Source organism: Populus alba, chromosome 13 (genome assembly GCF_005239225.2).
Source record: "Populus alba chromosome 13, ASM523922v2, whole genome shotgun sequence".
NCBI classification, from domain to species: Eukaryota; Viridiplantae; Streptophyta; class Magnoliopsida; order Malpighiales; family Salicaceae; genus Populus; species Populus alba.
Genome location: NC_133296.1, coordinates 3147378 through 3216717, shown reverse-complemented (window position 1 = coordinate 3216717; position 69340 = coordinate 3147378). Strand labels below are relative to the sequence as shown.

Genomic DNA, 69340 nt, shown 5'->3' with positions numbered 1-69340 from the left:
GAGAAGATGAAGGGATGCTATCAGCATATTTGGGAGTACTGTGCTAATAATGAATTTTTAAAATATTTTTTACTTGAAATTATATTAAAATTATTTTTTATTTTTAAAAAATTATTTTTATCATCAAAACAATTTAAAAACATCAAAAAAATATTAATTTAAAATAAAATAAAAATATTTTAATTTTTTCACAAATATTTTTGAAACACAAAACAAATCAGACTCTATTAATCACCTATTTTTATGCTACTTGATTTAATGATAATAATAATAATAATAATAATAATAATAATAATTATTATTATTATTATTATTATTATTATTATCTTTTTAATCAGAGACATGAGTGGACTCTTAAGTGACATTTTTTCTTGATAAATAACAAAAAAATAATTCTTAAATTGTTGGAAGCTTGTGGCTTCCAGTTTGCTTACCTTTATTCCCATGCTCACAGTGATTTCTATGTTTGGTAACGAAATGACTTGCACTAATAGATTGCGTTGTTGAGAAATTAAAGATGATTGCATTCATGGCTATTAATTTCTCATTTTGGTATTATTTGTGTGGGTAAATGATAATTATATTTTAAACAAACTATTTCATACATTTCTTTACCAAATAGACACTCGAATAACCAGCAATGAATGCCCTTTTTTTAGAGCTATTTGCAGACTCTAGCTACCACCTTGTGTGCAAATGGCAAGTTTTTTTTTTTTTTTTTGGAGAAATTGGAGGGTGAAAATGTTCGTTCTCCTTGTTCTATAAGGCTTTTTGGGCTCAGTCCAATTTAACTACTCTCGTGCTCAACCATGGCCAGCCCCAGATCCATTGAGTTTCTTCTTATGAGCCCAAATGCGCATTTAACCTTTTTTTCGAGATTTAAAGCAGAAACCAGAAATAGAGAAATATACACATTACAAAGACTTTTTGTTTTTCAGCGACAACGACATCAATTTCACATTGTATTTAGAAGAATCAATAAATTCTCCTCTTGAAACTGGTCTCAAGATCTAAACTTAAAAAATTAAGAAAATGAGCAAATATTAGCATTAAAAAAAAACTCGAATGGTACGATCCCTCTGTCTTCCTAGAATAGAAGGGGTGATTTTATAATTCTTGATATGTGAAGATAGTGCTCCATTTTATTTTTCCATTGAGGCTGAAGATAAACCTGTGCTCGAGATATAATTGTCCATACACTAATAAGAGATATTTGGATTCTTGAGAAAAGAAGAGCTATGGTGGCCGGCCCTCCCAGACCGCCCAGATCCCATAAGTAAATAGAAATTTATATCTATATTGGATCTCACCTGAATCGTCCTATCTATCCTCCTGAGAAGAAGTCTGGTTTCAAACCCCGGTTCAAACAGGAGAAGTATACCATACTAATATGCCTTGGATGATCAACATCTTATGTCAGGAGACCAATATTTCTCAAGAACACACACCAGTAATTTTAGTAAATGCTATGCTACAAGCCAAGATGTTTTTGTATCTATTAAGATTTTACATCAGTTTTCCCTACTGCTGTTGCTCCTCCTGCAGGAATTTTCCAGTTATCCCATGCTTAGACTCTTCTGTTATCTAACAAGGACCCATCTATTTATACTCTTTTTTTTTTCTTTGGTTTTGCTTTCTCTTGGCTAACATGTGTTCATCAAATTTACAAGCAAGTCTCACTCTTCGAATTACCTTCATTGCTCTAATACCTACCTTCACCGTTACTTTCTTGCATATATACTGCTTTCTAGCTAGTCCTTTGTGCATTCAAGCCCTTCGACCATGCGTGTGTTTTTCTTTTGTTACCCTACGCAAGAATGCTTTTTAGCTTTTTACTTTGTTGTTTGTTCTTAATTATCCAGCTTTTTGAATTTCCGAGACAAGCCTGCGTTAATTGACTTCAGCTTTTAGTTTGCCCTATGCAAACAGTGAAGAAGACCAGCATTATATTTTGTTCTTTACTTCTGTTTTTGTTTTCTTGACATGGATCGTTGTGGCAGCCTCTGCCAAATCTTGAAAGCTATGCTTATCAACAACCCGCAGCAGAGCACGGTTACCTCGTCTAATAGGGTTCTATATTTCAACCAAGTTCTTTCCTTGTTTTCCATCTTCTTATTGAGCCTTGCGTTGTAAACTATCTATGAAGATAAGCTTCTATGTTTTTTGTTTTTTTTTTTTTTTTGGTCGTGGAGATATTACTGTGATTTATGGATAGGCGGTCATTTTTAAGAGTAAAATCATGAGAGAAAACCCGTCAACACAAGATTCTTAATAATCATACATTTTCCTCTAATTTACTATTTACTACTTGACTCTTATCAGTTGCTATTAACTTACTTGTGATAAAGTTATGTGGTGTTACCACTATTTCCTTTGCTGTCCAAATACATATTATATTATATTTTAAAAGATGTGTGCTGTGTATTAAACTCATTGCATTATGAATTACATTATAAAAATAAAATATTTGTATCATTAACTATACTTTAGCGCCACATGGGGCATTATTTTTTGTGTATTTGGTTAGAAATTAATATATTTTTATGTTTTTATATTATTTTGATGTGATGATATAAAAATTTAAATTTAAAAAATAAAAAAATATTATCTCAATATATTTTTTAAAAACAATATTTTAAAAATAAATATTATGTAATAAATTAATAAATAGCATATGAGCCCGCGCACCACAGTGGATCAATGATAATTTTTTCTAAATATAAAAATGATTTAGTTGAGTTAAATGCACATAACATATATATACCATCATTATCTTCAAATAAAGTATTTTTTACAGTAATACCATCAATAGCACATAGCAAAGCGGTGCATAATATACTGGTAACAAATTTCTTTCCTTTTAATTTTTTTTCTTTTAAAATATTTTTAATTTTATTTTTTTCCTTTTTAAATGTGTTTTCTCTTATTGATATTTTTTCACACTATATGATGAAATAAATTGATGTGACTTTAAAATATTTTCAATTTTACTTTTTTTCCTTTTTAATTATTTTTTTTCTTATTGATTTTTTTTCATACTGTAATAAGAAAATAAATTTATGTGATTTTTTTATTGTATAAAAATTAGGTGAGATAATTTTTTTTCATTTCTGGTTGAGTTGATTAATTTTCTTATTAAAACAAGTTTGTTTTTGTGTTTCAAAAATGATATTTAAAAATTTAAATTTTTTTTCTTTACATCAAATTAATATTTTTTATGTTTTTATATTATTTTGATGTGATGATATAAAAAATAAAAAAATATTATCTCAATATATTTTTTTTAAGAAAAAAGTATTGTGAACATAGATTTATTGCACTATAGACACAGAATGTTAGCACTTTGAATGATATTGTAGCACTGGAAGACATTGTCTTTTCTATTTATTAGTTAAAAAGTATTATTAAGTCTGGTTAGACAGTCTAAAATATTTAATTTTATATTTTTCTCTCTTTAAATATTTTTAGCCAAATCTATTAACTAAAATATTTGTTTGTTTTTGTATTTCAAAAACATTTATGCAAAAAAAAAAAATTATTTTAAATAAATTTATTTTTGGTATTTTTAAATCATTTTAATATAATAATATCAAAAATTAATTTTAAAAATTTTAAAAAATATTATTTTAAAATATTTTAAAATAACAAATACTTTAAAGTTCATTTCTAAATTCTAACCGATCATTCATATAAAATGTTATCCAAAATGAAAAGGAGAATTGATTGCTGACAGCAGCTTCTAGCAATCTACCTTGCCACGGCTGTATTACATAAATAGTTGGCGAGAGCTCTTGACACACTCACTCCCCTACTCTCTCCGCCGTTACTGCCTCACTTCCATAGCAACAAAGCTAAAGGAGAAGAATTGAAAACGATGGCCGAGGAACAGAAAGTTATCATTCCAAGAGTGAAACTGGGTAACCAAGGATTAGAGGTAAAACCCCTTTTCACCTTTCTCTCCATGAATATCCGTTTCTCTATTAGATAGATGTCTTCTAAAAGTACAATTTTCATAGCCTCAACGCCTCAGAGATTCTTGAGTGAAATATTGCAAAAATGGGAGAATGATTGGTTGCTATAAAAGAAACCCTTTGTAGGGAGATAAAATTTTGTATGTGCTAAGAAAAAGGAAAGGTGTTATTGTCTCTTGATTTTTCTGCGTGATATTTTTCGACTTTTAGGTCTCAAAGTTGGGCTTTGGATGCATGGGGCTTTCTGGAATCTACAATGCCCCACTCCCTGAAGAGGTTGGTATTTCATTCATCAAGGAAGCTTATAGCAAGGGGATTACTTTTTTTGATACAGCAGATGTTTATGGACCTCACACTAATGAAATCTTGGTTGGGAAGGTAAGTTTCGAAATGTTTTTTCTAAGGTTCTTTCATAATATGCTTTCATGTAAAAGAATTGGCCGTATAATATGGTATCTAGTTTTTTTATAATAATAATAACAACCAAGCCGCAATCACAAACTAGTTGGCTGGTATATAGTTTTGATGACTTGCCTGCGGAGTTCCATCCTCAATTGGACCTTATTTCTTTCCTTATATTTGCCTCAGCATCTGAATTGAAAATATCTGGACTCTCCTGATGAAGCTAGTCCCTTTCTGTTTTTCTATTTATATGTCATTTTGGCATCGAACTGATGCAATTCTTTAGATGGATATGACTTGAAAAGCTGTCATGGCCTGCAAAGGAGTTGTCATAGCTTGAAAAGCTTAAGGATTAAAAGGGTATATGGTCCCCACCATTTGAAGAATTGAAACAGTGTTTGTAAATGAGAAGCTAGCATGTCCAACAATGGACGCCCAAAACAAAAAAATATGTCGCTGAAGCGAGCAATTTACATATGAAGATCATGCCTAATATATGTAATGAATAGTTGGCCAATGAGCCTTTGTTTCAAATGTCATGTGTCTCTCCTCCCCTAAAAGAGCTTTTGGGATAAGAGCAATTTCTGATATAGCATCAGGTGGTATTTTTCTTTGTTTATTTATCGCCAAGACTTGCATTTTGCAGGCATTGAAGCATTTGCCTAGAGAAAAGATCCAGTTGGCTACAAAATTTGGCGTTTTTCCAAACCGTACTGAAATCAAGAACCCTGCAATCAATGGCAGTCCTGAATACATCCGTGCATGTTGCGATACTAGCCTGAAGCGTCTTGATCTGGAGTGCATTGATCTCTACTATCAGCACCGTGTCGACACTTCCGTTCCAATAGAGGAAACTGTATGCTAGCCCGATGCTGTTCCCATCAATGAAGTGGCTGGAGTAAGATCTGCGCAGTTCCACCTTACATGGAAGTTCGCTGACACACCACAACCTAAGAACACCCAAGTCTGAACTTGATATGTACGTGAGAGCAAAGGGTTGTTGCTAGGTTTTACTTCGGCTTGTTAAATAAATTCCATCTCGGACAAGTTTTATCATGGTGAAAAGGTAACAGAATAGTGTAGTGTCATACCCTAGTGTAAACAACTTCGTGTACAAATCTTGGACAACCTAAAAAACAGTATTTCTGGTACCTTTGTGTAGACAACTTCCTGGAAAATTTATAAAAGCTGCTGAAAGTCTTTGAAGGTTGTTCTGGTGTTGCAGCTACAAGAGTCGATGCAGTAAACATATTGTAGAACCTTGAATCTTTATGTCATGTATGATAGAGGTTGCTCAAATGTACGAATAGTTTGTTTGGCAGTGTGGTTGCGGTTGTTTTTTAAATACTTTTTCGTGCCAAAATACATGTTAATAATGTTTTTTAATTTTTTAAAAATCATTTTTAACATCAACATATCAAAATGATTTGAAAACATTAAAAATATATTAATTTGAAGTTAATAAAAAAATAAAAATAAAATTCAATTTTTTTCAAAAATATTTTTGAAACGCAGAAACAAACAGACTCACACAGACACTAAATATTGAAAAAAAATAAAACAGCTTACGGCAGAACATAAGTTAAATAGCTAGTTTACCTCTAAATGACACTAGAATTACCACAACATAACTAAAAATATGGCTAAGAAAATTAAAATTTATATCCTAATTTTTATCATTAATTTTAAATTCAATTATTTAAATTAAATAAGAGAAACAAAATATTAATTAGTTAAATTGTTTTCATTTATATCATATACTAAATATTGATCATTCAATTTGAATTCAATGATTTAGATTAAATGAAAGAATAAGCACTTACTAATCTTCTATAATTTCACTTAATGAAATTAAATGTATGTTGCATACTACTTTTTTAAAAAATTATTTGTTTAAAAAATATTTTAAAATAATATTATTATTTTACATTAGCATGTCAAAACATAAAACAATATTAAAAAAATTTCAATACAATATTTTTATATATTTTTGAAAATCATCTAAACAAATTTTTTCATGCATGAAAATAAGTGGTTCATAAATTAATCTAACATATTTTAGGAAACTATCCTACAATTTTAATAATATTAGCCAAGTATCAAATTAATTAATACATATTATATTACTTCGCCGGTTTTCCAAAGAGGCACCAGTGGTCTAGTGGTAGAATAGTACCCTGCCACGGTACAGACCCGGGTTCGATTCCCGGCTGGTGCAAACGTTTTTTTTTTTTTTGTCTTTGTCCTTCCATAGTCAAATATCAGTCAATCCTTTCTACAAAGCTGAGACCAAACCAACAACCATGATGTCATTTTGAGTTATGTATACCCAAAATGGTCCCCTGAGCTCCATACCACCTCCACTGACAAGAAACCTTTCGCAAAAGAACACGACAGCTAAAAAAAAAATGGCAGAGGAGAAAAGGACATTCCAAGAGTGAAACTGGGTAGCCAAGGGCTCGAGGTAAAATCTCCCATTTCCTTATAAACAACGAGTTCTGGTTTGCAAATGTATTTATATGATTAGAGAGTGATTAAGTTCACGAGACTTGTTAGTGATCTTGTCCCATGGTTGTGGAGACCATGGTGATGGTAGTATATATGGAGAACTCTAAGATGTATGGATTGCCTTCTATGGTTTGAAATGTGAATTCTCTAGAAAGACACAAACTTTATGTTCAGAAAGCACAAATGCTTGCAAAAACTAACAATAATTCTGTATCCTCTGCAATTCCTTGCCTTTGCTTCTGTTAGTATATATTGAAAGAAAGAAAAAAGTCCTCTGCTGAGCTTAACCAGTTGGTCTTTCGAAAGTCGCACTTCATATTCTGGATCATTAACTTCTAGGGAAATGGTAGAACTATTTATAAAACCCAACTTAGATCTTCCACTAAAGGTAATAATGATAGCTCTTGATCAAGAAAGATAATTGAAACACAGAGCTCAATTTTTGAGAGGTGTAGGTATCATCAGAACAATTTATAAGTAACGAGACCTTTGAGCCAATGTTTAAGGCATCCTTTAAATGGTCTTCCACAGCAACACTACTGACTCTGCTTATATATATATATATATATATATGGCAGAGAAATTATGCAGCAAGGAAAGTATATCTTGCACAAAATTTCTCATGATTGTTGCTATGACTATATATTAATAATAAAGACACGATCATATCTGAACTAGGTAACAAATAATTTATTTTTAGACAATGACATAATGGTAAAAATCTTCAGAATATCTTCAGTATCTTCAATAGTTTTGCTTTTTCTTGGCTAACATGTGTTCATCAAATTTACGAGCAAGTCTCACTCTTCTAATTACTTCATTGCTCTAATACCTACCTTCACCGTTACTTTCTTGCAGATATACTGCTTTCTAGCCCTTTGTGCATTCAGGCCCTTCGACCATGCGTGTGTTTTTCTTTTGTTTAAACTGCTGGCCCTGTCCTACTTACCATACTACATCTTCTATTACCCTATGCAAGAATGCTTTTTAGCTTTTTACTTTGTTGTTTGTTCTTAATTATCCAGCTTTTTGAATTTCCAAGACAAGCCTGCGTTAATTGACTTCAGCTTTTAGCTTGCCCTATGCAAACAGTGAAGTCTTTGACTGAAGAAGACCAGCATTATCTTTTGTTCTTTACTTCTGTTTTTGTTTTTTTTGACATGGATCGTTGTGGCAGCCTCTGCCAAGTCTTGAATGCAATGTTTGCTACCGTTTACCTATTATAAGTTATAACTGCTTTACTCTTTTTTTTTTACTCATTTGATTACAGTTTGCACAATTATATTCTTACTTTAATCGACATCAACCGAATTCCAGGACAAATTATCAACAACCCGCAGCAGAGCACGGTTACCTCGTCTAATAGATTCTACTAGCTATGTAACCTGCACTTGGTCACGAGTCCGTTGAAATAATTAAAAAATTTCCCGGAAAGAGCTTCTTAACAAAAAAAAAAAAAAAAAAAGATGTTTTATCCATGTTTTTAATTTTTGATTTTTTAATCCAGCTCGTCACTTTAGGGTAGAAGAAAAAATACATTTAGAAAAAAAAAAGGTCCCCTTTATATTTTTGCCGGAATATCCTAGTTATGTGTTGGCCTAGCAGATCGACTAGTTTACTCTATATCAATTATAAACCTAAATTTTAACTGTAACAAGTCCACCCAATGCTGCTAAACTTGGCCTTCTAGCATGACCCACAACATTGGGTCCTGGTAAAGGTAAGGCTTAATTGGGTGTTGGGTCGTGGTGAAAAGCAGGGGCCAAAGCTGCAAGTCCTAGTAATAGATCCAATGTTGTTGGATCCTAGTGTGGTGGGAGGCAGGGCTTGCTACGAGCATAGCCCATTGCTAGCTTGGGTTCTATCTCAAGACTCAATACTCTTGAGTCTTGCTTCAAGACTCATTTCCCTTGACTCCTAACGCAGGATCCAAACAAAATGGATCATGATGCAGGACCTAAAATTATAATAGGAAACAGCCTCATGGTGCTTATAGTGCAAAGGCTTTATTGTTACATTGTTATCCACAATGCATTGTATCTATGTACACAATAGTCATACATTTTAATATATATAGCAAAGTAACTCTACAAGTCCACAATTAATTATTTATTAGTTCATATTGCATACATGCCCAATAAATCCACAATGAAGTGTCTCTGGATCCACAATTCACATATACAATAAGTTGATAGTGAATTATCTCTTAGTTTACAGTGCATACCACGTGTTTTAGAGTTCCAATAATATTTCAACCAAGTTCTCTCCTAGTTTTTCAACTTCTTATTGACCTTGCATTGTAAACTATCTATAAAGTTAAGCTTTTATGTTTTATTATTATTATTATTATTATTGTGGATATATTACTGTGATTCATAAATAAATGGTTACTATTAAGAGCCAAATCACAAGAAAAAACCCATCAATACAAGATTCTTAACGATCATATATTTTTTTCTAATTAATTATTTACTACTCGATTATTAACAGTTAAACTATTAATTTACTTGTGACAAAGTTACGGGGTGTTTCCTGTATTTACTTTACGGTCCAAATACATATAAAATTTAACAACTTGTGATTGAGCTTGAATCCCAAGCGTGCCTGTGCTAATTAAAGAGCTACCAATTTGACATTAGGTCAATAATGGGCATCTACCATTAAAAATTCAACACCATACCAACAGTGGGTATGGTATCTCGAAACATCTTAATAATTTTTTAAACTTGGGTTACGGAAGAAATATTTTTATTATTTAAAAGTTTATAACAAGTTAAAAAAAATCTCAAATCAATATATCTTGTTGATTCTTGAAGTAAAACAATATTATTTTTTTTTGAAAAAAAACATAGACACACCAAATAATCTCTTAATAACTAATAACAAATTAACAAGCGTAAGAGCAGCTCCAATGGAGCAGTCAAATGAAAAAACAAACGTTTTTTACCTTTTATTTCTTCACTTGTTTGCATTCCAACGAAAGAAACTAAACAAATAGCCAAAATGGTATTTGTTTCCTTAACAGCCATTTCTACATTTAACTGTAGAAATGGCTAAAATGGCCAACGGTTATTTTTATAGCCGTTGGCCAACAGCTTTTTTTTTTTTTTTAAATATAGAAAAAAATTTCTATAAATACATAAAGAAAAAACTTATAGTTTTAAATTTTTTATTGTGTCCTCACCCTTCTCTCAAATTTAAAAAAACAAGAATCAATTATTCTCCGGTTAATTATTAATATCGGTTATGTTAATTAGCTGAAAATTAAAAGGTATGCTTGTTTAAAAGCTTTTTTATTTTTGTTTTTATATCTCTTGATTTTTTCAGATCTTTTGTTGTTAATTTAATATTTGTGATGAGTTTTATTTCTTTATTATTTTATGTTTTTAATATGGATTAAGGAAGATAATTTTTATTAAATTTTTAACAATAACATACAAAATTTAAAATTAAAAATATTCATATAAATAAATTTTAAATTTAATTTTAAATTATATTTTTTAACTTTTATATTACTTCATTAATTTTATATTACTTTTATAAATTACTCATATTAATTATATAATTAATAACATCATAATTATATTATATATAAAATATCTAAATTAATTATATAATTATATTAAAATTAATTTAACATAAAATATATTAAAATATAAATTGTTTTTCTAAATAGCTTTTTATCATTAGAATATATATAATTCAAAAAACTATATTTATACTATTTAAAAAATTATTTTTTTTATTTAGCTTTTTATTATGAAATTTTTCATTCGATGCTCTCATCAAAACACCCTCACTTTTAATACTTTTTTTCTCCATTTAAGGATAAATATATAATTTCATAGGCTACTCCAGTGACACATGATCACGCGTCAGTTGATCCAGACGTAAGATCATGCGTCAGTATTTGCCTTTAATATAAAATGTTGTAAAAAATGAAAAGGAGAGTTGATTGCTGTCTGCTACAGTGACAATGATCACGCGTCAGTTGATATCCAGACGTCAGATCATGCGTCAGTATTTGCCTTTTGCTGTCAACTGACAGCAGCCACTAGAAATCTACCTTGCCACGGCTATATTACATAAAGAGTTGGCGAGAGCTCTTGACACACTCACTCCCCTACTCTCTCTGCCTTTACTGCCTCACTTCCACAGCAACAACACAAAAGGAGAAGAATTGAAAACGATGGCCGAGGAACAGAAAGTTATCATTCCAAGAGTGAAACTGGGTAACCAAGGATTAGAGGTAAAACCCCTTTCACCTTCTCTCTCTCTCTATGAATATCCGTTTCTCTATTAGATAGATGTCTTGTAAAAGTACAATTTTTAAGACTTACTTGGCATTGTATGAAATATGATCTTCCTCTCCTTTGTGATTAATTAAATACTTCTTTGTTTTTAATCCTTATGATTAATTAATAGTTATAGTTTGAGTCATTGAGTAATAATGAAGATTAAGACTATGGGCAAAAATCATTTGCATGTGTACTCTTCTTAACCCACCATTCTATCAACAGATCATTTATGGATTTGATATATTGATGAAAACAAATTAGGGCAAAATTAGGGATCAGATTTGGGATTCAAGGACTCGAGGCATAACCCTTATCATGCATATTCATAGCCTCAACGCCTCATAGATTCTTGATTGAAATGTTGCAAAAATGGGAGAATGATTGGTTACTATAAAAGAAACCCTTTTGGAGGGAGATAAAATTTTGTATGTGCTAAAAAAGGAAAGGTGTTATTGTCTCTTGATTTTTCTGCGTGATATTTTTCGACTTTTAGGTCTCAAAGTTGGGCTTTGGATGCATGGGGCTTTCTGGAATGTACAATGCCCCCCTCTCTGAAGAGGTTGTGATTTCAATCATCAAGGAAGCTTATAGCAAGGGGATTACTTTTTTTGATACAGCAGATGTTTATGGACCTCACACTAATGAAATCTTAGTTGGGAAGGTAAGTTTCGAAATGTTTTTTCTAAGGTTCTTTCATAATATGCTTTCATGTAAAAGAATTGGCCAGTATAATATGGTATCTAGTTTTTTATAATAATAATAACAACCAAGCCGCAATAACAAACTAGTTGGCTGGTATATAGTTTTGATGACTTGCGTGCGGAGTTCCATCTTCAATTGGAGCTTATTTCTTTCCTTATATTTGCCTCAGCATCGGAATTGAAAATATCTGGACTCTCCTGATGAAGCTAGTCCCTTTCTGTTTTTCTATTTATATGTCATTTTGGCATGGAACTGATGCAATTCTTTAGATGGATATGACTTTCTTTTCATGCTATTATTTCTCATAAATGTTCTCGTTGTTGAAGGCCATAAATATATTGCATTTGTAGGGCTATGTGTCACTATCATTTCACCAATTCTTGGACATGCTTGAGTTTCTCAAACTCAGGGGCACTGAAGTGCTTTTATCTTCTTGCAATAAAAGGTTTTCCCCACTCATCAAATCACCGGTTAAGTCATTCCCTACAAAGGAGTGGTCATGGATTGAAAAGCTTAAAGATTAAAAGGGTATATGGTCATCACCATCTGAAGAATTGAAGCAGTGTTTGTAAATGAGAAGCTAGCAAGTCCAACAATGGACTCCCAAAACAAAAAAAATAGGTCGCTGAAGCGAGCAATTAACATATCAAGATTGTGCCTAATATATTTAATGAACAGTTGGCCAATGAGCCTTTGTTTCAAATGGCATGTGTCTCTCCTCCCCTAAAAGAGCTTTTGGGATAAGAGCAATTTCTGATATAGCATCAGGTGGTATTTTTCTTTGTTTATTTATCGCCAAGACTTGCATTTTGCAGGCATTGAAGCATTTGCCTAGAGAAAAGATCCAGTTGGCTACAAAATTTGGCATTGTTCCAAACGGTTCTGATTTTAAAAATTGTGCAATCAATGGCAGTCCTGAATACATCCGTGCATGTTGCGATGCTAGCCTGAAGCGTCTTGATCTGGAGTGCATTGATCTCTACTATCAGCACCGTACCGACACTTCCGTTCCAATAGAGGAAACTGTATGTTCTTTTCCTTTCTTTCACTACGGAATAGTTCAAACTAACTGCGTGCACCATTTAATTTCTAATCCAATAACTTTGAGTTGGCAGATGGGAGAGCTTAAGAAGTTAGTGGAAGAGGGAAAAGTTAAGTATATTGGATTATCTGAAGCAAGTCCCGACACAATAAAGAGGGCGCATGCAGTCCATCCCATTAGTGCAGTACAAATGGAATGGTCACTTTGGTCTCGTGACATTGAAGAAGAAATAATCCCACTTTGCAGGTATCCATATCAATGGGATTTTCATTTCAAGTTGATCATTTATAATGGACACTTTCTGTAATTTAAAACTTCTTATCAAGGTCTTCACGAATTAAGTTATTAATCTTTTTCTTTGATTCATTTGTAAAATTTAAATTTTTGTTTTTACATTTGTTGCCATTTTAACCTTTTAGTTGTTTAACTTGTGCAGGGAACTTGGAATTGCAGTAGTTGCATATAGCCCTATCGGTCGTGGTTTTTTTGGTGGCAGAGCAGTCGTGGAAAGTTTGCCTTCGGAGACTGTACTGGTATGAAGCTCCACACACACCCTCGCGTAATGAGATAAAAAGAAAACCGTATCAAGTTACTGCAATTCAATCTTTAAATACTTCCTTTTGTGCTTAAAGAAAACTGCTGAAACTTGAACATCATTAACCCAATTTAATTTTGTGCTAATATTTCTGTCTTGTTGCTTATTTGACTTAACATGCCTGGTAACATGTGGCCTTCTTGCGTTGTTTTAGAAATCACATCCAAGGTTCACGGAAGAAAATATCGAGAAGAACAAGGTGTTTTATACTCGAATAGAAAAACTGGCTGCAAAGCATGGCTGTACTCCTGCTCAGCTTGCCCTTGCTTGGGTTATCAATCAAGGGGATGATGTGGTCCCTATCCCTGGTGAGTCAGCTTGTGTTTATGTATGTTTAGTTCTCTGATTCAAGCTCCAAAATTTTGATTAAGGTATCAAATCCCACAAATTGTAGATTGCTAATCTTTTCTTCAAATATTCTCTAGGAACCACTAAGATTAAAAATCTGTACGACAATGTTGGATCATTGCAAGTTAAGCTGACAAAAGAAGATTTAAAGGAAATCTCCGACGCTGTTCCCATCAATGAAGTGGCTGGAGTAAGATCTCCGCAGTTCCATCTTACATGGAAGTTCGCTGACACACCACAACCTAAAAGTAGCCAAGTCTGAACTTGATATGTACGTGAGAGCAAAGGGTTGTTGCTAGGTTTTATTTCGGCTTGTTAAATAAATTCCATCTTGGACAAGTTTTATCATGGTGAAAAGGTAACAAAATAATGTAGTGTCATAACCTAGTGTAAACAACTTCCTGTACAAATCTTGGACAACCTAAAAACAGCATTTCTGGTACCTTTCTGCCTAGTGTCTTTGAAGGTTGTTCTGGTGTTGCAACTACAGTGGTCGATGTAGTAACATATTGTAGAACCAGTATGGAGGGTGAGAAACCTTATCAGCCACAAGCTTACTATTACAAAAACTTTAAACGATGTGATATAAACGTTGTGCACATGTACACTGTTCGCTTCCTTACATTTTACTATGAATTTATTATTTAAAATTGTTTTTCATTTTGGTCTTAAAATTTTTACTTTGTATGATGACTTTTTTTTTTTTTTGGTATAATTGAATCAAATTTATTAAAAGGTGGATCAAAGTAAAAAGAGAGAGAATTAAAGTTAACGCCATTAGTGGTAACTAGAGAAAGAATCAAAGTTGATATCGATTCCGACTATGTCAAAATGTTTTATTTGGTAAGAGTTCAACTTAAATGTATTTTTACCTTGAATTAAAACTAGATCTTTGATAGAGAAGAGTTTATGTTTAAGTTGATTTCAGATTTTATGTGTTTTTTTTTAAGTTTATTTATGGGTTTTTTTTAAGATGTTTAGGGTTAAAATTGCGTTACAAATAAGTTTTTTTAGTAAAACAAATAGATTATATATTTCTGTTCACTAAAATGGCCAGAATCTAGAAAATATCGCGAGTTATTGTTGGAATCTTTTTTTAGAAAATATTTTTCATTCACCTAAATTGAGTTTTTTTAAAATTCATGTATATCCTTTATAAATAACCCAGGCGCTAGCTTGGACTCTTTCTCTTCTTTTTCTTTTTTTTTTTTTGTTAAAAAAAAAAAAACAATTTCCTTTTAAAAAATCACGGTTTTCATTAAATATATTTTTTAAAAATAATTTCTCAATTTGTATTAAAATTAATTTCTCAAATAGTTATTAAACACAATCAAGTTAATGAATTGTATTGTGATATCAAATATCTTAATATTTTTTTTTATTGATATAAATCATTCTCGATTTATGCTTACATAAGTTTTTTTATTACTTACACTTTGTATTATTTATATAAAAAAAATATGTTGCAAATGTTTGCATATCCAATTTTTCTTATTGAAACAAAAATTCAGCTAATAGTGCAACGCGAGTTGGATATCTAGTTTACCTCTAAATGACAACAAACTTATTATAGCATAATTAAGAAAATAAAAAAAATTATCCTAATTTTTATCATTAATTTTAAATTAAATTAAATGATAATTTGATTTGAAAGAATAAACACTCACAAACCTTCTACAATTTCACTCAATGCAATTAACAATATGTTTGATGCACATTGTTTTTTAAAAATATTTTTTGTTTTAAAATATATTAAAATATTTTTTCTATATTAATATATATGAAAAATATTAATTTAACAGTTTTTCATACACAAAAAAAAAATGTTCATAAATTAATCTAACACATTTTAGGAAACTATCCTAGAATATTAATATTAGCCAAGTATTTTATTGCAAAATAAATAAATATAATTACTTCGCAGGTTTTCCAACAAGGCACCAGTGGTCTAGTGGTAGAATAGTACCCTGCCACGGTGCAAATGCTTTTTTTTTTTTTCTTTTTCTTTGTCCTTCCATAGTCAAACATCAATCAATCCTTTCTACAAAGTTGAGACCAAACCAAGAACCATGTTGTCATTTTGAGTTATATATACCCAAAATCGTCCCCCGAGCTCCATCCCAACTCACCTACTACTTCCACTGACGAGAACCTTTCGCAAAAGAACACGACGGCTAAAAAAAATTGGCAGAGGAGAAGAAGACATTCCAAGAGCGAAACTCGGTAGCCAAGGGCTCGAGGTAAAATCTCCCATTTCCATATAAACAACGATTTATGGTTTGCAAATGTATTTATATGATAAGAGAGAGATTAAGATCACGAGACTCATTACTGATCTTTTTCTAGAAATAGGTCATCTAAATTTTGATATTGTATTAAAAAATTATTTTAATCTAATAATTTAAACTATTATATAAAATTCAGAATATAATTTAAATAAAAAATTGTGTTAGTTAAATTTCTATTTGAAATTAAAATTAATTTATAAATTAGAAAATTGTATCATTTTGTTTTAAAAAATAAGTTCAAAATTAAGTTATTTTTCAGAATTCTGACATAGATTTGAAGAAAATTTATAGTTTTCTAAAACTTTTTTTTATACTTTTTTTCATTCAAAATTCTTATGGAGAGTAAGATATAAATTTTAGTTCGTTGTTAATTATTAGTTGTGCTATCGAGAATAAAATATTGAGTAAGCCTAAAAAACAATATTGCAATTATAATGCTAATACCAGAGAGCAGATAATAAACTGTTTTAAGACTGAAGGATTGATCCTTACCTCAATCTACCTCTTCAAGTCTATTTTCTATGAATAGGTACTGTAAGTTGATTTTTCTTTCCCGTTGTTAATTTATATTCATGTTTTATGCGTTGCAGAAACCAGTTAATTTATATGCATATTTCATGTTTTTGTAGAAACCGGCCAGATCTTCAGATTGAGGTTGAGTTTGGGTGTGGGATCCACTAAAAAAGCTATAAAATACAAGAAAAAATAGATTTTCTGGTTGAGTTTTGTGCATAATTGGATTGTACCCAACTACAACCTTAACTACAAAAGCTTATATTTAAAAACAATAACAATTTAACACATTATGAAAGAATTGATGATAGTCATGTTTATAAGTTCACGATTATCTTATAATTCATGAGAGAGGCTATTTTATCAATAAATCATATTCTAAAATAAAATACAAGCTCTATAATTTGACATCATATAAGTTATATGAATATTCAAAGATTTCATAAAATAAATACATGGAAGTGTTGGGGGTAGCGAAAGTTATGGTTTCTAACCAAAGAAAGTAAAAAATAAGGACGGCACATGATATGAGAATATATAATTGTACTTTAAGGATATAATAATATTAACTGTATATTTAATAATAAAGATTCCAAATCTACAAATGGAGGAGGTATATCTCTTACAAATTCTTTAAATAAACATGCAACCCAAATCCATGAAGGAATTCAAATTTATAGCTTTTAAAAAAAAAAAAATAAATAAGAAGATAGAGTAGCTTCTTAAACTTTATTAATGATATTTCAAGTTTGTCAAAATTTTATGTCAATTTATATAGATTGTAATAGCCAATATGTAATTAGTAAAACATAAAATATTATATATAACATTAGTCTTGACATAATTATTAAAATACACAATATTGTAAATATTTATTTTATATTCTCAAATGAGATTATTTTTATAGATTATATAAAATCAAATAATAAAATCATGAATCCATTAATACAATGCTTAACAAGAGTTTAAGCTTATAAATCATCAAGAAGAGTGAGATTAAAGTCTATTTCATAAGAATTGTTTGATTTCTTTTTCGGTTGTTAATTTACATACATTTTGGAGGACCAAATCATCAAAGTAAAGAGAGACTATTATAATCTATTTAAAGCATTCCAAATGTCCTGTGAAGTGTTTTTTCCCTACACGTTTGCTGGATAATGGTTACAAGAACATACTACCGGGAAACATTTTTTTGGTCTCTATTTATTTTCATGGTTACCCTATGGATATTTTTTAAACATGACTTGTGTATTTTCACTTGGCAATCACGCACACTAGGATCATACCGTAAAAGTGAGTTGTGGTTGTTTTTTTATATTAAAATGTATTAAAATAATATTTTTTATATAAAAAAATTAATTTTTTACAAGAAAGTTAAAATTTTTTAAGAATGTTGAGAGCGGTTTTCTTTCCTCCAGTTCACCCATCGAAAAATATCCCATGATCTCCTTCACAAAAACAATAATTCATTGGATGCTGTCACTTTCTTTTTTTTAACTTTTTCAATATTTTATTATATTTTTTTTTAAAAAATATATTAAAATAATTTTTTATATATTTTAATATCAGTATATAAAATAATTTAAAAATATAAAAAAATTAAATTTTAAACCAAAAATAATTTTAAATTTAAATAAACACAATTTAACTGGGATTCTAAACACAATTTAATCTTGACTATTCTTTTCTTTTGGACCGCCTCTAAAAATTGGAGGCTTCTTAAGCGTTTTCTTTTCTGCCGATGGAAATTAATTATCTCTCACAGAAATGTTTGATAATTTCTTTTGTCTTTTTTGAAGGCTACGCGCATCCTCGGTTTCTAGGAGAGAACTCAAACAAGAACATTCATATTCAATGTATTTTTTTAAAAAATAATATTATTTTAATATATTTTTTAAAAAATCCACTTGTTATCATATGAATTAAAATCCATATCAACTCAAATATTTCAGGTCCCCGCCAAAATATAAGATTCTTACAGGCTACAGCTGTATATTTAGCCTTGTTGTAGTAATAGATGAACTCTGGATCACTGAGCCTGACAAACTAGTGGGAGTTTGGGTGGCCAACGGAAAAAAAACCATAGCTACACTGCAATATTGAATGAATTTAGTTGCCAGTTCATGATCAGCCTGCTCGGCGTTGTTTTCATTTACAACAGAAATTATTAAATGCCGCAATTAAGACGACGTTGCTGTATTATTAATTTTGACTGTATTATTAATTTTGACTGTATTATTAATTTTGACTTTTCCCAGGGACCACTTTGATTAAAAAAATCTAGATAAGAACATTGGCTCCTTGAAGGTGAAGCCTGCAGAAGAGGAACTGAGAGAAATTCCTGTTGTTGCACCCATTGAAGAGGTAGCAGGTGATAGAGCCTATGAGGGCATGCGGCTTTCGTCATGGAAGAGTTTGGCAACACTCCTCCAAAAGATTGCAAGGTTTCAACTTAAAACCATTAATTCCAGTACTGTACTGGGATCTTACATTTATGGATAATTGAACAATAACTTCTGTGTCATTGCATCATGTTACTCAATGGATAATATGAACTTGTACAGTTGTTTTTGTAACATGCCGTTTGTTTGATCAAATGTTGGCTGGCTAGGAGGTTGCTGTCTGATTTCAAACTTCTCTTTTTATCTTTTTTCTTTTCCAGTACTTGAGGGGGTAGAGAGAGAGAGAAATCAACATTGCAAAAATTTAGTACAGAACACACAGATATAATATAAGCTTACAATTTGAGTTGCTAGAAACAGCTCTTGTTCCACCCAACACATGGTAGGGTTTCGCATCTACATCCCTTTAAGGTATAATTAGCACACAGATATATTATGCATCAAAATTAAAGCAACAGACTCGGAGGCCATGCTATCCTTGCTCAACATCTTGAAACAAACGAAGCTTATTATCTTCCACCTATCAGCAATGTTGGTTGGAGACACTGGATAGCTTGATCCTCGCATAATTTAGGCATCTCCTCCTCTGGCAAGGTTACCATCACTGTCCTTGCAAGCCCTTCTTCTACGGAAGGCAGTACCACAATCAGACCTTCACCCCTCACATTTCCAACATGACATGCAACGTGAACTGGTTTTTCATCACTCTTGAAACTTGCTGAGAACATCAACGATTTATGCCCTAATATCATGTGTTCCATGCTGACACAAGTTAGCTCAGGACCATACATTCTAAAAGGTTGTGCATACTTCCCTCCCTCTTCCTTCTGTGATTCAAACCAATCTACAACAGACCAGACCTCCTCTTCCCCTACATCTGAAACATGGCGATGCACCAACTCCACCACATGTCCCAACTTCCCGTAGTCCATTTCTTCCTCATCTAGTGTCAGCAGTGAAAAATGCAATGCATTGCCAAAGTAACCAAGAGGAATTGGTGGCTGCACTAGCCTTCTAAAGTCCAAGCAAATTGAGAGGGAGTGTTTGTTGTCGTTTTTTGGAGCCTTTAGATGTGCAACACGTGTCCAAAAGAGTGCAGCTAGCAAATCAAAAGGAGTAGCTTTAGCACATTGATCACGCACTTCGTCAAGCCATTTCTTGATTGCTGAATCGGAGAACTTGAACGTGGCTGTGACCATTTTCACCGAGGGAGTTTCTGCATTGCCCTTAGTTGCATAGTAATTGTCTGGTTTAGTGCTGGTATTAGGAGCTTGTTGGTGATGGAGGGTAGTTGATTTGAACAGGGGTGGGTGCTCAATGGGCTCCTGGCGGTGACTCTCAATCCAGGATTTGAAGAGTATAGTTATGGAAGTTGGGTCTGCATTCATGTGTGTACAACTTAGCCCAAAAGCTACACCTCCTCCTTCAAATTCATTTACCTGGAGAACCATAGGTGAGAAATTAGCTTAAGCCATCTCCAGAGTTGGAGGTAAGCACATTAACATGAAATCAAACATGAAAACTAGGAGAATTAAACTATATATCAGACGTAATTAACCTTGTTCATGTAAACCAGACTCATACGTTGTATGAATTTACTGCTACATTAACCAATAATTAATGCATGAACTAATTAAATGGACCGGGTTCATATAATAATTTTTCAAGGAGGACAGCATGCTGAACCTGAACAAGAACTGGGAAGATAACCTAGCTAGCTTAGCAGAAGTTGCAGGTTTACTTTTAGAAAAAAATGGATTTACCGCCATGCATATAAACTAGCTGCCCACAGGCTACCAAAGCAAGAAGACTGACCGTCCGTCCAGCTACCAAGCTGCCGGTATCATTAATGTAATGCATGACCGCTTTTATTATATCCACACGAATTCTGCTCAGCCCTCCCTATCTTTAAGGCTGCCCAAGCCCCCACACTTTAAATATGGCTTTGAGAATACCTTTCTACTCGCTGCAGCGTTCATTTATGTTATCAAACATCACTCTCCTGACTTTTGGGGTACTTATCACTTTGTCATAAGTAATTAAATAAATAAAAGCTTTTATGCTAGAATGTTTGTTTTTAATTTTTAAAAGTGGTTTTTAATTAAAAATATATTGAAATAATTTTTTTAATATTTTTATTTTTAATATCACTATATTAAAATTATAAAAAATACTTTAAAAATATTAATTTAATATTTTTTTCGATCAAAAAATAATTTAAAAAAAAAATGCAATGTTAAGGATCTAAATTCTCCATATATATGAAGATTATTGGAAAGCAAGTTTATAATGTTAGTTTTTGAGTACTTCGGATTTTCTTTTCATTATTTGTTAGTTGTTAAGAATAAAATTGTCATATATATACACACACACACCTGATCTGGTTTAGGTTTAAAGTAAAAGAAAAAAAAGTTAATCCAATAATGATTTGGTTAGTAAACTCAACAGAATAAGAGCCTACTTTTTATGTTGTAAAATATTTTTGGAAAAAATTCAAAAAAATATATTTTATTTTATATTAATTTTTTTAGTATTTTCAAATCGTTTTTAATCGTGTTAGTATTAAAAATAAATTTTTAAAAAAATATTATTATTTTAATACATTTCTAAAAAATAACACTTTAAAAAATAACAATTATCTCAATATCAAATATATTTTTAGATCAAATCAAATGATAATTAACTCACAATCGGATCAAAACTCAAATAATTTTTTTAATAATAATTAATTTAAGTTTACATAGTAAATCCATAAATTAAATTTTTTAAATCAAATCATTAGCCAAATAGAATAACTTTGATATTTATAAAAAGCAAAAGGATACTGTACATGAAAAATCAACAAGTACATGCCTAAGGGTTTAGATTTGTTTTTCCTTAAAAACAATCTTCATCAATTTCTACATAGAATATGGTTTTTAGCATCAAGTGAGATATGACACCGTTTATTTACGCGGTACGACAATTTTTAAAACAAATCAAGTAAACAATATGTTTGATAATATTAAAATGTAAATTATTATGTATATGAAGCCCGTTAAAACCGTCAGTTCATAAGAAGCAGCTCTCAACTAGTTCTCAAACGGCGGTGAATTTAATTCATCTGAGCACTCTTTGCTTGAACAGTATCAAACACACTCATAGCACGGAAATGGAGCAACCCAAGCGAAAACTTCAGCAAGCAAGAAAATCACAGGGGAAAAAAAAAAAAAAAAAAAAACCTGGATTCGAAAGGGTGACCATGTACTAGGTTCCTCGGGAATTTCCTCCCAAAACGTTAAATCTTTCTCCTCTGAACCATCAGCTGATCTCAGCCATTCATCCATGGTGGCCTCAACTTTTGCTCTCAAAACTCTAACACCAGCATCATTACACTTCACTAACCAATTACCCGACTCCCCTCGGGTCAACCGACCCGTAGCTTGTGGGTACAAACAAAGAACCTCTGACAAAGCAATCCTTAAAGGATCTACGTCAAAAATCCCAAATGGGTTTTTCCTGTAGTAAAAAACTACATGTACTGTATGGAGACCCATTGCATGATCAAGTACTGATAATGGATGAGTTTTACCCGACCCGACTGGGTTACTGGATACTGCCGTTAGCATTGAACGGACACTAACCCTACTATGTTTTTTCACCATTTTTTCACTAAAAGAGGCAAAGAACAAAACCTGGACCGGATGTTCAGAGAGATGAAGGTGGTGGGTAGGTGGGTGGGTATATATACACGTCTATGCGTGCAAAAGAGTTGAAGTCTTTTATCTTTTTATGACTTTTCGGGCTCGTTGAGAGAGTCCGTTGTCGTTATTAAAAAAAAATTAACTATAAATATATTAAAATAATTTTTTTTATTTTTTAAAAAATTATTTTTAATATCAATATATTAAAATTATTTAAAAATATAAAAAAATTAATTTAAAAAAAATGAAATAAAAATTAAATTTTTATTAAAACATTTTTAAAATACAAAAATAAATATCATCTAAATTTTGAATTTATATGATTAGATAACCCTTCCCAAATGTATTGAAGTAAATTACATAACAATCAAAGTAAATTATATATATATATATATATATATATATATATATATATATATATATATATAGAAAGGATGCTTGCTTGTGCGAAGATAAACAGCTTTGGCTCTGTCATCAGAATTTAAGAGGAGGAACCGGTTTTTGTTGGGTTACATTTAAGACAAGGTGCCCTGTTTCGTCGGCAGAAGGTAAGAATTCATTCATAATTAAGTCCACAGGCCAGGACAAATTTATTTATTTATTTATTTATTAATTTTATCAAAGTCTCATAATATATAATATGAGATTAACACAAGTTGATTTGTGTGAATTTGATATGTTTTTATTATAATATTAAAAAATAATATTATCTTGAATTTTTTTAATCAAATTATATTTTTATTGATCGTTTGGGTTATCTTTTAACCTGTCAAATCGGTTAGGCCATATCAAGTTAATTTATGTCTAGTTAAAAAATATTTTATCAAAAATATATTAATAACATCTAAATATATTTTTTTATGTTTAAAAATTTGATCTGATCTACAACGTAATACAAACAATAATCTAGCATTTTCTAAAAGTTAACATTTTGTATAAATAGTTGTTTAAAGTTAACTTGACTCAACCAACCAAAATTCTAATAAAAGTCAATTTTTTTTATTTTATAGATTATTTTTTATTTGATAGATTTATATGATAATAAAGCGAATGTAATTTTTTTGTATCAAATATATTTTTAAAAAATATATGACAGAGGCGTGAGAATGAGATAGCAAAAGCTAATCGTTGATAACAAATGGTGAAACTATATTTATTTTAATTTTAAGTTAAATAAAAAAAATAGATCATCAATAATAAAAAAAAAAAATAGTGCAATTGCATTTTTTTTAATTGAGGGATGAAAAAAGTGTTAAACAAAAAACAAATAGACTAGATATTGTAGCCTAGCTTATTGAACTTACAATTCAGGTCATGGAAATAACTACGTTAATTTTCTATAATAAATATACATCTAAAAAAAGACAAAAAAAAAGCTCGGCATCGCAGGGTTATGACCAAGCGCACAGGACCTTTAAAAGGAACAATCTATTTGCATGAGCCTTTAAGCTCAAGTCCGTGTGTCTAGCCCTTTTTTATCTTTTAAAGGGGCAAGCAACACATCGTTTTTCATCTTAGATTTCGAGCACCACTGTGATGGCCAGAAAATCAGGGTTATTGGTTTTTAATCCAACAAACTCATTTTCAACTCATTTAAAGCCTAAAACACCCAAAAACAAGTCCTAAAACATGTTGAAACCAATTTAACAACCTAAAAAACCCCAAAATATGGCTCAAAGCACAAAATCAAATTTAGTAAATATTTTCATTCTCGACTTAGATCTATTTTTATTAGGCAATATTAAGGCTCAAAACAACCATTATTAGACCCATCTCACCGAATGGAACCTATTAACACCAATTTCAACCATTTTAATGGTTGAAATAGAAGTAAATAATAACAGTTTCTCTTTCTATATTAGAATTCAACAGTCCTCTTTCTCTCTGTTCTCCCAAAAATAGATTAAAAAAATAAATAAATTTTAGTATCAAAATTAAATTTATAAAAACTAATAGGACTAATCACCTATAAACCAAAAAAGTTTGAAATGAGATATTTTTATAGTAAAGTTACAAATTCTAAAGTGTACCAAAATAATTTGTTTTATGAAATTTGAAACCACCACCTATTTTACGGTTTTACATGTCATTTTAACTTTGGTCATCTATCATTTTAACTAGTATCGCCCACGGTAAAATCATAATTTTTAAACCCGACCCGATAATCGACCCGGTATAATAATTGGGTCACGAGTTAGATGGGTTGACCCGGGTCAATAAAAAAAAGCTGTTGAAAGGGCTACTGTTACTCCACCTGTGATGATCAAGTTGATTAAATCAACAAAACATCACATACCATTAATGAACATAAAACCATCTTCTCTTTTCCAATACCAAACATAAAACCTCCCACCTCTCTAACGAGACAAAACAAAACAACATCATAAAAAAGCAATGTACAAATTCGTTTGAAGACATGAACTTCAGTATTAAGAATTAGTTTTGTTATACCCATTAGGAAGAGGCACCAAACACCTTAGATTTGGATTTTTTAAAAAAGTTTTGAGGTTATGGGGTTAGATTTTTGGAGATTTACGAGAAAGAATGTGATAAATTGAGAATTGTTTTGAGTATAAGAAAAAAATAGTGGCGGAAATGAGTAATGTAGCAAAGATGAAAGGGTATTTTCTTTCTTTGACAAGATTTTGAACGCTATATGCTTTCTTTTTGTGAGCTTCTAGGAGAGAAAAAGTTTAAGCAACTAGCAATGATCGAGATCCACAGATTTTGGCTTGGAGACAAAGAGAGATGATGGCTTTCAATTAAATTGAGTGTTTAGGTAAAAAATGACGTCGTTTTACTGATATATACATGAAAAAAACAGCCGGGTCTTAGCTGGGTTTACCTGGGTCGTCCGGATTCCGGGTCAACCTTTCGAGTCATTTGAGTTTTGCCGAGCCAAATTCCCATATGGTTTTGTCTTCAACCCGGCTCGGTTCTAAACCCGGGTCGAGATCAAGTTTTAAAAAACTGGGTAAAATATAAGGGGATGAATAATATATTTGTACAGTGTTCATCCCACACATTTTAGTTTATTTAAGGTGAACCTAATCTAGGTTAATATTTTTCCTTTTTTAAATTTATAATAAAACTAAAAATAAATAAACAATATTATTTACAATAAAATATAAAGGAGTAAACAGTGCAACTAGACAATGTTCTCATGCACATTTTCTTCTTGTTCTTTTTTTAATAGTAAAAATGTTTTTTTTTTTTTTTAATTCAAATTAAAATAATACGACGCGGACTTGTGTGGGACGGGTACGGTAAAAAAAGAATCTAATACCTTCCCTTCGAAATAAACAAAATAAAAACTACATTAATTAAATAAACCGAAACAAAATTCTTAATTCTTAATCTCTCTCTCAAAGAGAAGAGAAAAAAAATAAAAACAGTAAAGATGGTAGCTCGCCAATTCATCGTCAGCCACAAGGACTCCATCTTCGACGTCGATTATGACACCGACGACGGCCTTGAAGTCAGTCTCGCACTCTCTAAAACACAGTTCTCTCGATTTTATCAACAGTAGTGTTTGTTTGATTGTTATGACTAATATTGCAGGTTTTTAAGATCCAGCTTTTCTCTCTCACTTCAATCCCTCCTCATCTCCAGCAGGTTTTTGTTGTTTTGTTTGCTTCGTCATCAACACTTGCGTGTGTGCTTTTCTTTTTATCTGTGTTTTTTTTGTAGATCACCGGAGAAGATGATGATCAAGTCGTATCGGACGATTCTGATCTCACTGGCATGTCTAACAAACTCAAATTGATAAAAATCAACGAGGAAGAGAAGGAAGTCAAGCTACAAGAATCAATTGCCGCTGTTGTTGCGCAGCAAAATGAAGAGGAATCAATTCGTGACGTGCCGGTCTTTTTTTCTTATAATTTTATTTCTTTATGCAATTAATTCAGAATTTTGCTGCTGCTGCAGCTGTTGTTATGCATTTGTGTATTAAAACGGTGTGTTGTGTAGATTCTTGGAGGAGATGACGTGTCGGATGGTTCTGATGTCGTTCATGTTTCGAATGAACTCAAAGAATTATTTAGTAGTGCTGCCGATTTGATGAAATCGGATGAGGAACTTGCGCGGATGTTACAGGTTTTTTATAATTTTTTGTGCTTGTGTTTCAATTTTCGGTTTGTTAGAGTGATTTAAACATTATGTTTATAGGGCCTGTTTGTGTTTAGGAAGAGGAGGAAGCGCTTATGTTGCAAGAGTTTGCAGTGAGTGAACAACGTGAAGAGATTGGGCAGAAAATACGGCCCTATATCAGTCAAGTTCAAATGGTAATTTCAAATTTTGAGGTTTATCTTTTTTGTTTTTATTCATTTGTTTGGTTACTCAAAAAGAGATTTGGGTTTCAAAATGTATCATTTTGTTCTTCCCAATAAAATAAAAAATGGTATTTTCTTCAATCTGTTCATTCAACAGGAAAATAATGTGCAAATCTATTTTTTTTTTTTTGTTTATGATCGATTGTTAAATCAGTTGCACACTAGATAGGGATAATTTCCAAGAGATAGTATTTATTTAGTACTTGGCCTGTTGGTGATATAGTATGAAGACCCGGTGAGGCAGGAGGCAGCACGGAAGACGGTTCCTAGAGAAGAGCTTGAGGAGAAAGCTTTGGTTTCTCTGGCAAAGGTAATGTCTTTTTTTTTTTTTTTTTTTTTTTTTTTATAGTGACGAGGAAACTAAACATTTGAGTCATTGGCTATAGAATAAATTCAGAATAATGAGCAACAAAAGGTCAACTTGGAAAAAAAATTATGCTAATGGAATTTGATAGACATGTTACAATGACTGTAGAGGTTTTTGTTTCGTTCTCTATCTTTTCTTTTTCCTCATTGCCTGTAGAGGCTCAGTCTCTTTTATGTGATAATCATGCAGCTAAAGTCCCACTATTTTGGTTGTCGACCACTTGTGTGTTTTATGTTTTTTTTTTTTTTTCCCCGTTATAGACTATTGTTTATGGACCTGAACTCACTCACCTTGATGTCATCAACATCTTAATCTATAATATTATATATAAATGTGCATTAGGGTGTCCAAACAGTTAGTTGACATAAAACCCTTCACTGTTTGATTAAATCACTAAAATACCCTTGGACAGCTTTTAGCATAATCAGTGTAGTTTGTCTCACATTTAATTATTAGATGCATTAAGTATCCAATCAAATATACCTCAAATACAATCTATAGGCTCTAAACTTGATTAATTGTGCTGTCTTAGTATTAAAACAATTTAGAACAGCTATTTGGACCTGTGTTGAACAGAAAAAATTAAGTTTGACAGAAGTTTGGTATAAATATGGTATATTCAAAAAAATTTCTCTCACATGCATCACTCATGGCCGGTGGCCAACTGCAATGGAAATAATATTTAAAGGATTTCTCGCATTGTTGTGGTTATCCTGATGCTCAATAGAACTATTGGCAGAGTATATTAGTGGTTGTAGTTTTTTATTTACAAGTTTGTTGTTCAATGTTGGTGGATGGAAAACTTGGAGACCTTGGCTAGTTTTATGATTGTCTTGCAATGCTGATTCGTGTTTTATCCATGTAATTTTTTTTGTTTTCAACTGCAATTTCTTATCTACTCTTGTATTTCAATGTGAATTGCAACCATGCCATAATTGGAATAAATAAGAAAGGTTGTTCATGTTGATCAAACTGGTTTAAGCTGTTTTAATAATTTCACCTCTAGAGTTTGCTCTGCTAATATGCCATGGTAATTGGTGATTTTATAAATTTGTCTTAGGAGGGGAACTTTAAACCATCAAAAACCGAACAAGACCATGCTTTCCTGTTGCAGCTGCTTTTCTGGTTCAAACAATCATTCAGGTGTTTTTCATTCCTTTGCTGTTTTTACGTTGGATTTGCCCTTAAAATTAACAAAATACTGCTTAATAAATAGTCACATATCCCAGCAATAAATACTTGCACAACTTACAAGTAAGTACTCTGAGTAAGGAACTATACTGTGTGTAAATAGACTGTTATCTTTTGTATGTTATGTTTATAGAATGACACTATTTTCATAGAAAGATCATTTTTAAAACTAGATATCTCATGTTATGAGTAGCACCAAAGGATGGCGCCTTGTTGATGTAACAAACTCTTGAGCAAACATGGAATTTGCTTTTTTTGCTTTATGATGTCTGGAAAGTCTGATTAAATTGATAGGATCTTAATTTCTTGGACATGGCCTTTATTTGCTAGAAGTTTAGGATCTATTCAGCAAGGAGGAAGCAAGCTTCAATGATTCCAACATATGTAGTTTTTGGAAGTACTTAGTGGTTCTGCTTCAAAGTTCTGTAACAAAGTTTACTTCTTATAAAAGAGAAGGCTTTCAGCAGTAAGAAAGCAGTGGATGGTTGCTGTTCTTGCTCGACGCTTTTATGTTTATTTTCCAAGGAAAGCTTTATTTTTTTTTAAGCTGGTTGAAATCTTTTGCATCGTTAAGTTTGGTGCTTCTTATGTACACAATGCATTTATGTGCCAATGGCTTTATATGTCTAGAAATCTTGATTCTCTCTCCAAGTTTTCCAAAATGGTTTTGAACCACAGTAAGTACCAGAGATGCTTTCCTCATCTAAAGGTTTTAAAATGTTTCCATGGAATAGTTATGTGAATGTGTTTGTTTTCCGACCACAAACAGAATAATTAGTGTTTAATTTTCAATCGAAAGTTTTTCTTTTCTTGTTTCTTACAACAGCTTGCCAGCAGAATTAAAAATGTTGCCCATATATGATTGCCATCTTCTGATATTGTAGGTGGGTTAATGAACCTCCTTGTGATGGCTGTGGCAATGATACCGTTGCTCAAGGAATGGATGTCGCGCTTCCTTCTGAAACTCAATATGGAGCAGCTCGAGTTGAAATTTACCGGTATGCACCGTGTCTATATTTTTTGTTATTTTTGGGTTTTTTCATATATTTTGGAAAATGTTTTTGTTTTCTTTTTAATCTTATATATTGTTTCTTCGTGATTTATTTAGACTTCATGTTTTATTTGATTTATTTTTCCTAATCACTCGTCCTCCTAGCCCCTAACAACTATTCCCCAAGTTCAGGTCTTGTATTTCATACCTTTGGTCTGTAAGCTTGAACATGTAATTTATTCTTAGTGATGTTTATTGTATCAAATGATCTCATGACAAGTTACTCACTTTTGTAGCCAGCTGTTTACTTGATCAGCGCTGTGTGTATTGATAACAGTTTATATGGTAGTAATTCATATATGGGAATTTCAAAAATTTTAAACTGTACAGCTCTTGAAATTGATGTTGCATATCAAAGGGAAAGTCTGCACCTTGGCTAGACCTTTCTTCTTCTTTCTGCCCCTTCACCCATTGTTTATAATCGACCGGAAAATTAAACTCAGTCCCATCCCTACCTGTATCAACATGGTCACATGATATATGGCTGTTTTAGTGTCAAGTTTTTTTATTTGAAAAGATTCCCCCCCTTCTTACTCATAGTTTGTAAATAGTGTTCTAGTGAGGATCTTGTGGTCCAATCTGCTTTATCGATTCTGGAATAAAATCGAAACTAAATAGCTAGCTGATATGTGTGATACTAAACAGAGAAGTGTGTGCAACACACATCTTTGTTCTTATGATGAATAGCAGTCATAGGTAGATTGGTTTGTCATGATTATTTGGTTTTTGTTTCCTCCTCTGCACAGAAGTATATGTTCTCATGTTCATCACCCCTCACTTTTTTTTTCTGTCATGGGAATATCTCAGCTGCAATTCTTGTTCAAGAATTACCCGTTTCCCACGCTACAATGATCCATTAAAGGTAATTTTACTTAAGCCAATTGACAAGTTTATATTTCATAATCTCCTTCTCTGTTGTCTTATTCTTCTTTCTCCTCATTCACCATGTAGCTCGTGGAAACTCGAAGGGGTCGCTGTGGGGAATGGGCCAATTGCTTTACTCTTTATTGTCGTGCTTTTGGCTATGAATCTCGTCTGGTATATCAGTTTCTTTAATTCAAATACAACACCCAAATGGCACAATCTCACTTTAGACAGACTATGTTCTATTAGGTCAATATTTTTCTGATGTAAAGACTGAACGCAATGATAGAGGTCTACCTGGGTTCTGTGAAGAACAATAATGTTTTCTGTTATGTTTCTATATTATTACAAATCCAAAGTAGCTTAATATATGGGCACTACCTTTGTTCTACCTGTGTTCTGTGAAGAACAATAAAGTTTTCTGTTATATTTTTCTATATTATTACAAATCCGAAGTAGCTTAATATATGGGCACTACCTTTGTCTGTTTTTAAGGAGTTCTGAATGTAGTAAAGAAATTCTGGTGAAAACTTAAACTACTTTTTGTGTCCTGGAATGTATTTGGGCTCAAAATCATGGCTTCCCATACAATACCTTGTGAAACGTGAACCAAAATGAAATACTTTGAAAAGGTTGTTCCCCTTTATCAAGGAATCTCTTGTTTTCTGGAAGTCCTCAAATGGGCATGCTTGTGTTCATGGACTGTAATAATGTGGAAGAATTTGAGGGTGCTTCAAATTTTGTTTTATGAAAGAACTTGGCCATGATGAAAGTCAGTATATGACCTTTTCCCATATCGTGTTTGATCAGATCCTGGATTTCACTGATCATGTTTGGACCGAGTGCTTTTCTGAATTTCTAGGCAGGTAAGCTTCATTAAAAAAAATGATGTCTTATATTTTCCTCAGAAGCATTCCAGAAGAGTAATAATTAAGCTAAACCATGCTCTTTGTCATGGTAACCGTCATTTGCATGTACTCTGATGTTATTATACAGATGGATGCATCTTGACCCTTGTGAAGGAGTGTTTGACAGACCATTACTTTATGAGAAGGGGTAATTTATTTACTTAATCTATGTGATCTACATAAATGCACATGGGTGCCTACTGAATGATTTTTCTTCTGCCCTGCTTAAGGATCTTCAATAGTCTATTTTGGCTCTGAACATACTTTGTATAAATCTGATCTCATTCTTTTCTCGTAGGTGGAATAAGAAATTGAACTATGTCATTGCTATTGCAAAAGATGGAGTTTATGACGTCACTAAGCGTTACACAAGGAAGTGGGTTGAGGTAATTTTAACTATTGAAAATCCATTCTTTCATGTAGGTTTTTCCATTTCTTCATGCGCAATGTTATGTTCTCTTATGTTGAGTTCTTGACCAAAAGAATTTCTAAATTCACAGGTTCTATCCCGACGAAACATTACCAGAGAGCCTGATTTGTTGGCTACTCTCCATAGCATGACTCGTGAATGCAGAAGAAGCTTTACAACTCAAATTCTTTCTGTACTTGAAGACCGTGATAAGATTGAATCAGAAGAGCTTGAGAGATCTTTATGTTCCACTGATGATTCTTCAGTCTCATTGCCTGGTAGACAAAGTGGGAACAAGGAATGGCGCATTGCAAGATCAGAAATTGGTTCTGATGATCGTTGTTCTTTGAGTTGTACTTCATGTCCCATTCGTGTATGCATAGATGAGCATGTGACAAAGATTTACAATGCATTTTCCCCTCTCCTTTCTCGTTGTGTTGACCACTCTCTTCCCAAATCAAGAATTGTTGAAATAATGAAGATATTCAAAGGAATTTTGGTGGAACTTGGGAATTCGTCCTATAAAACCAGGCGAACTTCCATAAACCCTTTTATACTTCATTTGCTGCCTTATTTTGAGGAGTTAATAAATGCTCTGTCATTGAAGAGCGAGATTGATACTGATGGAAAAGTGGACATCTGTTTGGCTGCTGACCCTGTCAACACCTCTTTAGGACTGCCTGTTGTGTTGGATGCATTGGATGATTTGATCAATGTTCTTAACAACTTTGACAACATAAGCAAAGTTTCTCTTTCCTGGCCACTAATAAAGGTGAATAGGATCCATTCAGGTTCTGTTCTTGCTAGTGGCGAGGAACTTCCTTCTGGAATTGTGAGTAGTATCAGGTTTCTCTAAATGTCATACATCAGTTTACTTTTTTGCTCATATGTAGGAATTCTCCCAAAAGTTCCTTTATCATTCCACTTTTAATACAATTTCAGGCCACATCAGCATTTGATGGACTTCGCACGTCTAAATGGGAAGAACCAGATGGAGCGAGAGGTAATGTACATCATATTAGAAAAACTTGTGATGTTGAACTATTAATTTTTTATACAGATCCTTCCATTCTGTGCTCTCAATGTACTGTGCTTGGTGTTGTCTTGTGGAATTGGAAAAATATGAAAATGGCATGTGTTTTGTTGGTGATCATAGACTTTAAGCCCATGTAACCATGATTGCAGATTTGGTCTGTTGAACACATCTGAAAAATCAAGCTTGGAATATAGATGCCTCAGTTAAATTTTCTTGCATTTCTCAGTTGTTTCTTTGTACTTGGCATGAAACAAATGTTAGATTAATGTAGACATATCTCATGTATTTTAATAATGCCTCTCGTAGGTTGCTGGATTGTTTATAAACTATCAGACAACCAGATGCACAAACTAGTGGCATATGATATAATGTCGGCTAATGATGCCCCAGAGAGAGACCCTATGGACTGGTAATATTCTATTAACAACCATCTGGCGCTAAGTGAATGATTTCTCTCTGCATTTATTTTAGAGTTCTCACAACTACATGCTTGTCGCGTAGTTCTATGTTATTTGCTTTTGTGATTTCTGGTTGTTTTCTTAACAGGGTTCTCGAGGGTAGTCATGATGGCGGTTCTAGTTGGTGTATTCTGGATAAACAAACTTCTCAGATGTTCAAAAATCGTTTTGAGCGTAAATCATTTAAGATTAATTCAGATACTGTCCCATGCAACACTTTCAGGTAAATCCTGTTGATCCAAACCAATTTGCATTCACATTTTAGCCCCTCATGATCGTTGATCTAACAAGTTATAACATGGCAGATTCCAATTTCTGGCTGCCAGAGACGTTCAATCAAATTCACGCCTACAACTGGGTAGCATAGATCTGTATGCAAGCAGCGATTAAGTTTTATAAGAGAGGAATGGTCAGCCACACATTGGTTGCTGACGCACTGTTCCAGACTTTGATGCTATTCTATAACTACTTGGTAGTAAATATTTGTCCATGTAAGCAAGCAATCACACAATGCTTTGTCATATGGGTACACCGTATTTAGTCAATCTGTATTCATAGTCTCCAGTCGCCGGAGAGGAACTTTAATTTCTGGGCAGTGTTGGTGGTTCTATTTCAGCAAATTTGTCTTGCCCAGACATACCGAATCAGGCGATGTTTAAATATGTAGGATGTTCATGTACAATTTATCATCAATATAAAAAAGGGTGCCATGTGCTTTTTTCCACCACTGCAGTGGGAGGAGAGATTGGACCTGATGAGTGAGCCACATGACTCGTTTGTGTGTATTTCTACAGTATGGCTGCCGTAACTGCATTTATCAAAACATGACCGCAGGGAAACATGCCAGGCTAGCCCATCTCTTGCACCCACGAGCCAAGCCGCAATTTAATCCTATTACTTGCGATTAACTCTTAGGATGTTTTTGTTTTGATTTTTGAAATATTTTTCAAAATGTTTTTATGGTTGTTTGTTATTAAAAAAATTGGTTAATAGAAAGCATTTTTTGTTAATGAATCATTTTCCAAATATTTTCTGAATATTGTGAAAAAAATTAAAAATATCATATTATTTGCTGAGTATATCAAATTTAGTACTTAAACTTTTGATTGCTATATTTTGTTTTAAATATTTATTTTTTTTTTAATTTTATTCCTTAAAATTTAATTTTTATATTAACTTTGATCCTTATTTTTATAATTGTTATTTGATTTTTTCTTATAATTTTTTAATTGAAAATTTTAATTTATAAAATTTAATCTTTATTCTTTTGATTGTTATTTATTTTATTTGAAATAATTTATGAAATATTAATTATTATTATTTTAGTTTCTTCATCTTTCAATATTTTTATTTTTAGATTTAATCTATTATTTTGATTATTATTTATTTGATTTGAGATAATTTATAAAATTATTTTTTTTTTTCAATTTCATTCTCATTCAACTTCTTAATTTGTAAAATTTATTTTTCATTATTATAATAAACTTGAAAAAAATAAAACATTAATAAGTTATTTTCCAGCTCATTTTCCATGACATAACCAAACGCTGGAAAGTATTTTCCAACTTATTTTTTATTATACTACCAAACATTGAAAAATAATTTACTTTCTCAAAATTTATTTTCAAAAAAAATTCTACTTTCGAGTAAATAAACAGGACTCTAAAACATCTAGCTGCATTGAATCCATGGAAGTTCCCATGGATCCTTGACAATGGTGTGCCAAGCAACTAGGCAATGCTTGCTTGGCACAAGGAACCACTAGTCGACCAGCATACGGGATGTAATTGCAAGTTCATAGCAATGTTCGCCTCGAAATGATGGCGACAAAATTATCAACAAGTAGAAATCACTCGGCAAACATATCCAGAATCAAAGGAGCTGCTTTACTAAAGCAGGAAAAGGCTAGAGAGAAACAGCTTAAGAAGACAAGTATCACAACGTTGATTCAACATGGCCCTTTCCGGAACATAACATTTGATGCATTCTTGCAGATAATTCTTGAATTGTCAATGGGATAAACAATGGGAAAATAGAGAAAGTTCAGAGATAATAGCAATACTTCAGAGCAACTTCATTCCTTTTCCCTCACATCTGGGATTAGTGATCCTCAATCTTCTTCAGGCTTTTCATGTCTGTTGTTTCCACCCTGTTACAAAAAACAAGGCTCACAAAATTCATGCGGGAGACGAGAGCATGTGACATTTAAAACAAGGGGAAACATCTGGGTTTGGATGGATCAATGCTGAATAAAGTGAAATTCAAAGGTTGTGTTTACTTTAGAAAGAGTATTAAATTTTAGTTATCACTTTTCATCTTTATTCTAAAATTATCCATCCAACAAATACTTCAAGGGGATTGTTGGGATTGATTTTTAAAATTTGATAGAGATTAAATAACAACAAAACCAAACAAGGGTTCTTGTTGTCTCAAGTAGAGAATTTGAAAAAGAAGATTTTTATTCCAGTTTTTTATAAAATTGAAAAAATAAGGAGCACGTGTTCCTATAAAACAATGATTAGTAAATATGTTCTCTCTAGTTTTGTTGTTTCTTAAAGCATGTTTCTAGAGATCTGGAAAATTATTCACAAGTAAACAACCAAAGTGTTTCTTTCCTTCGTTGCTAAGCACATCATTCCATGGCATGAGGCATTTCATAAGAAATAGCTGGTGAAAGAAGACATGCACCCTTCTCATTTGCTTGTTTGACAGTCAAGACCTAGCTATGAAAGCAAAAGGAATAGCATGTCCAGTGCACGTGACTGATAGCATTTGAACAACTTAACACCCAGACAGTATACTCAGAAGTAGCTCCAAATTAAGAAGAAATAACTAAAATGATAATGGTCATCTAAACTCTAAGTAACTCTCAGTTCATAAAAAATCATTCTACAGAGCAGAAAATATCAAGCAGGAGAAAATGACATGACCCTCTGTTCTCTAAGTGTGTTTGAAGTGCACAAGGTATAATGCAAAACAAAACTTCACCAAACATCTAGAAAATATGAATCCACAGCCTATCAATTGAATCAAATTAAAAGAAACACATAAAGATAAATCGTGTTTTTTGAGCATAACATTTTAATTTCAAATTTCACTATTTTGGCAGTTCTTCTAGCCACTAGATTATATTAACGTCATGGTTTCACAAAATGTAAGATAGACAGAGGTGTATGCTGTGCAGTCAACAATCAGTGTAAGAATGGTGCTTCTGATGTATCCAAGATATAAGGCAAAGAATATGGTAATGCCTAATTCACTAGATAAGAGATTAAGTTAGTTGCTGACAGAGGTACATCACAGATGTAGAGATAGAAACTTACGTTGTTCCAAACAAAGCAATCTTTTGAACTTTCGTGATCTCAGAATCTGATTGATTGTCCTCGATAAATATTGTCAAGCTGATCAAAATTTACAAGTAAGATTTACTGCTGCAACATTTCATGACAAGAAAGAAAACAAGTGTGTAAATACAAAAACTTTTAGCATACCTACGAACATTCTGAAACTTTACATATTTTAAGACCACAGGTTTTCCCTACAAAAGCATAAACCAAGCATAATGGTAATGTAAGAGATTATATCAACATATTTCTCAGCAATTATTTCCTTATCGTGAACATCAACATCATAACAGCAGGACGAGAAAATAATTTCCACCTTGAGAGTATCTGGTGATAAAACTATAGTGTCACTTGGAGGGTAGTCATTAACATTACTGCCATAATCAAACCATGCAATAATTGTAAGATAAGAAATATTGCAATTTCTTTCAAAACTTAAATCAATTAATCATTACTAACAATACCTAAATCCCATATGCTCCTTGTTTGAGAAAAGTTTTACCGTCTTTGGACCTGGAGAAACAAACCTTCACATTAAAATGATAGACAAGCACATCCAATCCGTTTCATAGGGACTGTTTCAATGTAATGCAAAACATAGTTTGCAGGTGAGAAACATTAGAGAAATGCACTTCAGAAGAAAAGTTTAGATTAGAACAACAAATACCTTCTTCTTCAGGTCCTTTGATGGCAATAGAATGCAGTTTAACAACTTGATTGAAAGGTACATAAATCAATAACTGCTCATCTGCATCGCTCTCTAGATTCAAACCATCATCTTCTCTATAACCCTAAAATTCAAAAAAGTACAAAAATTATAATTCAATCAACATCATGTTGAAAGAAACAAAGGGGCCAGTTTTCCGTAACAAGAATTTTTTTTTAGCAAAGCCTAACATAACAATAACAACATTATTAGACTCCAAACTTCGATTGCATGAAGCCCGAACACAAAAGGATCACTCAAGAAAACTTAATAGAGCTACCATATGGGTTTCCAGTAATTTTTCTTTTTACATTCAAATCTAATTCTCTTTACATTACTTCAACTAAACTAGCATACAAGAAGAGGATAATTACTAGCTACACAATCCCTAAATGCTTGCACGCAATACCAAGACTCTAAAAACATAAAAGATAATTCTATCATGGCATAATAATTAATAAAATAATTTTAGAAGTTGCATTCAAATTTTGTTTAAAAGAAGAAACAAAAAAGTAAAATTACCTGCTTGATCGCATTGGAAAGGGAGTGGCTTGGGCTTTGGTTAAGACATTCAACTCCAGAAAAATCAATAAAGTCCAATAAATCAACCTGATTCATTCACAAAAAGATTCAAACTTTAATTCCCATATCAACCGAATCTCAATAAACCCAGTTCCCAGATTCCAAGAAATGCCATGAATTTTCTCGAAAATCAAACAAAGAGAACAAAAAAAAATACTTACTTGGCCTCTTGGAATTGCAGTAGCTGACTCTGCAGCCATTTTTTCTTTTTCTTTTTTGGTACTGCTTGGGTATTTGGCAGACAAGAAGGAGGGATTGCTTACAGAATAAACACAAAGAATAGTTTCTTTTTCTCTGTTCTTTAGGACAGTGATTTATATTTGCCAGAAGAAGATGGATTTGTTTGACGGAATAAAACGACACTGTTTGGTGCGTGTTTAAGGTCTGTTTGGGCTTTTAAGCTCAAGGACATTTTAAGAGTATAGTTTCTAAACCCGGCTAGGTTTATAGGTCGATCTGTCATCCAGGATAAAAATTAAACTGAATTTAAAAAAATAAAGGGATGAAAAAATTTGGATGATTCATTTAAAAATTCAAGTTAATTTAGTGATTTTATTGATCTAATAAAATTTAATTGTATTTTATTGATTATTTATTTGTTAATACAAAAATATTATTTTGTTTATGTAAAAACAAATTAAAGTTAGCTTATTGACCAATTAAAATCCAATCAATGGTAAGATTTGTACCTTTTATGGTTTTATATTCAAGTCATTGGTTGCTTATATAATGATTATTTAAAATTTATTTGGTTATTAATTTCAGAATCTATTGAATTAATTGAGGTGTATACAAACTTTTTTGAACATCTATATTAATAAAAAAAATAAAAAAATCTAGGAATTTTATAGAACTTGGAACTCAATTCAAGTCTGTTTGGACTCTTATCTGGAGAGAAAAAAAAAAACTCTATGCATTACTGATCCGTGGATGAATAGTATTTTCGCTAAATATTTATTAGAACAAATGCTAAAAGCGATATGAGATTTATCATGCACATGATAATGGATTATTATGCTTTCTTCTACCTAAGCTTCATCTTCTCTACACCTTCACTTCCTCATATGCCGAAGTAGTCGTCTTCTTCTACCTCAGTCCTCCCCCTGCTTTGCTATAGCTCCATCTGTTTTGATGGCATCTCCAAAAATGGAATTAATTTCACCTATAAATATTTACAAGTTCAAAATTAAAAAAATAATTAATTTAAATGTTTTTTATTTAAAAATATATTAAAATAATATATTTTATATTTAAAAATTTATTTTTAACATCAGCACATCAACAAATCGATACAAAAATAATAAAAATATATTAATTTAAACAAAAAAATCAAAATTTTATAAAACATTACCGAAACCAACAAGGCATCAAATACACCCTTGATAGCATAAAATTATTGCTAGCAACCACCTAACCAATAAACTAAAAAAGAAAAGATAAAATTCTTTTTCATCAACAATCTCAGCCAACAACCTCAAAAAAAAGAAAACAGCTATAAGTCTTGTCTTCCTCGTTTCTTTCCATGAGTACGAACAAACTTATAACAACCACACCACTTTGAAAGATTGAACAAACCCATTGAAAAAAAAAAAAACACCTCTCATTTCCCAATCCCTCAACCACCACCTCCTACCATGGCCTCCTTATCCTTCCTCTCCCCTCCTTCCTCCTCCTCTCTTTCCTCCCTCCACAACACCACACCTTCCTCCTCCCGCCTCTTCTTACGGACACCCTCACTTAACCTCCGCGCCCCAACCAAAATCTTCTCCCTTAAAGCCCAATCCGCCCCAGTCCTCACCCAAGACGACCTTAAAAAGATCGCAGCCGACAAAGCCGTCGAGTATGTCAAATCCGGCATGGTCCTCGGCCTTGGAACCGGGTCTACCGCTGCCTTCGTGGTAGCCAAACTCGGCGAGCTCTTAAAAACCGGTGAACTGACGAATATCATTGGAGTCCCAACTTCAAAACGCACAGAAGAACAAGCTCGTTCTCTTAACATTCCTCTTTCAATACTCGATGACCACCCCCACATTGATCTTGCCATTGACGGGGCTGATGAGGTGGACCCACTACTTAATTTAGTGAAGGGTCGCGGCGGGGCCCTTTTAAGAGAGAAAATGGTTGAAGCAGCATCAGATGAGTTTGTTGTTGTTGCTGATGAGACTAAGCTTGTTGATGGTCTTGGTGGAAGTAAACTGGCAATGCCAGTTGAAGTAGTGCAATTTTGTTGGAAATTTAATTTGGTGAGGTTACAAGAGTTGTTTAAAGATGAAGGGGTTGAGGCTAAATTGAGAGTTGGTGAAGATGGGAAGCCCTATGTGACCGATAATTTTAATTATATTGTTGATTTGTATTTTGAGAATCCGATTAAAGATGGATATGCTGCCGGAAAGGAGATTTCGGGGCTTGAAGGTGTTGTGGAACATGGGTTGTTTTTGGATATGGCGACCGCGGTTATTATTGCTGGGAAGACAGGAGTTGAGGTTAAAAGCAAGTGAGAATTTCGAATCTTGTGTTATATGATGGTTTTGTTATATTGACACTGTTGTTGTTCATTATTTTTGTTGCGGTGAATTTGAGCTGTTGGGACTCTAGTTGGATATTCTTGTTACTTTTCTCATTAGTTTAGGAATGGAAATGTGAAATAATGGGAAATGATCAAAATGAATGAAGTGGTTTCATGGTTATTGCTACCTTGTTTTGATTTTGGGATGAATAAATGGATGGCCTGTAATATCGTTTCTTCGCGTCTTGTTATTTATAATCAAAAGGGTTTAATTTGTGCCAATGCATTCCCTTGTATGTAAAAAATCATGAATGCCTTTCCCCCCCTTTTACTGTGTTGTCTATAAGTGAGAAGATGGGAAACTCATCTCCATTGAAACCTGAAGGTCTGTACTGTTCTACTGGCAATTTGGCAATAGCAAGTGCATTGCTGAGGACAACTGGAGTAAAAGTGCCCAAGTATTAGTTTATGGGTTGCTCTCTCTTGTTGTTCTGCAGTGAAGTATTTTGTTTTTTAAAGGAAAGTGCTCAAGCAACATCTTAGACGGTTTCCATCTTTTCTTTTACTTTGTTAATGATGCTAATCTACCATGCTGAAAAGGAATCCACTAGGTTAATTGGCGTCTCAATTGCATGTGCAGTGGCATCTCTGTCTACTATAAACATGTTTCTCAGGTGATGCAAAGGTTTATTTAGTTCCTCTAGTAATAGCAGTTTCCAGGGGAGCAGGGGATGTGTTTTGGCTTTCAAGTGACTATTTATACTTTTGCATTCTAGTCTCAAAAACAGTAATGGATTGAAGGTGCATCAAATTGGCAAACAGCATAGGTCTAGTTCTATCAATTAGCTCAAAGCCTGAAGAGTATGGAAAGGAGGACTTGTAGATGCTTGAGTGAAAAGATTTCGGGAGACAAAGCTGAAAAAGCTAACTGGGTACATTTGAAACCCTAACTTCTAATAGTTGTATAGAGGGATTAGGGATCGATACCAAGATGGTTATGGTTTCACAGAAGCTCATAAATAATATTTGAGAGGTATCCATAGTTCAATCATGATGCTGGTTTACAGAAGTTTGAATATGATTCGATCTATATATTCCTGTTTTCAGAATCTTTAGAGAGGAAGCCAGGGCACAATGAAGTGAATATCCTATGTCTTGACCTGCCTGCAATGTAATACACATTGAGTTCCACGTGTTTTCCCAGGCAGATAGTACAGTGAATATAACACAGCTCATTGTGCTGGTTATGCTTCAGTGACTGGTATGTGCTGCTATTGCGCGGTACATATGCTTTTGTAAAGTGGAATCCCTAGCAAACGTCAATTCAAGTGTAGTCTGTAGATTTGGGATCAATTATGAATCTATACCAGCTTTGAATCTCATTTTATTGTGTTGAGCAGGTGAGGAGAAAAGCTTAGCAATATCGACTGTTTTGTTATCAGATGGACAATCACCAATGAGCAAATTTTGGTGTGGAAGCATTACAAGATTGTTAGAGTTGATTTTTTTTTTTCACTCAATGCGATAGCATCCTATAGTCTTAATGTTTTGGGATCATTCATTTGGAGAAACATCTTGTGTGGTTCCAAGAGGCAGTTCGTTTCCCCCTCGAATCAAACGTGAACTATGGATTAGAAATGAGCAGCCTTAGTTGTATAATTTTGTTTTTCTCAGCCAGCCTAGACTTAACGCTTTAGTGGCGATGTGCTTTGAGGCTGTGGCTCATTTATCCTTTCCATTTATAACACAAGTCTTGAATTTTGATTGCTTAACAAGGACTTGCATGCACCTAATACAGAAGCCTGTCTTGTGCAGAAACGGATAGGAAAAATCACACTTGGCAGAAGGCAACTGTGTAGCTTGTTACATGTACTCGGTGTTTAGTTTTGTGGCCAAATTATGTAGACTACATCGTTCTTGTTATTGCCATGTTATTTGAATTATCAATCATCAAACTAGAAGGCGATTTAACAAATAGGATTCGTCCCAGAAGCTACTTGGATCTTGTTGCTTTTTATCTACGTGGATAGCTTGAATCCAAAGAGAAGAATAGATAAATATTTTTCACAAGCTCAGTTATTTATAAATAAATAATCAATACAACTACATAAAAACCAAATGGATCATGTAGTGTTATATAGACAACACTCATCCTCCATCTAGGTCTGTGTTCCGACTTTCATTCTTGTACAAACTGAATTTCTACATAAGAATCTGGTGAATGATCAAACGAAAGATGCACCAAATGAAATTTACTAGTGAGTATAATCAAGTATCACGAAACTGAAAAGCTGGTTAGCCAGGATCCTCCTTCAATTCTCATCCTACATCAGAGCCATAAGCATAGAGACGAGCAAAATAATCATCCATTGGAACTTTGCTGGAAGAATGGTGCTAGCTGGATAACAAAAATAGATGAGAAACCATCAAGATCTGAAATAACATCTTTTATGTTACGAGGACTGGGTGATATATTTGGTTTGTATTCTCACCAGGATTTCCACCGGTTCCAGTTCCGGTTCCAGTTCCAGTTGAGTTGGCGATTCTAATAATGTCAGAACAATCAGATCCGAGAGTACCTTGACAACCAAAACCATAGCACAGATCAGTTTTTAAAGTTTGTTGCTTTGATCTACCGTCAGTATTCACTGCTAAAACTTCATGTAAAAGTTCTTACATGCACTGTAGCAAGGGTAGTAAGAGATGTTGAGAAGATTAACGAAACCAGGTTTGCATGTACACGTGTGTCTATATGTTCCATTTTTTGTGCATTGACCTTCTCCACAGTACATCCAATAGCAAGCTACATGATCAACAGGACAGAGAATTAGTGGCAAAAAGAGAGAGAGAGGATATTAGGCAGGACTGCAGTATTTTTAGACTCATATTATGTGAATAAAGGTCTTTGGTTTTGGTGATTACGATCGAAGAATGAGCTGTTGTGGGGAGCTTCTTTTTGTGGAACTGGAGGTGGGGCTGGCTGGCAGCTGCCATAGTTCAGAGTACCTGGAAAAAAACAAGAAAATGAACCAAGTTTACTTGAATGTGTAAAATTAAGTACAAAATCTGTCTTTTTAATTCATCAGAACATGTCTTGTTCTGCTACTTGCATGTACCATGTCCCAGAATGAAGTTCAGAAAAGAAATCCAAAAAGAAAAGGAGGTTACAGTTTGGAATCACGCAAGGGAGGAACTTGTGTTCATCATCAACATCATCGTCATCGTATTGGGTTTGCTTCCATCCAGCTTGACATTCACACTTGTAGCTCAATGGGTATGATTTGTCTCCTACGCATGTTCCTTTTCCGCAATCCACTTCCTTACACAACCTGTCTGCAATTCACAAAGAACAAATCATACATCCAGGATTTTACCCGTGCTTGTGTGTGCATGAAAGTGCAGGATAGAGAGTGTTGTGTACCATAGAAAGCAGTCAGGTTGCCATCAATATCTGCCATAGCAACCATAGGTAGCACCACGAGAAGCATGGTTACAAAAGGAAGAGCTTTAGAGGAAGCCATTTGTAACTCTGAGAGAACAAGTGATTTGCAGTGAAGGCTGGAGGAGGTGCCTTCTGTACTTAATGAGGTGCGTATTTATAAGAGATCACAAAGAATTGGAAGTTTTCTTGGAATCCAAACAGATAGAATTACCATAAAGACACTTCAGATTTTGATGGTTATTTCTTGTTTTTTTCTCTATTCAGTAGAACAAAATAGTTAACTTGATAGAAGCTTCTGTGTAGGCAGAAAGGATCAATTCTGCTGATTTTTTCTTCTCTTAGAATTTTATTTATTGTCTATAGTCGGTCTTTTTATTATAGTTGAATAAATCAAACAAACTAGAAACATTACATCTTATTGTCTTCCTTCTAGATTGTCATGTAACAGAAGGTTCAGTGTATTATTATAAATTGAACAGGTCTCAAATCTGCTACTTCTTCTTTCTATTTTATGACAACATTATCCTCAACCAAGCTTAGGTTTGGCCATTCTTAAATAAAGTGAAGGTCAGATTAGGTTGTCGAGCGGACAAAAAAATCAAAAGAGAGAAATCATAGTCTACCGAGCAGTTTGGATTTCACATTTCATAGAAATTTAATGTTTTTTTTTTTAGTTTCTTTTTACATTTTTGGATGATATTAAAAATATTTAAAAAATAAATAAATAAATAATATTATTTTATTAAACAACCAAAATAAAGGTTAATTCACAGGCTCAAACATTTCATTGTTAGCCTACACATTCAAATGACTTTGGCAACATTTGGTTTGGAGAAATAGAGGTTACTTAACAACTAACTCTACATGATCAAGGTCCTCTGAAAATTCTTCTTCTAGGTCTATTTTTCAAGCCTTGATCAAATGTTTTTGCACTACATTTTTTGTTTTCAATTAATATTTCAAGATAAAAAAACAAAAACATGTTTCATTGAAGAGATAAAAATAAAAACATAAAATAAATACATCTTTAAAATAGTTTTATAATAAGTTTTTATCCTTTCAAGATAGAAAATACAAAAAAACATGTTTTTTTTTAATCCTCGTTATCTTATATCTTTTTTATTTTAAGATAATAATTAAATACTACTTAACAAAACGGCAAAAAAGAATCCTAGCACTCAGTAATTCTTGGAAAATAATTTCAAGAGATACTAGAACCAGAGAATTGATGCCTCCGAACAAGAAATAATCAATTACAATTTCGAAGTGGTTTCTTGATGGTTAAAGAACATGTCAAGGATTAAATTAACACGATATCAAGCCTTAATTTGAAAGATTTGTTGCATACGTTGGAATCGTTCTCTGCTCTAATCAACTATAAAAAAAAAAAAAAAAAAAAAAACGAGTGCCTTGTATTTGCTGTCAATTTGATGCGCTTGATGAGCTTTGACATTCGGCCACAAATGAGAAAAAGAGAAAAAGAAACCCAAGCCTCCATTGTCAAAGACTGTCCTGGTGGAATTTTGGTAGATCTTTTTTTATCTAATTTCAAGTTAACATGAGCAATATTTAGTTAATATAATATATTTATGTTTCACACGTTGGACGGTGGTCGATTGTTCTCTACTTTTTTTCTCAAATATATAATTAAATTATTAATAAGACATCCTTGATTTACACAAGTGTATAATTTATAATTAATCTTATTTATCATTGAAGTCAAGGGCTTTGTAATCATAGAGTTATATACTTGTATGTTTTATTATAAATCCATGGATTTCTTTCATCTATATTATCTACCAATACTCTCAAGATGTCTACGATAATCCAAGCATTAATAAATAAATAAACATTTACCATGTTAATATTTTATACGATAATCTTAACAAAGTATTCTGTTAATTGATAGATTCCTTTTTATTCGTATTATTCTTGTTGTATTTTAGCACAAATAGGAACAAATTAGGTATTCATGAATGATGTTTATTGATTTAAGATTTAAAATTAGATCTCTTAAAAGCTGGGATGGGATGAACTAGGAATGGTCTCCTCCAGGCACTTTTTTTTTTTTTTTTTCGTTTCTTCTTTTAAAATATTTTAGCAACAAGAGTTAGAACGAGCTATTCCCAATTCAACTTTTTGGGTTGAAAAGGAAATTTATTTTCAATTTTATACGTTTCCTGCATGCATCACGTTTTGGACTTTTTTTTTTGTCAGAATTTGGAGGCCACAAAAGTTCACCAACTATCTCGATATTGCAGGGTGACTGGCATAGATCTCACACTCGAAACTCAAGGTAGAGTCATTCCAAGCTATCCCTACACTGGTAGGATCTCTCTGTGCAAGCCAGTTTAGCAGAGGGTGCCGAACCCATGTCGTGGAGCTAGTTGCACAACCAGGCTGACAACGTGATGTCAGAGTAAGACTCTTCCGGCTCACCCGGCGAATTTTCCGAGGAAAGCAGTGTTTATAAGCCGCAGTGAGGCTGGTCAGAATACAAGAAATGGTGGCCTAAACTATGGTGCTTGAAAGAAAATTGTCAGCAAACCATGTATGTCTCTTTCCATGTTTTCCCTACGAATCCTCGTAATGAAAACTTCACCAACCACAAACTCCAAGAGCCTCCTAACCTAACCAGCCGCCATAAGGCCCATAGAGATGTCAGCATGTTAGAAAGGAGGTGTCATGGGGGGCACAAATGACAAGAACCCAAATAGATTGTTTCGATTCCAGAATAACATGACACTCAGACGATCACCGATGTCATCTGTGAACCTGTTGCAGTTACAACAACCTTAATATTTTTCTCTTATCAGCTCCTTACCTTCCATCCCTCGTAGCACAATTTTACAATAGAAAATCTGTAAAGATCATAATGAAACTTCAAATCTGTAAATATCATAATGAAACCTCAGCTAAATAACGTGTAAAGCAAAATCCATGATCTTTGATCATATTCCCTGCCTCAGCAAACTAAAATTTACTTGATTTAAGCTTTGACAAGACAGATTTTTTTTAAAATGAACATCTCCTAGCATTGTATCTTTCACAAAAATAATTATGTTTCGTCTTCCAAGCAAATTTTGACAACAAAATCCATGATATCATAAAAAAGACTTGACACGGTCCAAAAGCTAAGTGCATGCATGCAACCGATTTCTTACTTTAAACTCCTATCTAACCACCCAAGACTCGGGAAAAAAAAAAAAGGGTCAATAATAAACATAAGAAACATAGGCAGCACCATGGATGCAAAATTGCATACGTGAAAAGACTAAAAATTAAGCAGAGGAAAATTGAAAAAAGTCCCCACATACTCAACTACCCGCAGACATCTGGTAACGACATTATACTCAAGAAGATGAAACAAAAATAGAGTCAGAGAAATAGATTTGAAGGAACTTAATCATTCATTGAAGAATTTACCACATAATCACAATCAAGGAAGAAAGTCCCTGAGTAAAAAAAATAAAGTAGGATTTAAAATGGGAGTTGAAAGACAAGGACAGAACTGAGATCAGAAGAAAAAAAAAAAAAAACAGAGCAAGCAGCCATTTAATTACAAGCAAAAACACATGATTTGGGAGTTTAGAATTTAGCAAGCCAGATAATTCAATTCTCAAGACATGTTTGGAGAAAGAAGTTGCACCATGGGATGCTCTGGATAATAGATATAATCAACTAGCCACTAGTTTTGCTACACATCTAACCATTCTACGTGTGTTGATCAATTTCAGGAAGAGAGTGCTTCTGAAGTCAAAATTCTCAAGAAACAACGACAATCTACAACCATCAAAGACAGTGTGATATCTATGGATACCATTTGCAACTACATTTCTCTGGATACAGAATGCAACATCGGAATTCTAGACCCCACACCATCCTCTTTCCCAAAAAAGGTCCTGATGCATATCATGCAAGGAGAAAAGGCCCTGATCTTAAAGGAATAAAAATCTCATTTAATTTTGCTTTAGATGCAAAAGGAAAAGAGGCCATGATCTACTATTATCCATTTTAGTCCTGTATGATAAAAGGTTGAAGAGAAGATTGAATACATTGCTAAGAGATTCTGAAGAGTTTTTTGACCACCAAATGATCGGCAATCTTTAAGCTTAAACTCCAGAAAAAGTTTGGAGCCAAAGAGAGATTTCCCAGTTATGTGTTGCTAAATAATATTGTATAGAGAACTCTGTTGTGCACTAACTGATCAGTATACCTCAAACTTAGGAGAAACATTATCTACTACTCCCAAACCTTTTCTTCCCACTAATTCCTAGATTTTCATCCAATTCCCACTGAAAACACCAGCAGATCCCAACCATAGAGGACACCAGAATAAACCTATAAAGAATACAAGTATTGAAAATAGCACGTTTACATGGAAAACTAGCCTTATATAGGAAGCCGATGCCCTAACAGGCAAGCAATCCATGGTCAAGGTGCAACAATGAAAACTACAACATTACATCATAAATTATGTCAGGAAATTATCAAACAGAACAAACCTAAGAAGATAAAATTGCATCACACAGAGAAATCATTACATAGGCCAAAAACCTGAACAACCACACACAGATTCATAGGTTCAAATAATCCATCAAACAGGATATGTTAGCAAAGTAAAGGCAAACTAACAGGCTCGATCACGGGAAAACAACAATGCTCACCCAAAATAATTCAATTATACACTCTACTAATCCCCATCAAAACAGCAACAGACAATTCAATTTCTAGCCAATTAATAACCATAACAAAGTTTTTATAATAACAGTTCAAGTTAGAAGCCCAAAACTTCCTATAAACAGGAACGAGATCAGGAACACATGCCAAGTCGACAAATAGAATTATAAAATACGGTCATACAAATTATTTGCGCCAATCCATTAAACCAATCCGTATATCACCAAACAACCAAACCCCCACAAAACCATTTATCCCCCATAAATCCCTGGCCCCATAATGCCTAAAACCATAAATTTCAAAATTTTCAAATAGGCACATATCTCTTAACAGCCTGCTTCGCAGCAACTGCACCAGCTGCAGCAATCCCGCCAATAGCACCAGCAATAGCAGCAGACCTAGGCCCTTTTGCAGCACGATAAATAGCACCAGTACTAAGACCAGCAAGCACAGTATTAACCAAATCATCAGTATCTCTCCAATGAATCAAACCACTCTCAATCCCCGCAAACATGAGTCCCAAAACACCCAAATTGTTTCCAAATTTTCTACCCGCATGACCACCAGAATTCAAAACACGATTAACCCTCAACTTTAATGACTCTCCGGGCTCCGCGGCACGGATTCCTTCAATAGAACCTTTAGAACCGCCTAATATAGCTCCAGTTAAGTAACCTGTGCCTGTGTAGTATTGGAGATTTTCACTCCAAGAACGGCGTTGGTTTAAAGATTCTTCATGGAAGAGAAATTCAGGGGATGTTGGAAGGTTGTAGAGGTTTTGAGCTGGAACATTGTAGAGGTCTTGATATGGGTGGTATTTTCTGTACTTGTGATCATTTGGGTCATTCATTTTGCGATCAAAATTTTGATCTTTTCGGAAAAAAGATGGAATTTTTATGGAGTTTTTTTGAGAAAGATTGGATCTTTCGAGCTTTTCTTGAGAGATAAAAATGAACTTTTATGGGTTCAGGTGGGTTTTCCGAGAGGGAGAGGGATTTTAGTTGGTTGAGGAAAGAAGGGTCTAGGGTTATTGTTGATTTGGGTTTACTTTCCTTTTTGGTCAAAGGAGAGGTCTGGAGGAAGGAAGGAGGAGGTGGTTTTTTTGGAGTCTTCTAGGGTTTAACGAGGAAGAAGGGTTTTCAAGGATTTAGGGTGATTTTTTTGCTGGCATAGCCAGTCTTCTAGGCTGACTAGGCCAGCAAAAAAAAAAAAGGTTTTAGGGTGCGGTGGAGAGATTTCTAGCAATTTTGTAAATTCCATGATTTTATTTATTTATTTTTCTTTTTTTAGGTATTGAAATTCAGATTCTAATGGTATGCGATCCAACTTACATGGCCATGTCTTTATGTTTTATTTGAGAGTTTTTTTTATTGATATATTGATTAATCTATAATATTGACCAAATTTATGTGAATTTATCTTTGAACAAGGATAAAAATTTAAAAATTAATTAATTGTTAAAAGAATTTTTTTAAAGCTTTTATGTTGTCCAAACTATACATGGTAAAATACAATTGCAACAAGATAGAAGGTTGCGTTTCAATTAAAATTAGTTTTGGTATCATCTTTCGATTATCAATATTTCTAATTTATCCAAGTTCATTCTCAGCATAATAAACACATAAATCACATAGTTAAGGAAAATGTTACCAACACCAAACCAAATTCATGGATTTTATTAATAAATCAATATAATTTTTTTAATTAGATGTCTTGAGTAATGCAACTAGTTAAACTCAATTTAAGATCAAAATTAATAACTTAGTATTAAATTGGTTAATAAATAACATGTGATCCATTATCTCTAAGATTAATAGGTTAATTTTAAGAGATGTAATTTAATTGATCAGATTTTGAATTTATTCTCTACAGGTCATCAGTTCGAGTTTTATAAATCTCAGAGCCACTGGAAGCTTACATTATCATTAATTTTAGAGTCTGTAGAATTAATCGAAATACATGTAAACTAATATGGATATTCATGTTAATAATAATAAAAAAAATATTATATATCATCCATCCATCATAAGTGATGGGTCATCATCATGAATGACATGTTATGTACTTAGTAAAACAATATAAGCATAGTTAAAAGATTCAAGTTGGTTTATAATTTTGTTCAAGGCTTGAGTCTGATTAGTTAAAAAATGAGAATTCAATTCTATAGTTGTATTCTTATTTTGTTTTCATTTGTTCTTTTTGATACATTATTTTGTTCTATTTCACATCTTTTTATCAAACAAGGAAAATGTATCGTTTTATTCTTACATAATTGAATTATTTCTACAAATATAAAGGGAAAAGTACACTTCTTCGGTTCCTTGTATTGTTAGTATTTTCCCAATAACATATTAACTAAATTCTCAACCAAACTTCCATCCAAATTCCTCTGTTTTTCACTTATCAAGTGAAGATCTTGAAATTCTGGATAATTGTTAGATTAATTCTTGACTAAGGTATAATTAAATCGAAAAAAAGTGATAGCTCACTTCTATTAATCTCCCTCGTGTCTATTAGGTCATGACATATTTATTTACTTTTGTATATATAAAAATTCTCTAAAGATACTGATGTTGTGTGACCACACCTGTACATGATAATTCTCTAAATAAACATTATTTTATCAGAGTCATGTAATGAGTTTTGTCGCTAAAAAGATATTTCTTAGAAAAAGAAGTCGCCATTATGCTTTATAAACGAGTATAACCCTCATTTCCTGGAAAAAAAGAGAGAAATAGAGGAAAACAAACCACACCAACGACAAATCACTCAATCGTTGCCAACACATGTAGTCCGAAATGCATATGCACCTCCCAAGCTTTGGATATACCTCTCATAACTTTTTCCATTTAAATAACAATTAATTGTTGTTAAAAGATAAAATTGTCATTGAAAAACTTGATAATAAAAAAAGCAGAGTGAAAAGATCAAAAGATACATTGTTTATTTATTTTTATCTAAAAGGTAAACTTGTCATTTTATTATATTTAAAAAAATAAAAAAAAACATAAAAAGATAATTTTATTGTACTTCAAAATTAGAAAACACATTTATATTCTAGGGTAATTTGAACACTAAAATTGTTATTTAATGACCAATGAACATTAAAAAAAAAAAAAATACCCACCACAAAAGCATTTGATTTTTTTTAGAATGAGAAAATAGTAATTATACTTCAACCATAAATAGTAGAATATATTATATCTACGACTATAATGAGTTTTTTTTAGCTTTCCTGTTATATTATTTCCAAACGGATGGATCAATTACACGTGGATGTTTGAGACAACTCATGTATGCCCCCGTAGGATCAAAGAATCCTATTCTTCACATCATTCTTAATTTTGGATTTTACTTGGTGAAAGTTTGTCGTTGTCGCCCATCATCCTTGTTTACAATCCATATTGTAGATGGATTTGATAATTTAATAAAATAATTTGTGCTTTAATTAATCTTGATGAAGCCAATAAATATATTAAGAATTTGTTTAGTGTAACTTTTAAATTATGATTTTTAATTTTAAATCATTATTTAAAAGTTGTTTTTCATCAATAATTTATGATAACAATGAGTTAACATGACCTTAAATTAAAATTATGTTTGATAAAATTGACTCAAAGTAACTTTTTAAAAATAAATTTAATATAAGTTTAAATATACCAATTAAAAATTAAAATTTTGATTAAATCAAAATTTTCACTCAATTTTAAACCAAACATACTTATAACCATTTCTTGAGTTAAATATTAAAAAATAACTAAATTAATTTATAAAAATCACATTAAATATAATATAAATTTTTTAAAGATAATTAAACTGCATAAAAAATAAGTTAAAAATGGCATGTTAGACTATGCTTGGTTTAGTACTAAAATTGATATTGTTTTAAAGCCAAAGCAAAGAATGAAGGAATGTAAAGTGAATCTATTTTAATCTTCTTTCCTTTACTTGGATGGAACAAAATTAGGTTTAACAACATATCAAGAATATATTTTTTATTTTTTTTAAAAAAAATATAACTAAACTTATTAAAAAAAAAAAACCCCAACCAAGCTCATAAATAAAAAAAAAAACTTAACTTAATTTTTTTTTGGGCTCAATTGTAGAGCCTTCTATTTTAATAAGGAACTAGTTTTGCATGTAATCACTAGCTTATGAGGCATCAATAAAAAGCTTAAATTTATTCTAAAGTTTCTCCTGACTTCATTAAATGCTGTATACATTTGCTTTTCCTATGAATATGAATAAATAAATAATGATACTTGTATTGCAATAATTAAGGTAGTGTTTGGAAACATGAGTTAATATGTGTTTTTAAAAGATTTAATTTTATTTTATTAAAAATATATTTTTTTTTAATAGATTAATCTTAAAAATAATTTTTAAAAATTAACATTAAAAAAAGAGGTATGAGAAAAACCTGATGAGCCTAAGAGATTTCTATTTAACTTATTGGGACAAAAAAAAGGACTTTGCACTGCATAGCCCAATGCTTGTGGAGCCTTGCAAATACAATAATTCAAAAGCATAGGAAAAGAGAAAAGTCAAAACCCATTAGTCTTTCTTGCACTTTCAAGACGCCATTGATGCAGAATTTGAGCCAGAGCACTCTCTTTTAGAAAACGAAGGAAATAAATTGACATTATTAATTATGGTAGAAATATCCGAAGCACTCCAGAAACACCCATCATTTCATACTTCATTTAATTTAATTAACATAAGTGTATTGATTCAGGAAAATTTTACGGAGAATAATTAGTATCATTTTATTAGTTATTTTTTAGATTTACCTTTAAAAAAACAAAAAAAAAACTAATAATTTACAAAAATAAATAAAATAAAAAAATCTTCATCTCAGAAATCAAGTGAGTTGGATGGAAACGAAGCAGAAGCCCAACATTTGATTCTTTCAACAGTAAAAAGCAAAAAAGCCCAGTTTGAGGATAAGGACAGGTTGAGTATGAAGTATGAACACGGTTTGCGCTCTGGACCCGAGAGACTGAAATCAAGCGAGCTGGCTGCTGCCCTACAGCTTTTATTTCTGGACATGGAAGATTTCTAAGACCTCAGCAGCCTTTATTCTGAAAGGACTTGTTGCTTTTTATTGTTTTCAGGAGCATGAATGTGATGAGAAGACAATTAATAAAACAACTCAGCCTCACAAGATAGAAATGTCCATGTTTTAACACCATAAAACCTCCATCAAAAGAAAATTTAAAACCCGGGAGGGAAGAATCTGGTCAATATCTCTCGAAAGATGAAATTACAACACTCATTGATTCAAAACTTGATTGAACTCTTCAAGAATTCATGGAATTACAGAGCAGTCTTCAAACTGTGAATACCCCCATGAACACACCAATTGATCCCAAAAATAGAAGGGCTGGCCTCACTAAAGCTGTGCAAATGCTGCTGTAGCCTTCAGTACCATGTGAAAATACCCCATGGCTTCCTTCCTTAAATAATTTGGTCCCAGTCTCTGCATGTTTTCACGTGTCCTGCCATCCCCTTGCCGCTAATTACACCATCATGAGCATCAGCTACTGCATAGGATTCTAAAAGACCTAAAAATACAATAATAAGTATCGTTGTCTAGCCTACCACCCCCATTCTCAACGATGGCTATGTATTGCACTTTCCTACTCCAAACACAGTGTGCTATTTTTCTCGTAGGATAGTGAGTTCACTTTCCTCCTAAAGGGTGTGGTGGGCTATCTTTAGCCTTCCATGATATGACAAAGTCCTTGATAAATGAGAGAGAGAAAACTAGTTTTTGTAGTGTTGTGAATACCATTTTCAATTTTGCAATTTACAGCGATAGAGTTGAGTAAAGAAGGGTAGAGAGAACACAAACACAAAGCACAAAAATGTTTGAAGGAGTCCCGGAACAATTCCATCAATTCATAGCTTCAAGAACACCATCACTACCCCCCCCTGGTCTCTCTTTTCCTCTTCTCCAGGGATCCTCTAATACTACCAACTTCCCTAGTTTTTATCCCTACACCACCTCTTCTCAACAAGTACCACTACAGCCAAACCTTTTGCACCCAATATTGCACCCAGGTGCACCCACCAACAAAGATGGTGAGAAACAAGAGAATAACTTGGTGGCTATGAATATGGACCAGTTTGAAAGAGAAAGATCAATGCCGGAATTGGTCAATCCGTGGTCTAATGATGAAGTGCTTGCACTTTTGAGGATCAGATCTAGCATGGAGACCTGGTTTCCTGAATTCACCTGGGAACATGTATCCAGGTAAAGACAATACATATATACACACACACACACATCAAGATTTTGATGTTTTTGCTCATGTTTCTTCTATTTTCTCTCTTTTCTTTGAGTCACAAATTAAACACTTGGCGTGGTTTTAGTACAAGCGTTTTGTTATTGGAAGTTAACTAGCTAGTTTGATATCTGGTCGAATTAAGTGAATCTTTAGCAAGAGTACTTGAAGATGTGATCATGATTATTCAAAGCTATGCTATAGATGATAAATGCTATCTAGTTAGATATCTTTCTTCAAGTATATGATCAGTATCTTGTGTGGGGATTTCGAATCTCATACACACACACACAATTATTGAGAGAAGGAGAGAGCTAAGGTGGACAGTATTTAAAGAAGAACTTGTTTGTAAATTATACAATTGGGAATAATTATTAATGGAAAGAAGAAAATAAATGCTAATGATATACAGGTTGTTTTGGTTTTACACGTTTATGATGGCTACAGGAAGCTTGCAGAGGCTGGTTTCAAAAGGAGTGCTGAGAAGTGCAAGGAGAAATTTGAAGAAGAGAGCAGATACTTCAATAGCAACATTAGTTACAACAAGAATTACAGGGCTAGCTTTAGTGAGTTAGAAGAGATTTATCATGGAGATCAAAACCCTCACCAAGAAGTTACAGCTGGAGAAAAGAACAAAAGGATAGACAAGCCATGTACTGAAGATGAAGAACAAGACAAGATGAGACAGAACCTGGAAGAAGAAACGAGAATTGATCTAACGGTAGGAAACCAAACTGATCAAGATAATAATGGGAAATTAGCACTGGTTGACAAATCAAAGAGCAATAAAAGAAAAAGGGAGAAGAAGTTTGAGATGTTCAAGCGTCTTTGTGAAGATATTGTGAACACCATGATGGCTCAACAAGAAGAGATGCATAATAAACTTCTTGAAGACATGGTTAAGAGAGATGAAGAGAAGGTTGCAAAAGAAGAAGCACGGAAGAAGCTAGAAATGGATAGGATCAACAAGGAATTTGAACTTAGGGCACATGAACAAGCTCTTGCAAATGATAGACAAGCTACATTAATCAGGTTCTTGAAAAAATTCACATCAAGTGACTCTTCTGTTGAAATTCTTGGAGAGAAAACTGCCCCAGATCCTGTTAATGTACCAAACTCTTCAAATGCTTCCAGTTCATCTTCCTTGGTGCTGGAACAAAACCCTAATCCAGTTAGTCAGACCAGTAACGAAAGCCAACTTAAAACAGCTACATCATCCGCTACAGCTTTAGACCATCAAAAGTCCACCTCCATTCTAGCCAAAACCAATACTTCATGGACAGAAAATCAAGAACCGCAAAACCCTACCTCAACTCTTTCCCCAAACATTCCACAAGTGCCGACGACTTCATCTACACTAGCAGTACCTGCAGCCCCCCAAAACCCTAATTTTCTCTATTCTCACAGCAGCACATCAGGACCACCAAACACGTTGCCAAGTCATAATAAAGTGCAAGCAAATTCTACATATAAAGATGACATTGGCAAGAGATGGCCAAGAGATGAGGTGTTAGCTTTGATAAACCTAAGGTGCAGTCTCTACAACAACAATGAAGACAAAGAAGGATCAGCAAAGGCTCCACTATGGGAAAGAATCTCACAAGGGATGTTGGAATCGGGTTACAAGAGGAGCGCGAAGAGATGCAAGGAAAAATGGGAGAATATAAACAAGTACTTCAGAAAAACCAAGGATGTTAACAAGAAGAGGTCCATCGATTCAAGGACATGTCCTTACTTTCACCAATTAAGCACCTTGTACAACCAGGGAACACTCGTAGCACCGGATAACCGCTCGGCTTCCCCGGAAAACCGGTCAAGCTTACCAGAAGCCAGGCATAGCAGTTCATCTGAAAATGGGACTAGTAATTCAACATTGCATGTTGGTGATGGTGAGAAAACTATGGTTCAGGTACCACCTTTGGATTTTGAATTCTAATTTTGCTTCTCTATGTGGTAATGGCAATAATAACACATAGGAGTACTATAATAATATTTAAGTGGGTATGTTTTAAATTTTGTAAACAATAGATAGTATCTTGTATTTGACATTGTTTCGATGTATTTTGGAGGAGAGACATGTATGAATATTTGTATTTTAGTGGGCACCGACAATTTGAGAGGGAAAAAAAAATTGAGGACTGAATTTCTTGTTTTCTTCAGATATAAAATAATTGTTCTATATATATATATATATATATATATCAATTTTCTGCTCTAAATTTTATCTTTTTGGAGTTTGTTTTCCTTATATGGCAATTGTCCTGGCCTTTTCAATATTCTTGCCAAATAAACCAAAACAATTTGCAAAGCTTTAGTCAGTCGAAAAGGAAAGCGCGAATCATTACTTTTTCGAACCAAACTGGAATATTCAAAGATACATGCATGGATATTGTGTTTATAATTTCTATTTTCACTTGAAAAAAAAATTAAAATGTCCAATTAATTAATTGCGAGTGGATAGCAACATATAATTACTGACGTTTAATGCAAGTTCATTGTGGTGAAAAGCTATTAAATCTGAACTATTCCCAGACTTTAAAATAATTATTTATTTTTTAAATAAACAATTAAATAATTATGAACATCATTAAATTGACCACCATAGAGTATTTTTTTTATCCTTAAAATCCAATGTGATTAGGATCCAATTGGAGAGCATTGCATCTTTTATATATGTTTACATGTATTTGAAAGAAATTCTTTTAATAAATAATATAAAAATCATTCTTAGAACTATTAGTTAATTAATAACATTTGATTTAATTTTTGGAATCTTAGTTAGGATTTCAAGATTTGACGGAGTACAAGTGTATCCTAAACATTAATTAAGATCTTGACAAAATGTTGTAACAGAATGTTTTTATTAATGTTATTTTTGAAAATGTTTTTGTTTATAAATATATATATCAAAACATATGAAAATATAAAAAAATAATTTAAAATAAAAAAATTAATTTTTTAAAATATTTTTGAAATTCAAAAATTATAAATTACTCTCATCATTGAGTGCTGTAATATAATATTTGTTTTTTTTTTAATTTTTTTTGAAATGCAATTTATCATTCAGACACAGCTGCTACTAAACTCCAAAAAAACTTACAGCGACAACACAGAAACATGACACAATGATTCAGTTTGTGTAATGGGACCTACCACATGACCACCTTATCAGATATGACATCTGCAGAGATGTGGATGTCTATGGTGAATGTCTCCAAAAACTTTGAAAAAAATTAAAATTAAAATAAATAATAATAATAATAATAATAATAATAATCACCTTCTTTCCTCTGTCTCTGTTAACACCAAGCCCGCTCGTGGGTTCTCTCTGTAGCAGGGGAACGCGGTTGGCCTGCTGTGCTTCCAAAAATCTTGGTTTTTATAAAAGAAATTAATTTTTTTAATGTTTTTTTATTGTTTTGATGCGAAAAACTTTATGAATATTATATGTTGTGTGTGTGGATTTACCTGCAGCGCGTCACATGTGAAGATGGTGGTGTCGCTGCAGGCATGTACTGTTTCGCCAGCCATGAAAATGCAGGGACAGAGCTTGAGCTGCTCTGATATACAGACAAATCACCGAGTTTGGACCCGTTTACCAGTGAATCATTTTGTGGGTCCCTGCTAGATCGGACGGTTCGTAATGGCTGACTTGGATTGTTCAAGTCAACACGATCAAGTGATCTCATCTGGTTGACTTGGGCGTGTGAGTGTGCACCTTTTAAGCTGGGTAATTTGAAAGAGTGATATTAAAGTTTTGACTTTCGTCTTCTTCTTGTCAAAGAAGGTTTTGACTTGCCCATTATTGGGTGCTTTCACTTTAGGGCACGAATTGAGATGATAACTAATATTTGTTTGGATTTTTACCGTATTTATATAGATTTAAACTAGTTTTGCAGGTGAAGTATTTTTATTTTTTTTAAAAAAAATATATATAAAAATTTTTTTAAAATGTATTTTTGTAGTTTAAAAATCTAAGTTTAAATTAAAAATATTATACATACATGTAATTAAATAAATCAAGAACTATGTGAGAATAAATAAATAAATAAATTTTTTTATTAATGGTAATTAAAAATAAAACTTGAAAAATCAAAAAAAAATGTAAATCAATATATTTAATTTTAAAAAATGAGATATTCACCTAATTGTGTTTGCTAAATTTATTTACTAAAATAATTTTTATTTTAAGTAAGCAATCATAGAAAAATAGAGATACAAAAATGGGCTTCGAACTTAAACTCATTTGCATGTTGCCTCAACCTAGTTCATACTCAGGCTTGATCCATAAATAATTATTTTTCTTGGCCCATTGATTTGTCTAGTCATGGAAAAAAAAATCTTATCATTTTTTTAGAATTCTTTTAAACAATACATATATAAAATTTTTAGTTTAAAAGTCACATAATTTAATTTTTAAAACCTTCATGATTAATTCTGGTTTTTTCTGTGGATAATTAAAACTATTAGTGGTGGGAAGTCCATCCATTTTTTGTTCATAAAATTATTTATAAAATGGGGTTGAAAAAGAATGTTACGGGTTGATTAGTTTTGTATTGCTTTGATAAAATTTAATACTTTTCTTCATCTAATGTTCCAGAATTTCTCTTCTGGATTTAAAACCTCATTTTCTCATAATCTTCTCTTAATCTGGAGTCTCCTTCTAATCTGGAGTTTAGATTTAGTCATTGTAGATATATTAATTTAGTACTATTTTCTAGGTTTGTTGGATTTTTATTTAGATGTGTACCTAAACAAAGTGATGGTATTGAAAATCCCGACAAACGAATAATAAAACTTGATCAAATTTTTAATAATAATATAATTTGCCGTTTATAGAAAGCTGAATTGAGCCAAAACATAAAAGTTCATCTCATCAAAAGGAGATAAACCATTTTAGAGCCTGAGACCGTAGCCTGGCTTGGTGTAAGGTGAAAAGAAAATTTCCAGTAAAAAACTATTTAAGAGATTCATAAAAATCTTATATAATTAATTAAAAAATAGCATATTTTGTTAGTCATCAAACTTTAGAAAACCAAGAGGTCTGATATAAAAATGTCCATTTATATTTGACATAATTAACAAAAATACTAAGCTGTGTAAGAGGGTTCTACTATGCTAAATGTATCGTGCCCCTTCACATTTAACTATGAATTCACACACTGATTTTATTTTTTTTTGTTTTTCATTATAAAACTATTCTCTTTCAACGATTTCCCCTTTCATGACTAAATTGAAGGCTAATAATTTCTGACTTGTTGATGAAGGCAATGATTGAAAAGTTAGAGGATTAAAATAAAAAAAGCAAAGAAACAAGGTGGCTTTCTCAAAATTGGTGCAAAAAGTTATCCTTGGTCCTCCTACTTTTCCATTGATAGAATTTGGGACCTTATAATTTTTTAAAATTTAATCTTGGTTCCAAAGTTTATTTTTATTATTTTTTAGTTTCTAAATTGAGAGAGGAGAGAGTGTGTCGCCATATTCTTATAATAGAAAGAAAAAATATTAGTTGACACCAATTTCAACCATAAAAATAATTAATCTTGGTGATAACAAGTCCCATTAAATGAGATGGATTTCATTGAGGTGTTTTTTCACCTTAAAATTATCTAAAATGAATTTCATTAAGATAGGAGAGAGTGTGTTGTTAGATTTTGGTGGTAGAGAAAAAAAATTTTGGTTGACACCAATTTTGACCACTAAAATAGTCGATATTAGTGACAACAGGTCCCATTAAATGAGATTAATTTCATTGAGGTGTTCTTTCACCTTAAAATTATCTAAGAAAGTATATATAAGATTGGAAAGTTTTTGAATTTTAATTTAATTTTTATTTTTGGACCGATCAGTTTCTAAATTGTTTAAGGGCATAAATGGATTCACATAGGTGTTTGGGTTTTTTTCAAGGGTTTTTGGATCAGGAAATAGTGGACACCGAGGCTTTTTTGTTGTTGTAAAATAATCCTAGCTTTACTTTCTTGCGATCCTCCTGTCGTTAGAATCTGGATTGTAAACAACGCGTCATCTGCAGTCTCTTTAAAAGAAAAAAAGAATATTAGGTATATAACATGTTATTTGTCTAATTTACTAAAAATCAATTAAACTTAGATATACAAGCCTAAAATGACTCATGTACCTAGGCTTTTTCTTTTTTGTTGGGCCTAGAGACTCTGGGCCTTGGCTAGCAGGCCTAAATATATAGGTTATTTTTTTTTTTTTTTGTAAATGCATTTTTCCCTTTGATATTTTTTTTTAAAAACTTCTTTTTTATTTAAAGGTCTCTTTTTGATACGTGACTTTTAAAAAAATAAATCTTTTTGTTATTTAACTTAAAAAAATTTAAGTATGCCTTTTATTATTTTAGTCCAACATGCCTAGCCTATGTTTTTTATTTTTTCATAAAAAATTATTATTTCATACAAAAAAGGTCTCACATGTAAATTATCATATAATTAAATAAAATATGATTCATCGATACAAACTTGTTAAATCTATTGTGATGCATAATCCAGATTGTAGGTTTGTTAGGTTAGCATGAGTTCATTCGAGTTTTTTGTTTTATTTTTAATTAAATATATCTTTTATTAATTTCATCATTTAACATTAGTTTGATTGATATTTTTAATTTATTTTAATTTGATTTTGGGGTTATTGTAGTCTCACGAAGCAGGTGGTGAGTTTGACCGATTAATCCAAGTTGATCGATTGTGTTTTCCTTTCAATATTTTAAAAAAATTATTTTAATATATCACCGTTTCAATATTTTTTAAAAAATTATTCAGCATGCCTTGTATTTTGAATTCATGATTAAATGCTTTTTAGTATCAAGTTAACAATGTCTAGATATTTATTTTTGTGTTTGGAAAAAAAAAAAAAAACCTAACTCTTGATATTGCACAAAGGGACTGTCTAGTAATTTTTATGCTTCATGGATGGGCTATAGACAAACTCCGGGGGTGAAGTTTAATCCATGCTATTTTAGCTTTGTACATGCGTGGGTTAAGGTGAAACAAAGTTATTAAATACGGCTAAATTCATGATTTCTTAGGTATGGTAACTTAACTAAAATTAACTTAAAAATAATATTATTTTAAGATTTTTTTTAAAACATTAAAAATAATATCATTTTAGAAAAATAAAATAAAAATCAAACAAGATTTTAATAAGTTCAATAATTAACAGTTAGGTTAACCAGGTTAATTATCATCTAATTTAATTATCACCTAATTTAATTTAAAGCTTAACCCAAATCCGGGTTACATGGAAATCAAGATGACGAGCTACCCTTTTTCAAGATGACCATATAATACTACTTGTAAAGGAGAAGGAGAGGCATGCATATCCTGTTAGGTCATGGGGTTTCACATATTTTCACAGAAATTATAATATTGCCACAAGGAACCAACTTTTTCAAGTTAACTAAAGGATCCAATCTGTGAAAATAGGTACGGGAATATATTTATTATTTTCTGAAGTCTGCACCGTTTTAGATACGTATCCAAGTCAGGTTTTCACATGAAGTCTGTATTTTTAGGTTTCTTGTTTGTAATTGAATTGTCTCTGTGACGCCATAAAAGCGAAGCACTGCAAATCTGCAGCAGAATCTATTCTTTTTCCTACAAAGATAATTTGCCTTTTCAGACTCTCGGTCTTACGTATTCAAGAAAAACCCAGTTTGGAATTAGGACAAAATCAAGAAAAGAACTACAATCCTAGAACATCGTCAACTAACATTAATAAAGTTGGGAACTTGAAACAAATATGGATCTTGAAATGGATTGATTGATTGAATCATAAAAGAGTCCAAATACACATCTTCAAAATGGATCTTGAGGTTTCTCTGCAGACTTTGCAATATCTCTAGACTGGTGGATAGCTGTGTGCTGGTTTTTCGAATTGAATTTATGAGTGCTAATCAGATGTTGAGATCAAAAGTTATGATCATGGTTAATTGACACTTACAATTCACAAACCTTCCTGAATTGTTTCTGTCTGACTAATTGATCTATATACTCTTTGACCATCTATTTCATGTCGTTATGCAAGGTCCCATTGCTTCAATGCCTGGCTATGTTGAAAATACCAAAAACTCCCAAGTATTTTACTTTTTTCAGCTCTTTTTTCTGTTTCTACTCTGAGTTCATTCATTGTAATCAGAAAGAGAACTCTCTGCACCTTCAGTGTTCATGCACAATCACAGCTTGCGTAGATCAAAGATATATACAGTACTGTCGTTGCAGCAACCTTGACAACTGCATCCAGTTAATTATGAACACGAAAAACTTTGGTTCTAGAGGTTTATTTATCCAATATATATTGGCAGGGTGATTTTTATATAGTTGGATTGGAGAAAGAATAATTACCATAATTTTATTTTTTTTCTTCTGCATTGACCTGCCATCAAGAATTTGCCCAACATGTCATCATCAGACACATTTTTTCTCTTATTGTTTCATGTATTGATGTGCCAGTTTTGAAATATTTCATCTCCATTATGATAGTTGGTCATTAAAGGCTTATATAATTATTAATTTTAAAATTTATAAAATTAGTCGAGGTACAAGCAAACTAATCCGAACATTCATGTTAATAATAAATAAAAAGTTTTCTAAATACATTTCACTTTTTTTTTTTTTCTTTTGAATTGAAAAGGCGCACATGTTTACTTTATGAGTAGAAACAGTAATTTGGTAGATTTTCTATTGATATTGGTCTTATCCAAAATTTCCTTCACAGTGACAATCCGGTATTTGAATGAAAAACATCAAATTAAAAGAAATTATGAAAAAATGTCTTTTTAATAGAAAAACATTCTGCATCGTGGCGTCCGTTGTGGCTACCACTGTATTTAGGTTAGGATACGAAGCTAACATCACTGCTCATTCGTTGCCATGTAGGTTCGAGGTGAAACCTATCAAAATCAATTTCTGCCAAAAGTCTTCGATGTTGCACCTTTCAATTATTCAGGTCTTTTTTCCTCTCTTCCAACCACAGTTTAACCTTTTGATTCTATGAGCCAGCTGCTACATTAAGAACATCAACTTGACAACTTGAGTGGTGTTTAAGGACCGAGTCATGTGAGTTTGGACTTTTGTTGTGGGTGGCACCCTCCATATCCCTCTTTTATTTATATCTTTATCTGATTTTAGACATTTTCTGTACCATTTCACCATGTTCTCCTGCAGTATCTCACCAAAAAACCTTCGTTACCCCCCAAATCCCCTCAAGGAAAAAACAAAAAGAGAGAAATTATTTACACAAAGACTTCCTCTGTCAGAATTTTTTCTTTGTATTTTTGGTCCTCTTTTATCATTACAAAGGTTATCGAGAGGGTTTTTTTTTTTTTTTTTTTTTTTTTAATTGTATAACTCAACTTTGTGAAAGGAAAATGAAATCCACAATCGACGTGTGCCCAACCCACGGTGCCAGAGCATGCCCTAAACCATAATCGTGCTTGCCAATACATTGAAAAGCCACCATTATCCTTTCTTTAGTTAAGAACACGACTCTTCCAGCCATTCTATTTCATGCTTCCCTTCAAGCATACAAGGCTTCAATTCTTTATTGTTCTAATTTAGACGTGGTTTACCTTTTGGGATTGCCTCAAAGTCAAAGGAGGCGTGTGTGCAATGATCATCACCATGGTTAGTTTGTGGAGATAACACTCCATTGAGTAAGATCACATAAAGGTTGGATTTTTATCACACTCCATGGGTACTGATGATCCATCACCTTTTATGTGAGTTGGTTGAGCTTGAACATTTTCTTTTGTAGTAGATGATGATAGTGGTTGGTAATGTGATAATAGTTGTTTTTTAAATAATTTTTCGTGTCGAAATGCATGTTAATAATTTTTTTTATTTTTTAAAAATTATTTTTAATATCAGCACATCAAAACGATATAAAACATACAAATCATATTAAATTTTAACAAAACACAAATAAAAAAATTTAATTTTTTTAAAAATATAATTTCAACTGCACGTTTCCAAATGGGTCTCGACAACGTGACACCCTCCTGTGTAGTTACTTGAGGGAGCCACGCATCCCAATCAATGGGCGGGTTCCTTTTACATGGCATGGAACAGTGATGGGAAAGGTCATATCTTGGTGTGTTCTTCAACTTTTCTCTAGCTAGAAGTTGTATCTTCAACCATAAAGGGAAAAGGTGAAGCCCCAGTGAGCTTAATGTGAGATTAATGTAAAGCTTCAACAAATGTAGCTCCATTTCTTTATCAAGTATTAGTAGGTTTTGTCGATTCTTAGAAACACAGGCAAGCAACCAGCATTGAAGATACTTTACCTGTGGACAGAGGGGAAATTAGAGACGAAATAAGTCACCGAAATTTAAAAATTAAAGTTTGGATTTAACTACACCATTATGCATTAGTGGGTAATTGGATTTAATTACACCAATATATAAATTCCCTTTAAATTATAAATTCTATTGATTTTGATCAATGCATGGCATGAGGTTGGTAAATGCAATTGGGTTCTTAGGTATTGACATTAATACATTAAAACTAAAAAGAAATATTTGAAAAACATCAATTTAATATTTTTTAAAATACATAATAATTCAAAAAATATTTTAAAAACAAGTATAAAATACTAATCCAAAAGTTTTCACTTTTCAATCATGTTTGATGAAATCATCGAAAGATTTGATATTTTTGGAAATCTTTCTGTAACTCACTGGGGCGAATGGTGAACCGACAGTTAATGAAACATGAACTTAGTTTGATGGGGAAGAGTCAAATGTGGCGTATATGAAGGTGGTGGGGTGGATGCCAGCAGCGTTTGCTTCCGGGGACCATGGTTTTGCATGTGATCCCGAGTTAAAGCACATTCGTTAGATTTCGCCGCATCCATCCACTTGGAAGAAGAAGAAGAAGAAGACCTCTTCTTTCACGTCGGCATTGAACTGGGGAGGGACTCCACGCATCTCCTATTTTACCTTCTTCTAAATTAGCAACCGGGAAATAATTCAATTCTCCCTTGTTTTGTTTAGTTAAGTATTGAACTAAATATATAAAAATTTAATAAATTAGCAAATTTATAATTTTTAGACTCAGCTCAAAGTCGAGTCTGATATATAGTGATCTAGCAAGCTTATCAGATTTATCATTTTCAAGCTTCGCTAAGTGGCGAGCCATATATTATTTAAAAATATATTATTTTAATTTTTAGTTGTAAAATTATATTATTTTGAATTGTCTGATTTTGATATTTAACCAAATAAATTTATATAAATTTATAGTCTATTTGATAGTGAGATGTGATTATAACGGTGTTAGATTTTACTTGTAATTTTAAAAATGTTTATTTAATTGAGATATTATAGTTTTGCAATGATTCAACTAAAAACTCTATATTAAAAATTAATTACTAAAACACTATAATTTATAGATTATATTTAGTAATGTAATGGAAAATATTTTTAATTTAAAGAGATATTTTTAATATTAATATATCAAAATTATATAAAAAAATATAAACAATATGACTTTGATACTTTTTAAAATTAAAATAATTTAAAACCATTTTAGAAACTAACATAATATCAAACAAAAAAATATTATTTTTTTAAATTTATTTATTTCAAATTATAACCACAAAATATAATATAATAATACTCTATTACAATTCAATAATAATTTTAATTTTTTTTTTAATTTTGTAAGCTTACATCATATATTTTAAAATAAAAATACTTTAAGAAAATAACTTTTATCTTATCGTGTTACCAACCAGATTCCTCACGTACAGTAATCTTGACCATGACAGGCGGTGCAGTCTTACTGAACCAGTGGGCAGATGGAGGAATTTTAAAAAAGAAGAAGGGTAGTTTGGTCATGTAAGAAGAATAAAAAGCGCCGGATAATTAGCCTCGTGATTGAAGATAGGGATGTGGGATCCACTGCTGTTTCCTCCGGCCGGTCTTCTTCCCTTCACGAATCAATCTCAAGAATTTACCACCAAAATCTAAACCAAGCACGACGCCACACAATATTATAATTATATATAAAAAATGAAAATCCTGTAATTATGAAAAGAGCCCAAGAAAGCTGACAAATTAACTGACAGTCCCTCACCTTAAGTCTCATTTCTTTTCAGTCTTTTTGACTCATTATGTTTTAGCCCATGACCACTTCTCGCTCCTTCCTTCACTCCTTTTCATGACACTAACTCCTCTAGAAAGCAAGAAAATAACCAATCAATCTTGACTTGTCATTCCTCACCCTCTATTATTATGATCAATTAGAATCTCTTGATTAATATTCCCAAGTCTATCTAATACACAGCTGATAATACAGTATATTGCCTAGTTTTTTTATTTTTATTATATTTTAAATTATTTTGATATATTGATCTCAAAAACAAATTTTAAAAAATAAAAAATATTATTTTAATATATTTTAAAATAAAAAACATTTTAAAAAGCAGTTATTATTATATAAACATTACCACTAAAAGAGTTTATACTATATGATAATTAGATTTTATATTTATATATATGGTCTTGGATGTTGAAGAAATTTGATTTTTTTAAAAAATTCTTGGAAAATGAACAAAATTATCATTTGAATAGGAAAGAAAACTGGTCTAAGAAATAAATCATCCCCTTTTCAAACTATGTTTGTGGATTAGGATCCTCTTATTTTCATGAATCTAAACCATTTAGTTCAAATTAAATAATTATAATTTGATGCATTATAAAAACAAAGAATTATTTTTGTTCCCACCTAATCTAAATCGAAGAATCTGAAATCAATTGTGAAATTTGGACACAAGGGGAGAATCCAACTCCAACATTTGTAAATTGACATGGAATATTTGTCAAATATGAATGAATCAATAATAATTTGATTTGATTAACATGTTTATGATAGGGTCCCATGCTAAGCTCCCTCTAAAAATCTTCCATTAGTGCTTCAAGCTAAAGCATTTAGCGTTAACTTTCTTCGAGTTTCATGTGATTTGTGACTCTACTTTGTCTCTTCCTCACCTACAAAAAGATGCATCAACTCTCTTAGCCTATGCTTTGTTTCTTTCTTTAGGGCTAGGCTTTCGTTGCCTAGACTCTCTGCTTTTGTTGCTTTCTGCGAGAAAAAAAATAGTAATATAACCCAACAATTAGCACTCCCAATCTCCTTCCTAACATTTTAATGTGAAATAGTCAATGAATCCATGGGACTTGTGGTCCCATAACATATTTTCTTGCTTTCTTTATTTTCTCTTTTCTTTTATATATATATATATATATATATACACCCCAAAATTTGTCATTCTCTCTCACTCCAAAAAACACAGGCACACACATCAATGTCTCAAGAAGCACTGTTGCTGCTAATGCTGCAACTTCCTCTTCAACTCCAGCTTCTCCTTCATCTTGTACTTCTGTCATCTGAACCCCCTAGTTTCTTTCTTTCCATGAAAATGTCTAACGCCACATTCTTGTTTCCCTCTCTTTCGCTCACATTGTGATCTCTCTTTCTCTTTTGATCTACTACCTGTGTACATCACTCAGGTACTTCCCTTTCTTTTCTTATCTTTTTCTTTGTGGAATCTGTAGATTTGATTCACTTTCTTTTTGTCAATGTAAAAACTGCTTCTGTTTTTAGTCTGCTTTGCATTTCCTGGAGCTGCATTTGTCTTCTCAAGGTCCCTTGGGATCTTAGTTGTTTAACTTGTTAAGTCTTGAAGTTCTTGATTTGTAATGTAGGGAGATAAGTTGATGAATTTGTGGTCTTTGTATGTGCTACTTTAGGTAGATATTTTTTTTGTACAGTCTCTCTCTCTCTCCCTGTCTTTTTTTTTTTTTTTTTTTTATTTTTGTAATGAGAGTGTTTGGTTACTGAGAAAATGAAGAAAAAGGCAGGAAATATGGTCTTTAGGATGCTTAACTATGCAACAATTAGGGGCTGGTAAGAAATTGATAGTTTCATGAATAGTCGAGCTTTATACAATTAAAATAGTTTACTTGATCTGTTCATAGAAAAATTAAGCATTTTTCCACTAAAAACAGAACCCACAAATATTCATTTAATTTCCCTTGATTTCCTCTTCTTTTTTTGGCTAATAAACATACAATTAAATTTTTTTCCCCATTTGTGAGATTATTGGATGATTTTATTATTCATGCTTACCTAAACTGCTCTCATAATTCTTTTATTTCTTAGCTTTCAAGGGCCTTCCCAGTTATTTTATTTTATTTTTGGTCAATTTCGCGCAGTTCCTTTCTTTGTTAGTAAAGAAGTTTTTGGTAGCTTATAGTATATGCATTTATGGAGTAACTTTACAGACAGTGTAGCTTTTTCTTGTTATTACCTTACTGCATTCTCTTTATGGCGTTGAAGATTTCTTTTTGTCTACATCCAGAGAAGCAAGTCATTTCAATCTCTCAGATGGAGCAGTATGAAATA

The 69340-nt window shown here is 32.3% G+C and overlaps 10 protein-coding genes and 1 non-coding gene across 21 annotated transcripts in view; 7 read left to right on the top strand and 4 right to left on the bottom strand.

The window, feature by feature from the left end:
• The first annotated feature begins 3745 nt into the window (after window positions 1-3745).
• LOC118044048 (probable aldo-keto reductase 1) lies at window positions 3746-5375 on the top strand. Of its 2 annotated transcripts, none has more exons than XM_073404008.1 (3): window positions 3746-3934; window positions 4182-4247; window positions 5020-5375. In XM_073404008.1, exons 1-3 carry the CDS (start codon window positions 3875-3877, stop codon window positions 5236-5238), a joined length of 345 nt encoding a protein of 114 aa, XP_073260109.1. In that variant the 5' UTR covers window positions 3746-3874; the 3' UTR covers window positions 5239-5375. The 2 variants fall into 2 exon arrangements, with proteins under 2 accessions (XP_073260109.1, XP_034908088.1); XM_035052197.2 differs by having other exon boundaries at window positions 3755-3934; window positions 4182-4349.
• A 1145-nt stretch (window positions 5376-6520) lies between these two features.
• On the top strand, window positions 6521-6591 carry TRNAG-GCC (transfer RNA glycine (anticodon GCC)). Its single transcript has one exon. It is a non-coding gene; the product is annotated as a tRNA-Gly (tRNA).
• A 4377-nt stretch (window positions 6592-10968) lies between these two features.
• On the top strand, window positions 10969-14526 carry LOC118044047 (probable aldo-keto reductase 1). Its single transcript, XM_035052196.2, has 7 exons — window positions 10969-11130; window positions 11673-11840; window positions 12697-12906; window positions 12997-13169; window positions 13360-13456; window positions 13673-13826; window positions 13944-14526. The coding sequence occupies exons 1-7, from the start codon at window positions 11071-11073 to the stop codon at window positions 14126-14128; spliced, it is 1047 nt and encodes a 348-aa protein (XP_034908087.1). The 5' UTR covers window positions 10969-11070; the 3' UTR covers window positions 14129-14526.
• A 4764-nt stretch (window positions 14527-19290) lies between these two features.
• On the bottom strand, window positions 19291-22819 carry LOC118044049 (protein ECERIFERUM 26-like). 3 transcript variants are annotated; one of them, XM_035052199.2, is made up of 2 exons: window positions 22291-22819; window positions 19291-20508 (listed from the first exon to the last, which is right to left on the bottom strand). In XM_035052199.2, the coding sequence occupies exons 1-2, from the start codon at window positions 22711-22713 to the stop codon at window positions 19579-19581; spliced, it is 1353 nt and encodes a 450-aa protein (XP_034908090.1). In that variant the 5' UTR covers window positions 22714-22819; the 3' UTR covers window positions 19291-19578. The 3 variants fall into 3 exon arrangements, with proteins under 3 accessions (XP_034908090.1, XP_034908091.1, XP_073260108.1); XM_035052200.2 differs by lacking the exon at window positions 22291-22819 and adding an exon at window positions 20885-21212; XM_073404007.1 differs by lacking the exon at window positions 22291-22819 and adding an exon at window positions 20833-21204.
• Window positions 22820-26063: 3244 nt separating this feature from the next.
• LOC118044050 (peptide-N(4)-(N-acetyl-beta-glucosaminyl)asparagine amidase) lies at window positions 26064-34094 on the top strand. Of its 6 annotated transcripts, none has more exons than XM_035052202.2 (18): window positions 26065-26230; window positions 26314-26367; window positions 26443-26610; window positions 26722-26847; window positions 26937-27035; window positions 27307-27393; window positions 28511-28593; window positions 29526-29639; window positions 30500-30554; window positions 30644-30730; window positions 31367-31422; window positions 31553-31612; window positions 31763-31850; window positions 31965-32705; window positions 32816-32876; window positions 33204-33318; window positions 33456-33590; window positions 33673-34094. In XM_035052202.2, the coding sequence occupies exons 1-18, from the start codon at window positions 26153-26155 to the stop codon at window positions 33755-33757; spliced, it is 2292 nt and encodes a 763-aa protein (XP_034908093.1). In that variant the 5' UTR covers window positions 26065-26152; the 3' UTR covers window positions 33758-34094. The 6 variants fall into 6 exon arrangements, with proteins under 6 accessions (XP_073260041.1, XP_073260040.1, XP_034908093.1 ...); XM_035052203.2 differs by having other exon boundaries at window positions 26443-26616; window positions 33216-33318; XM_035052201.2 differs by having other exon boundaries at window positions 26443-26616.
• Window positions 34095-35287: 1193 nt separating this feature from the next.
• Window positions 35288-38382, bottom strand: LOC118044051 (PITH domain-containing protein At3g04780). Its single transcript, XM_035052206.2, has 8 exons — window positions 38161-38382; window positions 37940-38026; window positions 37379-37502; window positions 37176-37224; window positions 37028-37085; window positions 36859-36905; window positions 36691-36768; window positions 35288-35516 (listed from the first exon to the last, which is right to left on the bottom strand). Exons 1-8 carry the CDS (start codon window positions 38197-38199, stop codon window positions 35468-35470), a joined length of 531 nt encoding a protein of 176 aa, XP_034908097.1. The 5' UTR covers window positions 38200-38382; the 3' UTR covers window positions 35288-35467.
• A 1093-nt stretch (window positions 38383-39475) lies between these two features.
• LOC118044052 (probable ribose-5-phosphate isomerase 3, chloroplastic) lies at window positions 39476-40740 on the top strand. The gene has a single exon (XM_035052207.2). It carries the CDS (start codon window positions 39634-39636, stop codon window positions 40495-40497), a length of 864 nt encoding a protein of 287 aa, XP_034908098.1. The 5' UTR covers window positions 39476-39633; the 3' UTR covers window positions 40498-40740.
• Window positions 40741-42555: 1815 nt separating this feature from the next.
• Window positions 42556-44253, bottom strand: LOC118044054 (uncharacterized). Its single transcript, XM_035052208.2, has 6 exons — window positions 43927-44253; window positions 43674-43838; window positions 43428-43511; window positions 43183-43308; window positions 42998-43084; window positions 42556-42903 (listed from the first exon to the last, which is right to left on the bottom strand). The coding sequence occupies exons 1-6, from the start codon at window positions 44024-44026 to the stop codon at window positions 42830-42832; spliced, it is 636 nt and encodes a 211-aa protein (XP_034908099.1). The 5' UTR covers window positions 44027-44253; the 3' UTR covers window positions 42556-42829.
• Window positions 44254-48664: 4411 nt separating this feature from the next.
• On the bottom strand, window positions 48665-49843 carry LOC118044055 (mitochondrial import inner membrane translocase subunit TIM23-3). Its single transcript, XM_035052209.2, has one exon. The coding sequence runs from the start codon at window positions 49475-49477 to the stop codon at window positions 48935-48937; it is 543 nt and encodes a 180-aa protein (XP_034908100.1). The 5' UTR covers window positions 49478-49843; the 3' UTR covers window positions 48665-48934.
• A 4457-nt stretch (window positions 49844-54300) lies between these two features.
• Window positions 54301-57518, top strand: LOC118044056 (trihelix transcription factor GTL2). The gene is made up of 2 exons (XM_035052210.2): window positions 54301-54883; window positions 55362-57518. Exons 1-2 carry the CDS (start codon window positions 54495-54497, stop codon window positions 56848-56850), a joined length of 1878 nt encoding a protein of 625 aa, XP_034908101.1. The 5' UTR covers window positions 54301-54494; the 3' UTR covers window positions 56851-57518.
• A 10674-nt stretch (window positions 57519-68192) lies between these two features.
• The window catches only part of LOC118044057 (serine/threonine-protein kinase Nek2), a 6955-nt gene continuing 5807 nt past the window's right edge, over window positions 68193-69340 (top strand). For 2 of the 3 annotated variants that reach the window (XM_035052213.2, XM_035052211.2), the window contains exons 1-2: window positions 68193-68445; window positions 69297-69340. The exon at window positions 69297-69340 is cut by the window's right edge and continues 68 nt beyond it. In XM_035052213.2, the coding sequence (XP_034908104.1) occupies window positions 69323-69340 (18 nt within the window). In that variant the 5' untranslated portion in view covers window positions 68193-68445; window positions 69297-69322. Of the gene's footprint in view, window positions 68446-69274 lie in introns of all 3 variants that reach the window. The other variant, XM_035052212.2, reaches the window with a different exon arrangement.

Bases quoted from the DNA above. Each gene is read 5' to 3' on its own strand.
- LOC118044052 (XM_035052207.2), top strand. From the start codon at position 39,634: ATGGCCTCCTTATCCTTCCTCTCCCCTCCTTCCTCCTCCTCTCTTTCC.
- LOC118044050 (XM_035052201.2), top strand. From the start codon at position 26,153: ATGGTAGCTCGCCAATTCATCGTCAGCCACAAGGACTCCATCTTCGAC. The intron at 26,848-26,936 runs GTTTTTTATAAT...GTTTGTGTTTAG, and splicing joins AACTTGCGCGGATGTTACAG to GAAGAGGAGGAAGCGCTTAT. The intron at 31,851-31,964 runs GTAATTTTAACT...CTAAATTCACAG, and splicing joins ACACAAGGAAGTGGGTTGAG to GTTCTATCCCGACGAAACAT.
- LOC118044049 (XM_035052199.2), bottom strand. From the start codon at position 22,713: ATGGTGAAAAAACATAGTAGGGTTAGTGTCCGTTCAATGCTAACGGCA. The intron at 20,509-22,290 runs GTTTTTTTTTTT...ATGGTTCTCCAG, and splicing joins GGTCACCCTTTCGAATCCAG to GTAAATGAATTTGAAGGAGG.
- LOC118044056 (XM_035052210.2), top strand. From the start codon at position 54,495: ATGTTTGAAGGAGTCCCGGAACAATTCCATCAATTCATAGCTTCAAGA. The intron at 54,884-55,361 runs GTAAAGACAATA...TGATGGCTACAG, and splicing joins ACCTGGGAACATGTATCCAG to GAAGCTTGCAGAGGCTGGTT.
- LOC118044054 (XM_035052208.2), bottom strand. From the start codon at position 44,026: ATGGCTTCCTCTAAAGCTCTTCCTTTTGTAACCATGCTTCTCGTGGTG. The intron at 43,512-43,673 runs GTAACCTCCTTT...GTTTTTTTCCAG, and splicing joins CCCTTGCGTGATTCCAAACT to GTACTCTGAACTATGGCAGC. The intron at 43,309-43,427 runs GTAATCACCAAA...TTGATCATGTAG, and splicing joins CAACAGCTCATTCTTCGATC to CTTGCTATTGGATGTACTGT.
- LOC118044047 (XM_035052196.2), top strand. From the start codon at position 11,071: ATGGCCGAGGAACAGAAAGTTATCATTCCAAGAGTGAAACTGGGTAAC. The intron at 11,841-12,696 runs GTAAGTTTCGAA...TGCATTTTGCAG, and splicing joins ATGAAATCTTAGTTGGGAAG to GCATTGAAGCATTTGCCTAG. The intron at 13,170-13,359 runs GTATCCATATCA...TAACTTGTGCAG, and splicing joins GAAATAATCCCACTTTGCAG to GGAACTTGGAATTGCAGTAG.
- LOC118044051 (XM_035052206.2), bottom strand. From the start codon at position 38,199: ATGGCTGCAGAGTCAGCTACTGCAATTCCAAGAGGCCAA. The intron at 38,027-38,160 runs GTAAGTATTTTT...TGAATGAATCAG, and splicing joins CTGCAATTCCAAGAGGCCAA to GTTGATTTATTGGACTTTAT. The intron at 37,503-37,939 runs GTAATTTTACTT...TTTGAATTTTAG, and splicing joins TTTCCAATGCGATCAAGCAG to GGTTATAGAGAAGATGATGG.
- LOC118044048 (XM_035052197.2), top strand. From the start codon at position 3,875: ATGGCCGAGGAACAGAAAGTTATCATTCCAAGAGTGAAACTGGGTAAC. The intron at 3,935-4,181 runs GTAAAACCCCTT...TTCGACTTTTAG, and splicing joins TGGGTAACCAAGGATTAGAG to GTCTCAAAGTTGGGCTTTGG. The intron at 4,350-5,019 runs GTAAGTTTCGAA...TGCATTTTGCAG, and splicing joins ATGAAATCTTGGTTGGGAAG to GCATTGAAGCATTTGCCTAG.
- LOC118044055 (XM_035052209.2), bottom strand. From the start codon at position 49,477: ATGAATGACCCAAATGATCACAAGTACAGAAAATACCACCCATATCAA.